General features: G+C 33.1%; 1 long non-coding RNA gene and 1 pseudogene across 1 annotated transcript; one reads left to right on the top strand and one right to left on the bottom strand.

The window, feature by feature from the left end:
- Nucleotides 1–13,590: 13,590 nt before the first annotated feature.
- LOC120070335 lies at nucleotides 13,591–15,394 on the bottom strand. Its single transcript, XR_005479855.1, has 4 exons — nucleotides 15,105–15,394; nucleotides 14,934–14,996; nucleotides 14,133–14,295; nucleotides 13,591–13,820 (listed from the first exon to the last, which is right to left on the bottom strand). It is a non-coding gene; the product is annotated as an uncharacterized LOC120070335 (long non-coding RNA).
- A 4,357-nt stretch (nucleotides 15,395–19,751) lies between these two features.
- On the top strand, nucleotides 19,752–68,544 carry LOC120079133 (annotated as a pseudogene).
- Nucleotides 68,545–72,089: the final 3,545 nt, after the last annotated feature.

Genomic DNA, 72,089 nt, shown 5'->3' with positions numbered 1-72,089 from the left:
GAAAAAAAATCTGATTATATATACCATATTTTTAATATTTGCTATTTTAGCAAACATTGACTGGTAAACCTTTCCTTTTTTTTTCGAAATTCCAAATTTACCCTCTCTTTCCCTTTATTAACTTTCCTTTTTCACGTTCGTGACCTCCTTTGAATATTGATGTTCGTGACCTTTTTCTTCTTTCACAGTGAAATATCTATCGTCTCCATGAAATCAGATCAATGAAACTTTTTGCTTTCTTTTTTGCCGTTCTTTCCTTTTTGCCGCTCTTTCCTTTTTCTTTCACGGTGAAATATCGATGAATCAGTCTCCATGAAATCCCATTCGTGAAGCTCCGTGATACTTCGATCAATTCCGATTCGTGAGTTCATTTTTCTTTTTTCGATTTCATCCTTGATCAATTCCGATTCGATGTTGGTGTGAATGTATTACCTCCAATAGTTAAACGTCCAATTGGATGACCACGTAAACAAAGAATATTATCAATTGGTGAAAAGAAAAGGAGCTCGAAATGCAGTAGATGTCATCGTCGTGGCCATAATTGTAGGAAATGCAAATTTCTACAAGTTGTTTAATGAAAAAGCTTGATTTGTAATTGATTTTTGTAATGAAGAAGCTTGTTTTGTAATTGATGTTTGACATCAATTTATGAATGATAGTGAGACAGCCGATGTTTTTCACCAATTTGTCAATTATATTGTAGTTGTTGCTTGTTGTCATCAATTTAACCATTAGATAGTGAGACAATTTGTTATTGATGTTTGTCATAAATATATTAGCTGTCTCTTATACACATCTAGATGTGTATAAGAGACAGCATTTATACTATCCTAAAAACAAACATGTGGAACCATTACATTCATATCATTGATAGCAATAATAGTGATAGATACTTTTCCTATGAATAAACAATCATCAAATCACAGTACATGGAACTAAATTAGCATCAATGATAGCATCCATCAGGGATAGTTTGTTGATAGACAAATCCATCAACAAACTATCAATGAACTGTCAACATATTCCCTAAAGCATCAGTGATAACTTCTATCCTAAAAACAAACATGTGGAACCATTACATTCATATCATTGATAGCAATAATAGTGATAGATACTTTTCCTATGAATAAACAATCATTAAATCACAGTACAGGGAACTAAATTAGCATCAATGATAGCATCCATCAGAGATAGTTTGTTGATAGACAAATCCATCAACAAACTATCAATGAACTGTCAACATATTCCCTAAAACATCAGGGAAAACTTCAGTTAAACAACAATAAAGAACTAAATTAGCATAATATTCACTGAAACATCAGCAAATCACAACGAAACACAGTACTAATCTTCACATAATTAGCAATCAAACACAGTCAACAATAAACTATCTACATATTCCTCGAAAAACTAGCAAATTACAATCAATATTACAAATAATCTTCACATAATCAACATTTTGATGACTATTAATCTATGATGACTACGCTGTGATGACTACACCATGATGACTATACTATGACCAAAATGCATAATAAAATGAAACACCTAAAAAAGCCGGAGAATGCATGTAGCCCTAATTTGAAATAACTATTTATCTTCTTATATAAACTGTCAATGGAAGAAGAACGAAGCCCTACGTTTTCGAATTCTTGCTATCAGTGATGAAGAGATGAAAAAAGGAAAACGAAGAAACGAAGAAGAACAACGTACCTTTTGAAGTTTGGAGCGAAATCGATGGGGAAGAAGACAGCACTGTCGAAATCAAGGTTAAAATCGGAACGAGACGGCACTGTCGGAGCTCGAAAGGGTTGGAAGTATTTTTCACGTTTTTCGAAAGAAGATGAAGGGTCGAAATGAAATTTATAATTAATAAAATAGTCTTTTACATTGTGGCCAAACGGTTTTATATGGGCCCATGTCCATTTTAGTCTTTTCCTTTTTCTGGGCTAAATCTTTAATATAAAAAATCTATATTTGCAAATACTTTTATCTTACTACATAAACTCTAATATTTATTGTAAAATAAATATTCATGCAACTTCCCCTCTATATAATTAAATTAATTCTAATTAATTTAATATCAAATATTCTAATTAATTTTACACAAATCCACCTTCATATATTTAAATCATATTTAAATATGAATTCTCTCATTCCGTTTAATTCTAATTTGAATATTTCAAATTAAATTATCGAGGTACTCTCAAACTAATCCATTTACGAGCTAGTAGGGGGACCTCGCAGACCTACATATCATGGGCTTCAATGATCCGAGATTAATTGGCTAAACTCATTACACCGAATTAACCCCATTCGTTAACTAATGGGTCACTCCACTAATGCCCATAGTTGAACTCTCCTCACTGTAGATATATTATGTCCACTTGATATAACCATGATCAGTAATTCGATCCTTCACAGGTCATTTGTAATCACAGCCGGGTCAAGATCACCGTTTTACCCCTGTGAATACATCTCGTTTTTTAAGTTTCCACTGACCCTCTAATGAACAATTTAATTCATAATACTTATGAATCAAGTCCTTTATCTATCATGAGAAGGCGGGGCCCCGATTGTTCAAGATCTGGAATCAATACTTAAAAGAACATAACCCTAAATCGGGGAGGAGTGAATTCCATCTTGCAGGGCTATGTCCCCAGCTATTCATCCAGTCTTATCCCAAAATGGAAGGCTTATTGAGCAGTGCTGTTGGACTACTCTACCCATGCGGATCAAAGGATAATCCCGAACAAATAGAAGTTCATAGCTAGCTCAGGATTAAGATCGAGTTATCCTAGGTTACTAAAAATGAAATAGTCAGTTTTAACAGTAAACGATATTTATAAAGAAAAGTGACTATTTTGTGGTTCAGTCTATATGCAAACTCATTGGATAGGATGTCCGCCGCATCCAATAGTGTTACCAGGATGAGATACCCAATTTCATCCATATTAGACCATTTAGGCTATATACTATTAACTTGATCCTGTTTATGTCACCACATAAAGTTAAAGTATTCACACTATAGTCATGGATATGTTTATTGGATTTTTATAATAGAATGCAAAATCAACAACTTTATTGAATAAATTACTCAATAATATTTTATTGATAAATAGAATGTTTAACACGAACTGCGTGTTCTAGGACAATTCCAACAATCTAAACACATCAACCTATGATAATTTAGTTCTCATATCTCTTGTATCACTCTAGACATATCTCCAATGATGGGATTTTTATCTTTTGAACTAGACACTTGTATCGTTTTTGCAACTAAACTAACTCCACTGCTTTGTTCACTTCGATCCTTATCACAAGATTTTGTGTGATAGTGGCATCCATTAATTACGTAACTGTCATACGTAATCACAAAAGGATGAGGACGATGAACACGATGAACAATCTACCTTAATTTATTTGAAACTTCAGTATTTCTCATTTCAAGCTCAGTTGCAACCTACCATGAGAATTTCCATTCCAACTCAGGCATTAAAAAGTGTCTGTAAACTAATAGATTGAACATTTTACCTCATCTCGTAGCCAAGATATAAAAGTCTGATTATGTTCTTTTTTATTTTTTGACTTATTTTAATGTTGTAATTGCAAAGCCATCATATTTTTTCTTTGAAGTGAACAATAAAACATTGTATAGTTATATTTATATCATAAAACTAATGAAAAAATAAAACCAAAATCATTGAACAAACTTACTTTGAATATGGTTGCACATCAATTGTATTTTCGAAAACATACCGATGAGCTTGATATAAAAGTTCTTGTTCATGTTTGAAAGAAACTCTTTTGGACAATGGTCTACCAATATTTGAATTGTCAGTCTTGTGAATTATGAATGCCAACCCCAATAGGATCTACTCTAGACAGGAAATCATAACAAAATTCAATAGCTTCTTCTACTATATGACTTTTAGCAATACAATCTTCTGGACGATATTTATTTCTCACGGAGTTTTTAATGACTTTCATGAATCTTTCAAAGGGATACATCCATTGTAGATATATAGGCCCATAAAGTTTACTTCCCTAACTATGTATACTGTGAGATGCACCATAATTGTGAAAAATGAATGAGGAAAATACTTCTCCAATAAACATGATATAAGCACAATATCTTCTTCCAACTTTTCTAATTGTTGAACATCTAGGACCATTGCATACTGAATTGAAAAATATACACAATCGAGTTATGGCATACTGAACATGTTTTGGTAGCACTGATCTTATTGCAATAGGAAATAATTGTTATAAGAGCACATGACAATCATGAGACTTTAAACTATTAAACTTTAAATCTGTCATCGACACAAGATTTTTAACATTCGAAGAGTACACTTCAGGAATCTTTATTCTTGACAATGTCTTTAAAACACAACATTTTTCTTCCTTTGTAAGAGTATAACACACAGAAGAAATGAAGTCTTCTTTTGTCACTACTAACAGGTGCAAGCTCTAGTCGAATTTTTAAATAAAATAAATCATGTCTAGCATTCAATCCATCCTTACTCTTCCCTAGAATATCAAGATATCAAGAAGCGTACCTAAGATATTCAGGCAAATATAATCAAGATATCAAGAAGCGTACCTAAGATATTCAGGCAAATATTTTTTTTTTTTTCAATGCGCATCACATCTAAACAATGCCTGACATGAAGATCTTTCCGGTATGGCAGCTGAAAAAAAGAATACAAATTGTTCCAACAAATCTTTGAACTTGGTTTTTTTTTTATTATTATTCTTCTTTCCTTTAAGAAATTCAAGATCTTTGATTTTTAAATATATAGTCTCCCCAAACAGTGGTTCTGAAATTGTACCAAGTTCCTTTTGATCGTTAAACGACTTTTTTTGGTGTCGGTACAAGGTATGCATTTTTTTCCCCACTTAGGTTACCATATGCAGGAAAATTGTTGATTGTCTATAACAAAATTGACCATAAGTTGAATAGTTCTTCTATAAGCATCATAACATTCAACACCACTTTCCCATAAAAGTTTTAAATCTTCACATCTAGCATTTAATGTTCAATTTAAAATTTTTAAATGAACTAAATCACGTCAAGCATTCAATCCATCCTTACTCTCTCCTGGAATATCAAGAAGCATACCTGAGATATTCATGCAAATATTTTTTTTCCGATGTGCATCACATCTAAACAATGCCTGATATGAAAATCTTTCCAGTATGGCAACTGAAAAAAAGAAGACAAGTTGTTCCAACAAATCTTTGAATTTCCTTTCATGGTTTGTTTTTCATTATTCTTCTTTCCTTCAAGATCTTTGATTTTTAAATATATAGCGTCCCCAGATAGTGGTTTTGGAATTGTACCAAGTTAAACGACTTTTTTAGGTGTTAGTACGGATGATTTCATGCTAGAAATCTTCGATGTCCAAGGTATGCCATTTTTCCCCATATTTCAATCTTATAGAAGACGTATTGTCTCCACAAATTGGACACGCCTTATACCCGTTCACACAACATTCACTTAAGTTACCATATGCAGGAAAACCATTAACTGTCCACAACAAAACTGACTGTAAGTCGAATAGTTCTTATTGATAAGCATCATAACATTCAACACTACTTTTCCATAAAAGTTTTAAATCTTCAATTAGTGGTGCTAAGTGTGTGCCAATGTCATGTTGTTTTGAACCCAAAATCAACATTGATAGCATCATGTACTTTCTTTTCAGAATCGAAGTCTGACCATTTAGAGTCTACTAACTTCCAAGCCAGAGAGTCTGCTAGATGTCGTAACTTACCATCTACAATTGTTTCATCAACGTGCCAAGTCAATTTTTTTAGTAGAATCAATGCTTCTAAAAAGCCTTTTGAATCATGAAATTGGTGGAAAGTACCATATCACTATTTGTTTTTCTCCATTCATTTGATTCCTTCCCATTTTTCCACCTTGATTCACCACATTCAAGACATTCAATTGTAACTGCATATTCTTTTCTATACAAATAATAATCATTAGGGCATGCATGAATCTTCTCATATTCTATTCTTAGTGCACCTAAAGTTTCCTTTTCTTCATACATTGAATTTGGGAGCTCATTGCTAGTGGGCAAAATTTCCTTTAAGGTTTTTAAAACTAGTATCACTCCATCCATATTTAACTTTTAAAGTATACAATTAGACTAATGTAGACAACTTAGTGTATTTTTTGCACCCTTCATATAATGGTTTTTTTAGCATCATTAAGCAACTTCTCAAATCCATTCAAATCTCTTGAATATTCCTCGTGAACAACTTCAACCATTTCTTTTAAACTTTCAATATCCGTCTCTTCATACATATGGGTATCAAACTTAGAAGATTCTCCATAAAATGATGAGTTAGGAAGATTTTCCCCGTGCCAAAACTAAATTTTATAACTTTCATCAATAATCTTTGGATAATCTTCTCTTGTGCATCCATGATTTATCCGTGATTGTAAATCTAGTAAGAAAAGATGATAAACAATGATCAACTTCAAAAAACAAGTTGCTGAAAACAAACAAGTTTCCAATGCATACAACTTGTCATTTCTACTCTACAACTTCGAATCTCAAGAAAGTAAGACAAATTAGAGAACCTCAAGGAAAATTAGAGAATAAAGAAAAATACATCTAAAAAAATCGAACCCAAGGTGTAATTGAACCTCAAAAAATTGAACCCAAGGTGTACTCGTGCTCTAATGTGCTCAGAATATATTAATTCCAATAACTAAAAATTTAACCCAAGTTTGATAAAGCATTACTTAGTTCATAAAGTCCTAACAAATTAGACACATTGACATGTCTAACTTTAGCAAGCATTTAATTAAAGAAAAGTGACAAGTTCTTGCAAGTTCTCTAAAATTAAAGCCCTAACTTTGGCAAAGCATTGAATTAAAGTGGCAATCTCAACTTTGGCAAGTTATCTAAAATTCAATCTCATTCAAGAACAATATGAAACAAGAGTTTATTATGAGATTCAAGAATATACATAGAGATTATATCCTAACTTTGAAAGTTCAAGCCTCAAACCAAAAAAATCAAGCCCTAACTTTAAAAGTTCATGTCTCAAACCAAGAAAATCAAGCCCTAATTTTGAAACTTCATGCCTCAAACCAATAAAATCAAGAACTAAACCTAATCTAAACAAGATTAAGCCTAATCTAAACAAGAAAATTAAGATTAAGCCTAATCAAACCAAGAAAATCAAGAATTAAACCCAATCTAAACAAGAAAATCAAGATTAAGCCATAACTTTGAAAGTTCATGCGTCAAATCTATTTACCTCAATGAAGAATCTCTTCAAGATTGATGGAATAACAAAGATGCATCAAAAGAAAGCGAAAAACCAAGAAGATTTCGAGTGTATTGCGCAAAAAATCGACTAAAAGTGTTGCAATGAATAGACTGAAAATTGACTACTGGAATTTCTTTTAAATCTGTCTGATACCATCGTGATGCTACTAAAAGAGCATTGCAATGCTGTTTAAGAGGCACACAATTTTCCTGTTAAAACCCATAACATTGCAACACTACGTGTGTGAGGCACACACATTTTTCATTTTTCAGTCAAAATAAGTAGCGTTGCAATGCTGGCCTATATATTTCAATTCTTCATGTTTTTAAAACGTCAAGAATCCATTAATTGAGCTTGACATTTTTAAAATATCAAATACTATATTTTCCAAGAAAACTGCACAACCCCTGCTTTTTAAAATCAATTCTTGACGTTTTTTCTTTAAAATCACTAATTTCTTGACATTTTTTTAATAAAAACTTCAGGAAAGGTGGTTTTTCTTATAGTGTTAATTTAATAATAAAATCCAATAATCAACACGTTTAGTTGATATTAAAAAAATGCTTACAAAAAACAATATCCGAAAAACCAAAACAATAAAACATGTCATTTGTAAAAAAAAAAACTCAAATAAAACAAAAATAAGACATCTAAATATGTAAATAAAAACAAAACATGAATTGCGTGTAAGCATTTTCTAATGTCCTAATATGGCTTTATCATGGGTCCCATCTATTCCTGCCAATCCATTCCTGTCATTGCTTGAAAGAAAAACATAAAAGAGGAAATTGTGAGTATAACAATACTAGCAAGTGACCCACTAATGGGCCCTCTAAGTTACATGTTAGCTAGTTTATATAGGCATTGGTGCACACCCATATCATTTTAGTTGTAATGATCCCAAAGGGGTCAGCTATCAGTCATAAACATGATCCCGAACGAACATCATCAATCATAATGTATAATCCGAAGGTACAAAAATCAATCGTAAACATGAACCCGAAGGAACATGCATCAATCATAATGTGTAACCCGAAGGTACACGAATCAATCATAAACATGAACCCGAAGGAACATGCATCAATCATAGTGTGTAACCTGAAGGTCCACGATCAGTTATAAATGTGCACATATACAGTCATATGTGTACATCTACCTGGATAAGAAAAACTAACAAGAACCCTATAACCTAGCATGCAGCAGTTTTCATATAACTTCTGTGTTATATTTTACAGTCGTTTATCTTAAGGGTAAAATTTTCAGTATATCTTCAATCAACAATACACTCATCATGGTTAAACCATCTAATCCAATTAGTCGATGTCATTAAATCATGCAAGAATAATTAGAAGTCAGTCTTAACAGTCTCAAGAAACACTCCAACTAATCTTAAGTAAATAGTTCAAGTGGTAGGGACGACTGGTTCGAAGGCGAACTTACCTCATATTAAAATTCCAAAATTAATCCAAGAAATCAATGTCCAACAAAAACTATTAACATTCGAAATGCTTTGTTTGCTCCAAATTTATTCCAAACTTCACTCAAAGATTGAAATCTACACATAAACCATAATTTAAAATTTAAAATCAAATTCCCAACATTTATAACTAATAAAAAAGTTCCATAGTCTTAATACTCACCAAATAAAAATTCGACGAGCGACAGTGACCAATGGACGCACAATGGTAAACGATTAAAAAAATATGAAAGTAATTGTATTTATAGAAGTAACAGGGATTTTTCTCTCTAATTGTCCTACCTTTGGAATAGGGTGGATGGTTGTATTTATAGAAGAAAAATAATCTAATCCTAAATTATTTGGGATTCCATAACTTGAAGTAGTAGATAGATTAGATTTTCTTTTTTAATAAGACATTTTCTCTAATTAGAAAATTCATATTTTAATTAATTAGAAAATCCATAATCTAATTAATTTGGAAATCCATATTCTAAATGAATTAAAATTTTCACAATTTAACTAAATTAGAAATTCCATAATCTAATTAATTTAAATTAAATCCAAAATAATCCAAACATTTTAAATCTCTTATCAAATATTTTCCGAATCTTTTTTAATTTTTTTTTATTATTTTCAAAGCTTTATCCAAAATAATCCAAAAATTTCATATGTCTTTTCAAATTAATCTCAAACCAATTAACCAAAAATAAAGGGAATATACAATCCAATAGTTCAGATAAATTACATCCTTCCAAATATTTAATGAATTTAAAATCATACTTTCGCCCAAGTAAATTAATCAATTTTTTCTTTAAATTGAATTAGAATTCTAATCTTTTACAAATATCTTTTAAATTAATTATCTTGCCTCCCAAATTAAATTTTTAGCCCCAATTTATCAAAATAACCCTCAAATATTTTAAGATAATTTAATGAAAATTACTTAAAAAATTCGAGATGTTACAATTTATATGAATATGATTCGTATAAAAACTATATGTTAAAATTAATATGAATATGATTCGTATTATTTTTTTTTATAGTTTTATGAGAGAAATAAATATTTGAATGTGATTCAAATATTAAGTATATGGATGTGATTCATATAGAAACTATAAGTTAAAAATTATAAGTTTCTGTCGCTCTAAATTACTTTTTATGTTCTGTAAAACGAAATCTAGAGATCAATGCATCCAATTTCTCTCGTTGCGGGGAATTTCAATTCCTTCAATTGGTATTAGAGCTAGGTCAAATCTCTAAATGTTGTTTTCAAAATTCAGAGTTTCGATGGGTAAATGTTCTCCATTTTGAATGTTGAATGTTTTATTTTTGCACATTGGATGGTTTCGAGATTGACATTAGATTTACTCTTTCAATCAATTGGTTTTTAAGGTCCCATTGTATTTTTTGACATGAATTTCTTGCAGAGTCAGTATTTAAGTCCATGTCGTTCGTGATCAAGTTTCAACTTCAATTTAGGAAAATTAAAGCAAGAACGGAGCAATTCAAATTGTCGGGTGAAGCAAATCAGACATTTTGCCTTAGATCATAAGGCTAGAGCATTGCAATGCTCACCTTACATTGTAAGGTAGAGGGCTCAACGTCAAAATGCTTCAGCCACAACGTTACAATGATGTGCAGAGCATCGTTCCGCTGCGAGCACCGTAGCGCTATGCTACGATGAATTCAAACGCCAGTGTCACGATGCTCGACTGGGGTGTTGCAACGCTCCGAACATGAGGCGTGCATGCAGTGGCAGTTCCAGATCATGGCTTTAAGTCTTAGGGCTGCAGTTGAAGACAATTTTAGTATTTTATTAGTTATTAATTTGTAATAATAATTTATGTTTATTTTTTTCATTAGTTAAATTAATATAAATGTTATATTAATTAATTAATGTTTAGGATGCCAGTTTTGGTTCAATGCTGTTTTTATATTTATTATACATGTGATGTACGATTTATTTATTATATTGCATAGTGTATGCCATATAGTATTAAAATCCCACCATAAGATAAATATTATTTTATGCATCATTTTAATATAAGTGTTATATTATATAGTTTGCATGATTTAATTAAGCATGTTCATGCATCATATTTAATATAATTGTTATATTATATGATTGCATACATTTATAACATGTCCATGCATCATTTTATATTAAATGTTATAATATAGTATGGATGGATGGATGAATGTTATGTTATTTTCATTACTTTATTATATAATTGTTAAGAATAATGTAATGAAAATGAAGATGCATGGAGCATGACATCACTTTAGTAAAATTAGAATTGTTATAATTTCTTAAAGTATGTCATTAGATTATGTATAGGTTTTAATTATTTCATTAATTATTTATAAGTGTTATAAATTTAATGGAGTTAGAGTTAAAATCTATAATAAAAAGTTGTATGAGTTAAATTTAATTTTAAATAGTTTAAAATTAATTTCATTTAGATTTATGTTAATAATATTTCTAAAATCATTAGAAATAGGTTTAATCTTTTAACTTCTGTTTAATAGGATTAAATTGGATTAAATAAAAGATTAAAGTTATAACATATATAATTGTGTATAAGGAACCTTTGTATAGAAAAGTTCTATCTAAGGTTGGGGTATTTAAGCTGACAGAAATAGAGCATTCCTACTTGGGAATCGACCTGAAAGGTGAATTAGACAATAATGTTATAAACATGCAATAAATGATTAGGTTTATTGAAGTGTTGAATAAACAAGAATCATACATAGTTAAACTATCCAATATAAGAGGGGTCAATTTCACTTGGATAAATTTATTAGCCTAATTTACCTAAGTAATGAACCCTTGTTTCTAAAATATATAGTAAGACGAAAAAGATGTATATGATATGTCATTTTCCACTCACGTTCTCTCTAAAAGTTCATACCTTGAGACTCATGCTCGACCTCGAGATGCCCTATAACTGTTTCCCTTCGGATGGTATTTGCATGGGTCAATATCAAGATGAATGGAGAAAATATTTATAGTAAATGGGAGAAAGATGTGTGTCAAATGTTTTATGATCTCCTACATTAGTTTGCATCATGAGATCTTCTTGCACGACCTCGAGGCACCCTGGGAGCATCCCCTTCGGATGGTTGTCATTAGGTCAATATCAGGGCGAACTCCAGAAATGGATAGGATTCTTTTAGTTTTTGCTCCAATCGATTTTTCCCATTGGTTGGCTCATTGGGGCGGAACTTTAGGGTCTAAAATGGAGAGACATACCTAAAAGAAATTGTTAAGCAAGTTAATGATTTCTTAACCAAATAAATGATAACTAATTGTTATAGGAATAAGAGTTATTCTGATGTAGCACACTACTATGAAAACGGTATTACTTGACTTTTTTTAGAGTCAAGTAAGTCCGTGTCAAGAATAAGAGAAATTTTTGATTGGCTAAAAGCATCAAATTGTAATTTACTTGATATGTTATAACTGTAAGTATATGAGATCTGTAGACTTATTTTAAGTGTTAAGTATCTAAATTCTTGACATTTATTATGGATCAAGGATTTCATAACTTGACAGTTTTTACTTGTCAAATGTAATATTTTCTTGACACCCAAAACTGACAACTTAAGGAATACTTGATACGTTTTACCTGTTATGTTTTTTTTTTTTTTTAAAAAAAAAAAAATTATACTATTAGAAATTACCTATATAATTTCTAGTTTTGAAGTCCAACAATGATATAGAGGCTGATCATTTTATTAACCAAGTAAACAAACAACACATATATTGAACAATTTAAACTTCTTCAATCAATCAAAAATTTCCACCAACCTAGCCAACGAAGTGCATATATCCTTGAACATAGTTGTCATATATATACTTACAACCATAAAATGTTTACAAAACTTGTAACAAAGTTCATAGATGAACAATTTAATTTGTAAGTTATATAAAAGACTATCAACCCGGCCTCATGAACAATCTCAAAAGGAATGTTCAATCTCAATATAAACTAAAACCCCAAAAGAGGAACCCAAATATCTATAATTTCATAAATTATCCACCAACTATATCCCAATATAAACCAAAAAATCAACTAGCTCTACTCACACCTCGTCCCTTAAATTGACCGTAGACTGTAGAGTCCCTTGTATCAATCTAAAACTCACTGTTTTGACTTCACGTTTAGCTTGTTCCCGTACCAAACAAAGAACTTCTATTGAAAATTGAATCAAAACATTATGTAACAAAGATCACATGTACACTAGGTATACAAAATAGCAGTGCGATAGTCAAAAGAATAAGTCATCCCAAACAATGTTAAACCGGTTTCATTTCCCATAAAAATTTTCAAACAATGAAAAAGAAAACCACACAATCTACCCCAAAAAGAGAACTTACACAATAGTACAAGTCATAAGTTCCAAAAGAGCCTCTAATGAACTGTAACCACAAAACTTTTATCTCCTTGATAAACGAGTGGGCACCAAAAGCAATCTTATGACGTTCAATCATGGAGGAGAGCAATTTGGCAAATTAAAGAAAGTAGGATTTGGTTCCAAACTAGTTGAGAACAGACAGACGCCTAAGTAAGAGATGATTCTCCAACTCATACAATACAACAAAAATTTATCATTTCTTTGTCTCAAACTAAGATCCCAAACAGAAAGAATACCCTCATAATCTGTTGCGTAAATATCAAAATTTAAAAAGTACTACAAGTTTACAACAAACACACAATCAGAAATTATATCTTCACATCCAGCAAACAAATCCATTGATTTGGTTCTTTATTGGACATTGGTTCGGATCCATTCTTTTTAAAATCATTGGTTTGATTTGGTTCTTGGTTGGCTCCAAAATCGACATAACCGAAAAAGAAAACATCAATTTTTTTTGTAAAACCATTGGTGAAAAATATGGCCTTTAACTTCATGTAGGGAGTCAGATCAGACGACAAGAAAATATGGTCGATTCAGAATTTGTGAAGAATGGAAACTTACCAGTATTTACCTTGCAATACAAAAACCGGGTGAATTCTTGTTTTCCTTAAGATTGATACTTGAACATCCTCCTTTCTTCCACCTATTTCATGTTGCAAGTGCAAAGAAGGAATTTGGGTTTAACTAAAAAGGCATTCTAAGCATCTACCGAAAGTTGGCCAAAGAATTCTATCCTAAAAGTCTTAGGCTCACATATAAAGGTGATTAAGTGGCCATGTAGGTAGTAACTATTAATATGAAATTTCATTCTTGTTTCACGTTATCATTGACCAATATAGATAAAATATTGACAACATATTCAAATCATTGTCCATATTTCAACCAACAAAATCACGTCTAATCCTACAAATTGAAGAAACAATGGAGTTTAGCTCAAAGGGAGATTGAAACCCACCTAGTTTGATCCGCACGCCAGAGGCCAGTAAAAGGAGTGATCATTTACACATTCTGAGCAAATTTAGTTCGTAAAGTACAACAAAGCCCAGTTATTCATTTGCATAAAATGTGAAGTCCCAATTGTCGCATTCCAGTATCAGGACAAGTGGCAGTACAGATGTCTAAATTGTTGAAAAACAAAACAGATGGCATTGTTAATTAGTAGAGCAAAGGGTATGCCTCTTACATTTACTAGAACTTAAAATTCCTAGAGGGAAGTTCATAAGAAAAAAAAAAGAGCAAAAAATTCAATATCACAACTTACAATAGAACAAACAGTTAAAACACAATGTGAAAGATGAAAAAGACGTGAAATCTTCTCAATAAATTTTTCACAAGCATTTGTGTCTTTGAAGAATTCCTGAGTGAAAATACAAGGAACTCAAACCAATGGTAGCATGATGATCAATTGCAAACATCAAAATCCGCCTCTCTACGTATGAATTTACAAATTCTCGGTGAAGGGAGGAAAAAAAAAAAAAAAAAACCAAAACACCCGATATTATAAAGATCACAGAAAAATCAACTTCTAGGTCAAGTCATAGTAAAAACAAATTCGAACCCTGTTAGAGACAAAGCAAAAGACAGACAAAAAAAAAAAAAAAAGGCTAATCCATAATTGCAAACATTCAGCAAATACATCACAATCAATTCAAAATTCAAACAAATGTAAATCAAATATCATATCCAAATCCCAACAACAACCCCACATGCTCTTCCAAACTAAAATCGCAACAATGATCTAAAACCAAAAACTCACCCCGGTCTGAACAAGCTCACTGAAGTGTAACCCCCAGCATTGATAGAAACAGAAATGCATCAGCTGGAAGATTTAATGAAATGGATTAATAAAGATATAATAACGAAAAACCTATAGTACTTCACCAAAATACAAAAAAAAGACACCAGAAACACAAAATGAGAGACCGACGTGTGACTTGGAACGATAGAGGAGCTACGGTAGAGGTTGACGAGTGGCAGCGGCGTGACAGAACTAGGTGAGTCTGGACGTGCACGTTTGAATGGCGTGACGGTGCTAAAGAGAGAGAGCCGTGCGACGAAGTGAGTGACCGGCGTGAGAGACGTGCGACGTGACCGATGTGAGAGACTGATAGAGGCACCGTTGATTGGAGGCACAACCGACGAAGGCACAGTTAATCGGAGGCGCGACTGGTGCGAGAAGTTGAATAGACCTTGGACGCATGCGTATTTGGCGGTAAAACACGCGAATAGCGGCTTACTTTCCCAATTTTTCATTTCTTTTTATATATAATGAAACCTAAAAAGACTCTATCTTGATGTTTATTAAGTGTCAATCAATTAGGAAACTTCTTGATGTTTTAAAATTATCGAATTACTTGACAGGGTGAAAAAAATCGAAAATTTCCGTCAATCTCCACTTCTTTTTCGTTATTCTTTAACGTTTTTTTTTTTTTTTTTTTTTATCAAAATTATATATTTACTTGACATTTTTATATAAAAATATCAACTAATTAAAAGATACAAGCATCAAGTATTGTATTTTTTGTAGTAGTGAACAATTGGTTGAGAATGTCTCAATCTAATGAAGGAATGAACGACCACCCTTTTGTGTCTTTTATTTTGACTCGTTGGAATATCATAGCAATAGAAATTTTGAATTAATATAAATGTGATTCATATTAATTGGGTTCATTCTTTAAATTTTCATGCGGAATAAGAATGAATAATAGATCATATCAGTGAATTAACATGTTTTATATAATTCAAAGTTACGTCATTTTCTTTCAAGGTTTTAATTTTTTTAATTACCGATATAAGTCAAAGGGTTTGATAAATATGTTACTTTGAAAAATATCATCAACACATAATGATAGTGTAATTTTATCTTTTATTTGGAAAATCTTCTCAAAAGGAATTATTATCAATTCATGAAGTATTCATGAATAATATTTAGAGTGATAGCCTACTCTTATTGTCTAGATAATATATTGTAGGAACCTTTGAAGGTCCTTGAGCGGATTCGTGGAGATCGGTCCAAGTTTTATTTTCACAAAATCAAAATTATAGAATACAAATATTATGCATAGCCACAAATTTACAACATGCGATAAATGGAAAAGAGAGAATTAGGGTGAGAAAAGACTTACCCTTAAAGAACCTTTCTTCTTAAAAACCAATTTCTTTCTTTGGTTTTGTCACAAACAATCACGAATGGAAAAGTGATCCAAATAAACATCACTACAATAAGAACCTCTTGTATTCTCTTTTGGGATGAGAATCATTAAGGAGTTGTGGGCTCTTAGATTTTTGGAAGAGAGAAAGTGATTGAAAGGAAAATTGTGTTTTTCAAAGGAAACACTTTTGTCTTTTTGGAATTGGAAGAGCACAACCTCCACACCACCACACACATGCCTTAATAGAGAGAAACAGGGGGAGGGAGTTTCCCGAAAATATTTTCAAAATAAATAAAAACTTATTTCAAAAACCATTTAATAAATATTTACATGATAACTACCTTATCATATAATATATATATTAAACTATATGTTATATCAAATATAACATATAACTTATAGTTTAATATTGTATTAAATACAATATAACTTATAGTCTTCATTTCAAATACAATAGAACCTATAGTCTTCATTCTCTCAACAATGTCTGATAGTTAATATAAGTCATATTTATACTAAACTTAATTATATAAATCCAATTCACATAATATATTTGAATCAAATTCAAATATTTATTTTCTCTCAAATAATGTATCAAATACATTATAGTAATTATGTCATATATAATTAAGTAAAAAATTAATTATATCACATATAATTAACTCCCTCAATTAATTTGAACAATTCGAATTAATCAAAATTAATTCTCATTAAATCTCTGTTGAGCTACAGAGGAGACCTCATGGACCTGTAGATTGAAGTTTCAGTAGTACTTGGATAATTAATTAAACTTCTTTAATTAAATTATTCAACATCCATTTACTGTCGGGCAATCCATTAAGGATCGATAACTGCATTCTTCACACTATAGATATATTTTTGTGTCTATTGGATATAACCAGTCAACAGTCCAATGACCATTCACAAATTGCTCGTAAGTACAACTGGACCAAAATTACTGTTTTGCCCTTATAGTTACATCTAACTCCTTAAGTACCACTAATTCCTCTAATGAACAATAAGTCATAGTCAAACTATGACCAAACCCCTCTTTGGCTAGGAGAGGGTGTGGCGCTATTCAAGCCCCGGAATCAACCCTCAAGGGAGCAATTTATCTACTTTCCCCGACATCGGGGAATGAGTGAATTTCATCTTGTGTAATTGTGTTCCCAGCTCCCCAATCAGACGAATCCCCAAAATGATAGGCTTATTGAGTCGGCGATCTGGCTATCCTCACCCATACAAATCAAAGGACCGCTTTCATAAGCAAGAGTTCACAACTCACTCAGGATTCAGGTCATGTGACCCATGGTCATCCTGGTGAAATATATGTCTATATTATGAAAGGTGTTATATAATGAGACTAGTCATTCGTTATCCAGTCTTATACAACATTCTTTGTATAGAAGACTCCCATTTACATGTCTCCATATGAATGATCAAGATCAGATCATTTATAACATTTTACAACAATTGTAACATCTGCAAAGTGGGTCATACTCAAATGTCACCAGGATAAGGTATTCATCCTTATCCATCTACTATAGACCATTTAGGTTATCACTTAAACATGATCCATCTATATGTCTCTACATACATGTTTAAGCTACAAATGATAGCCTTGGATGTTAAATAAAACATCTTATATTTTATTAAATAAATATATCGTTTGTACAATACAATTACTAACTACAGGACCCTACGATATTTAAGGCATCAACCCCAACAATCTCTTACTTGTCCTAAAGCTAGTGGGTATAAAATATATACAAGTCATACTAATATACAAGTACATAAAGCAATAAACTAGGGAATAACACGCGCCCAATACAAAATATCCAACTTGCCTTAGACTAGATGTGGCCTGTCTCATCGACCCATACTCTGCATGTGACCTTCAATACTTTAGCCATAAGGGCATTTGTAAATGGATCAACAATGTTGTGCTCCGAAGTTATTTGCATGACACTTACGTTCCCGCTTATGTTCCCTCGATGCACAATCTATTAGATGAGATTATATTTTCGCTCTCTGTGTTTCTCACTCTTATGACTTCGAGGCTCTCGAAAATTAGCTACAACACCACTATTATCACAATAAAAGGTGATGGGCTTTGACATGTCTGGAACTACTTCCAATTCAGTCAAGAATTTCCTGAGCCACACAACTTTCTTAGCAGCTTCACAAGCTGCTATGTACTCAGCTTCCATAGTGGAGTCAGAAACGCACCCCTACTTGATGCTCCTTCAGACTACTATTCCTCCGTCAAGAGTGAACATTGATCTTAATGTGGATTTAATAGAATCCTTACTAGTCAGAAAATCAGAATCCATGTATTCTGTAAGGATCAAATCCTTAGAACCATACACAAGCATGTAATCCCTCATTCTCTGTAGATACTTGAGGATATTCTTAACAGCGTCCAATGATTAAATCCTAGATTAGACCGATATCTACTAACTCTCCCCACCGCATAGCTAATGTCAGGTCTCGTACATAACATCACATACATCAGGCTGCCAATAGCTGATGCATAAGGGATCCATCTCATTTTCTCAACTTTTTTAAGTATCTTAGAACACTATTCCTCAGACAATACAACTCCATGCCTAAAAGGTAGTAAACCTCTAATGGAGTTCTACATAAAAAATTTGACAAGCATCTTGTCAATGTACGATGTCTGAGATAAGGCTAGCATTTTGTTCTTTCAATCTCTAAAGATCTGAATGCCCAAAACAAATTGCATCTCTCCTAAATCTTTCATTTGAAATTGGGTCGCTAGCCAATTTTAATTTCAGTTAGTAGACCTACATCATTCCCAATGAGTAGGATATCATCTATATATAACACTAGAAAAGCTACTGAACTGTTGATGATTCTCTTGTAAATATAAAGCTTATCAACATTTTGATCAAAGTTATAAGATTTGATCGTAGTATCAAATCTTATATTCTAAGATCCAGAAGCTTGCTTCAATCCATAGATGGACCGATTAAGTTTGCAAACCTTTTGCTCTTGACCTTGGGTTATGAATCCCTCAAATTACTTCATATAAATGGTCTCCTCAAGATTGCCATTCAGAAAAGCAATCTTTACGTCCATTTGCTAGATCTCATAGTCATAATATGAGGCAATAGACAGGGAGATTTATATAGACTTTAACATGGCAATAGATGAGAAAGTCTCTTCATAGTCGACTCCCTCAACTTGGGTATAATCCATTTCCATAAGTCTAGCCTTTTGCACCTTCCCATCAACACTTCATTTTCTCTTGTAGATCCATTCGCAGCATATAGGTTTTACCCCATCAGGTTGATCTACAAGATCCCAAATAGAATTGAAGTACATAGACTCCATTTCGAGATCCATAGCTTTGATCCGCTTATCTTTGTTAACATTTTCCATTGCCTTCTTATAAGACAATGGATCCTCAACATCTCCGTCAACTACCATAATTAGGATTTTTGTTAAACCCATATAACGGACAGGCGAATTTGCAACCCTCAATCCTTTTGGATGAAGTCGATTCACCATTGTGAGTTCCCATAAAACTTGAAAGAGTTACTAAAGAAAGACTCAAATTTTCCAACTATTGATGTGTTTATTTGCACATTGGATCCGTACAAGGAGCCTCCGATGAACATCGTCAACACGACCTTGTTTGTCCTGGCCTACGACTACTCTACAAGTAAGGTCTCCGTCTATATGTCTAACGACGGTGGGTCCACTATAATATTATTCGCTTTTATGGAGGCAGCCAAGTTTGTCATTTTGTAGAAAGCATGACGTCATAGAAAGGAATCCCAAAGCCTTCTTTGCATCCGACGAGGTTTGGAACATTGAGACAGATGAGATGAAAGTAATAACCTTTGGGAAAATCGTTATTTTAAACCTAAAAAAGTTTTATCTTCAAAACTAACAACATTTTGAAGGATTAGATGCAACCTATACTATTTTTCTTTAACTCACAAATTTAAAAAACTTGTGGTGCTGGTCGGGTTACACGACTGCAAACTCTCTTACTTTTTCAATTTTTAAATGGAGGGCCTATATAATGAAAACATCGTTTGTCTTCAATTTTTTACCTTTACCTCTTTTTCTAACCACTCTCTTACTTTTTCTGGAGGCCCTATGTAATGAAAACATCGTTTGCCTCTCATTTGAATGTCTTCAATTTTTTATTTTTACCTAACACAACTTTTCAAACCCGAATTCAATTTTACATTTTGTTTGTCTCCATGTTTTTGGCAATTTCTATTAAAGTTGGATTTGAAAAGTTGTGTTAGGTAAAAGTAAAATTGAAGACACCTAAACAAGGGACAATATTTTTATTATGTGGGGCTCTTCACTTAAAATCTGGAAAGATGAAAAAAAAAATTAGGTAGGAAATAGCAATTTTTTCTAGTCTTTTTTCCTATATATATATATATATATATACACACATATAACAATCGTTTCAATTTAAATCTAATATTTCACTAGTGTTCTCGTGCAAGACATTTATTTATTTTTTTTATAATTAATCTTCTAAATTGTTATAAGTGAATCAATTGTAAAACTTTTTATTTGGTTTATATTTGAAAATCGTTAATGGATCCAATATTTACACATGTATAGACTTCTTTAAATGTTAGGATAAACAAAATGGACATAATTAGAATCAATATACTTATAAAAGTTTAGAGGTTTAATTGATAAAATTGTAAGTCTCACTTAATTTTTATCCAAACACAACGTGAGATAGATGGTTTAGATTTATAAAATTATTAATTTAGAAATCTTAATTTGATCTAGGTATACATGAACACATATTTTCGTTACAATATTGACACAGTCATTTTAATTAAGTTTATAGCATATGTCATGCATTGGTTTTGATAGATTTAAATCCCATTTTGGCCTTTTTAACTTTTAAATATTTTGGTATCTAAATTTTTTAAATGTTTATTTTCATCTTTGCACTTTTAAATAGGTTCACTTAGTCCCTTAATATATGATTATTCTACTTTTTAAAAATATCAATTTTAACTTCTAAAATTCCAAATATATTCTTAGTCCTTAAACGACTACTTAAAGATTATTTTAGTCTTTAATTGTTTTTCCTTTTATAGAAAAAAAACTATTTTAATTCTTATCACTATTTTATTGATTGACAAACCGACAAAATGGCTTCAATATTCATACTAATAAGTTAACGTGAACATCTATTAAAATGATAAGGGATCAATCTACACCTTAAAACTTTCATAATATGCATTAACTTACATTATTCATTACATTATATGTTTAGATAAATATTGTGTGTGGCAGGGAATTTTATCAATTAAATCTTTAAAATCTTATAAGTGAATCAATTTAGACTCTCAATTAAGATATTATTTAAAAATTGTCCAAGCATCAACTATAATCAATCATTCTATTAATTTGATTTTTGAAGAAGTCTATACACATGTAAAAATTGAATGCATGAATGATTTTCAAATATTGCCTTGATAAAAAATTTGAGTTGATTCACTTAAAATAAATTTAGAAGTTTAATTAAAATAATTATATGTTTCACATGATTCTTTTTTAACTAAGTTTGAAGTATGGTGTTAATTGATATAGTTATGGAAGTTTAGGGTTTGAATTGATACAGTTATTAGTTTATGGTTTAAATTGATACAACTTCCAAAGTTTAGAGTGTTCACACAAGGCTTCCGGAGAAACTTGTTTTGTGGAATTGAACTTGAGTTGGTGTTGATGTTGAGGTTAATTTGATGCGATGGTGGTTCAATCTCTAGTATACTCGATCCTCTAATTCTCTCTCGGTTGGGTGAATGTGCTTGACTTGAAGAAGAAAAGCATCGAATGTTCTTGAAGTAAAAGTCTTGGAAGAGTGTTTATGTCTTCAAGGGTCTTCTATTTTCTAGGAGTGCAACTTAAAGAGTCTTGGGAGTCTTCTGTTTGTTGATGAATTCTCTCTAGGCTCTTTGACTGTAGAATTGATGACCCTTGAAATGGGAAGAGTTCCTTTATTTATAGGACTCTTTGATGGGCTTCATGGGTTTGGGCTGGCTGGCCCATGGATTTGGGCCTAGTTGACCCATGGGTTTAGTGGGCTCGTGGATTTGGGCCTAGCCCTTGGGCCTACTTTGGTATTTAGGCTTCATTAAGCCCAATTTTGGGCTCAAATGGACTTTTACCCAAATAATCATATCAGATTGGGCTAACTTAATCTTACTCGATTCAACGGTCATGACGATACCATGTAACATTACCAAAATTTGTCTTCAACTTCAACTTGGGACATGTGTCAACTACTAATTGGTCTAAATTTACTGATTTGGAATTTCATCATTAATTTAGTAAATGACGTGGCAGCTTGCGATTGATCCAAAATTTCTCATTTATGCACATATATGGGTGGATGAATCTCAAAAAATATAAAGTTTGAATCAAAATCCAAATATATCTGTTCTTGAATTTGACCTCAATTGACGTGTTAGTCAAATTACGAGTTTAGTACATAAATTTAACTCGATTTTGGGATAAAATTTGGAATATGGCCAAATTTGCGACAAATCTTGAGCTTTGTTTAATTTGATTTTAGGGATAAAATTCAGAAATTTTGAGATTAAAATAAAAATTCAAATTTCACCCCAATTTAATTTAATTTGGAGATGAAAACTTAAGATTTTAGTTTTAAGAAAGAATGTCACACCCCACCCCAGATCATCCTCTTAGCCTAGAGAAGGGCGTGACTGCAGCAGCTATCAACCTTAGGTTGACACTTACTGCCTAAAAACTCTTGCGGAATAACTCTGATACCAAATACAAATTATATACAACGGGATGGCTGTAGGCCCACAATTTTATTAACTTAGAAACTTAATATGTTTAGAGTATTTACAACATTAGATTTACAAGTCCCAAAACCCACAAACCCTAGTCCTTATATGAACAATAGTAACATGTGTACAATATTAACAGTAACCACCTAGCAAATGGTTACAAGTCTTTTGGTCCTTTAGTGGCAGAGCAGATACTGAGCTGTCTTCAAAGGATTTGACCGCTACCTGTGGAGGGAAAAAACAAAAACATTTGAAAACGGGGTGAGCTTACGCCCAGTGAGTGATCGAGAAAACATAGTAAATTCTCATGCATAATTTCATAAAATAGTTTTATCTGAAATATAAACTTTTGCAGCATAAATATTTTCCAAACGTAATGTATATAAAACTATTTTAAACATAAAACAGTAGAGACATTTCTCAAATCAAAGTACTGTATAGCTGGTAAAATAATCCCAACACAAACTACTAGTCCAGAGAGAACCCTTTTGCTCAATCTTTGACTTTATTCACCTGTGGCCACACTAAGTACCTTCACAACTTAGGTACTACTGCTCAGATACCTTCTCCTTGTACTTCAGTATCAAGCTACTAGGATACCTTCTCCAACGTACTTCAGTATCCCGTTGGCTTGGTACCTTCTCAAATGTACTTCAGTACCAATAGATACCTTATCCTTGTACTTCAGTATCTACTTGGGTGGATCCCTTCTCCTTCTACTTCCTCATCGCATTTTACCAAAACTATTTATAAACAAGTTTTCTCTTTAAAGCATGTACAGTATAACACATATACAACATGGCTTTAAAGATGATAACGCATGCTGGATAAAATCAATATATGTAAATAGTTTTTCAACAATATGCATGCGTTCAAATCACAATACAAACTTGCTTGGAAACCACTTTATAAAACTAGTAGGCATGAGAATCATTTTCGCAAATATGCTTTCTATAAAACGTTTGTATTCAAATAGTTTAAAAACTTTTTAGTTCGAAAACATTTTAGCCACTCACCTCGAACTCTAGTAGCTCCTCGGGTCCCTTTTTCATCCCTAGAATCCAAATTCAAATTGCAACTTAGATTACTTATAGTTTTAAATCTTATTTGGAAATACTTCATTATACAAAATTATTCTAAAATGTCTTAGAAATCTTACCCTAAACTTTCAGCTCAGAATTCTTCGTGGTTTGGCCGGAATCTCAAAATCTTCAAGACTGGCTCAGACTGATCCGACAGTCTGACCCTTCTGCCTTCTTCTTAACCTCCAGCCCAGTTCCTTTGAGCTTTTTCCTCTGGCAGCCCTACTCTGAAAACTAGACTTCTAGAGCTTTCAAATGGATTTAGAATCACTCCAAATGCACGAGTAGATTGGAAGATCTTCTCATCCAAAGTTGACACATTCCTCTGAACCTTTACTGCCCTCTACTTTCTCTACTAAATTTATGATTTTTGTGTGATTGGAAAATGAAATTCCAACTCCCTATTTATAGGCGTTCAAATTGCTCGTGGTATTGACAGCACCTACTTGGCTGCATGGCCAAATGTTTAATCCTCCCTTTATTAACGTAAGTTGACTTCACCTTGGTTTAATGTGTTCTTCCCAAACGCATCCAAAACAATTTCTTAGGGTTTAAGAATTTCTCTTAATCGGACACCTAGATTTTAATTGACGTTTTCCCTTACGTCTTCAAGCTTTATTTGTATTCAAATTAGGGTTTTTAAATGCATAATCCACCCCAACACGTCCAAATACATCGCCCAAAGGCTTGCCCGGCCGTTCAATGCATAGGCGAGGCATGGCTGACGTTCGAATCGGATAAAGCAAGGCTAGCATAGGCGTTCTCGCTCTTTCCGCTCTCGGCAGTATCGCTCTCTCCACTCTCGGTAGTGTCACTCTCTCCCACTTTCTCGCTAGTCTCGCTCTCTTCACTCTCGCTTTCTCTAGCAATCTCGCTGGTCTTGCTCTCTCCAATCTCGCTCTCTCCAGCTTTAACTTTTCTCTCCACTCTTGCTCTCTCCAGTTTTCTCGTTGGTCTTATCGTAGAGCCTATCTCATTTAGGTGTAAGCTTATTCCCTTGTCTTATCGTGATAATTGGTCTTCTTATGGCAAGCACTAGATTACCAACTTGAAAAAAGACCGAGGCTTTACATGTTTATCGAAGGCTTTAGACATTCACGCTTGGTAAAATTCCAATGCTTGTTGTGCTTCCAATTGTTTTTCATCCAGTGCTTCCAACTCTTGGAGCCGCAGTTTGCCATTTTCCTTTGTAGTCAGCCCTTCTTGCACCGCCATTCTTAGCGATGGAATTTCACTTTCCAAAGGAAGGACAACTTCTACCCCATAAACGAGATAGTACCGGGTGACTTCTGTACGGGTATGGTGAGTGGTGCGATAAGCCTACAACGCTTCATCGATCTTCTCCTGCAAATCTCTCTTCAACTTGGAAATAATTTTCTTCAGCAGGTTGGACAATGTCTTGTTAAATGCCTTTCCCAACACATTTTCTTTCTTAGCTTCCCTTAGAGCGACAGCCTCAGCCCATCTTGAAAAGTAATCAGTGGCTGCGAGGATATAGAAGTGCGCTGCTGATGACTTAGGTGTTATAGGGCCGACCAGATCAAGCCCCCATGCGTCGAAAGGCCACAAGAATATAGTTGGATGTAGAGGCTCGGCAGTTGATGAATGAAATTCATGTGATATTGACAGGCTTCACACTTCTTTGCATATTCCATCAAGTCCTAGATCATCCCTGACTAATAGTAACCCATTCTTTTCAGCTGGAATTGTAGCTTTGGTCAAACTTGATGTGCGCCGCATATGCCTGAGTGTGCTTCCTCCAGAGTCTTTGCTAACTCCTCTTTACTGAGGCATCGAAGGAAAAGTCCTTCAAGGGATCGACAGTAGAGGACCCCTTTGTAGTAAATAAAATGCACGACCCTCTTTCGAACCTCGGTTTTATGACGGGGGTTGTTCAAGAGCTTTCCATGCTCAAGGTAATCTATGATGGACTGCTGCAAGTCTTTCTCGTCGGTTAGGTAGATTAATATCGCATTCATTTCCTCACATGCAGTCCCGATCGGAGGTACAAGCCATCTCTGACATAGTGATATATTAAGAGGCACATTATCCAGGACCGTTAAGACAGTAATTAGGTTTGCCAAGGCATCCACTTTCTTATTCTCTGTCTTTGAGACATGCTCCAACGTCACACTTTAAAAATTTTCCATCAACTGCCGAGCGTAAGTGAAGTAAGGTTTCAAGTCGTCATGCTTCACCTCGTACTGGCATAAGAGTTAATTGATTATCAACTTTGATTAACTGAAAATCTCTATACAAGCTATTCCAATCTCCAAGGTCATTTGAAGACCAACTATCAAGGCTTGGTATTCGGTGACGTTGTTCGAACATAACTCGGCAAGTGTGAAGCTATAAGGCAGCATGTGCTTTTCTGGAAAAATAAGGACGATACCTGCCCTCACACCACTTCTTCGTGTTGCACCGTCAAAGAACATGATCCACAACTCTGAGGTTTCTGTGAAAAGAACTTCATCGTCGGGCAAGTCTTCACTTAACTTCTAATATGATGGAACTGAGTGATCTGCCAAAAATTCGGCCAATGTCTGCTCTTTAACTGCCCTTTGTGGTACATAAACAATGTCGTACTGTTGAAGCATGATTTCCCACTTGGCTAAACGCACCGAGATGAATGGCCTGGACAAGATGTATTTGATGGGATCGACTTTCACAATTAAGTGGACTGTGAAGGCTTATGTAATGCCTCAACTTATCTATTGAAAAGAAGAGTGCAAGGCATGTCTTCTCAATAGGAGAATAGTTGATCTCAGCTCTGTTTAGGGTTATACTTAAATAATAAATAGCACGTTCTTTTCCCTTCTCTCCTTTTGGTGCCAACAATGCCCCCAACGATCTTTCTTGCACTGCGATGTACAGTATCAATTGCTTGCCCGCTATAGAGGCTCCTAAGACAAGAGGGCTGATCAGATACCACTTTATGCTATCAAAAGCATTCTGACAGGCCTCATCCTATTCAAATTTCTCTCTCTTTCTCATCAGTTTCTGAAAGGGTTGACACCGCCCTGCTAGGTTATAAATAAACCTCTGAATGTAGGCCAAACGTCCTTGCAAACTACTCAACTCATGTAGATTCCTTGGTCTTAGCATCTTTTGGATGGCATCGATCTTGGATTGATCTACCTCTATCACTCGATGTCTTACAACGAAGCCCAGAAAATTTCCTGAAGTTACGCAAAACGCGCATTTGAGGGGGTTCATCTTTAACAGGTACTTTTGCAGGCAATCGAACACGGTTCTTAGATTTTTCAAGTGGTCCTGTCATCGTTTGGTCTTAACCACAAGGTCATCCACATAGCATTCCACGTGTTTGTGCAATATATTGTCAAACACCTTCTGCATGGCGCGTTGATAAGTAGCGCCAGCTTTCTTCAACCCGAAGGGCATTACCTTATAGCAATATATCTCTTTTGGGGTTCGAAATGTCGTATTTCCTCGTCCACGAGGGCTATTCGTATCTGATTATACCCGAATGATCCGTTCATGAAGGATAAGACCTCATGTTCTGTTGTTGCATCGACCATGATCTTTGTGATGGGTAATGGAAAATCGTCTTTCAGGCATGTGCTGCTTAGGTCGCGAAAGTCTATGCAGACACGAAGCTATCCATTTTTTTTTCTAACTGGGATAATGTTGGCTATCCACGTTGGGTATTTGAATTTGTGGATGAACCTGACTTCAATCAACTTATTGACTTCAACCTCAATATAGGAGATAAGTTCCGACCGAAAGTGTCGCTGAGCCAGCTTAACGAGTTGACACCCCTGTTTGATCGCGAGATGGTGGACTGCTACCTTCGGATCTAGTCCCGACATCTCTTTGTATGACCAGGTGAAAACATCCCTGTATTTGGTGAGCAAACTCATGTATTCACCCTTTTCCCCTTCTGAGATGGATGCACTGATGAAAGTCAGACGCGACTCCTTTACTATGCCCAGATTCACCTATTTTAGCTCGTCCACTGTGGATTGATCACCATCCTCTAGACCTTGCGGAGCGTCCTCCACTTCCTTCTCAGTCATACCTTCTTCGGATTCTTCGGTGATGGTGATGTGGTGGCACGAAGTTTCGCCTTCCTCCTACTCTAAATTTCCATTATGAGGATTAGTGAAAACGACGTCGCGCCTCTTTACTTTGAACGAGCCCTCACTTGTGTTTAAAGTAACGAAGGCCTTTCTCTTCAAGCATGAGAGGATGGTATTATGGATTTCTCCATCACTTCTTACCTCTCTTGACGGCTTCTTGTTCGATGGCCCTTCAGTGTTTTTATGGTCGAGACGGCGCCAAATTAATGCTCAGGATATCGGCCCCCTCTTTCTTATAGTCATTTCAGAGGCATCAGTGCAGGCTTTTCCCTTCCCTTTGTCTCACTAGGGACATGTTCATCGAGGGGATCCTTAACCCTCTCGTGCTTTAGGCGATCAAAAATGGGAGTGCGGGGTTTTTCTTCACTTTTCTTCGGAACTGCACCTAGTCTTTCGAAGGCTGACGGTGCACCACCACTGACGGTTAACAGATGATTTCCTTATTTCCTTCATTCGACAGATTCAATCTTCGAAAGACTGAGATTCGAGTAGCTCTGGGAATTGTATGCGAGCTTCCCCTTTCTACTTTTGTCATGCTTAACCTTTCGAAGACCAAGGCGTATGCAGCAGACGGTCTAATACGGTCGAAGGCTAAGACTCTTTTATCTTTGCCCTCCTTTTCCCCTGTCTCATCGACTTCTTCTGCAGTGATATGATTGTTGTTGGCCACTTTCCCCTTCGCTTTTCTGATTATACGGATTGGCTCTGATGACTCAAATCTAAGTCCCGCCCTCGACATAGGTATAGCGTGTCCCTCTTGCAAAAGCTTCTTTTGGGTCAACGAGAGTCGGGTTGCTCATAAATGTTCAAACTCTTGAACTCAGTGTGAGTTGTGAAGTCATAACTTGCCTTCGCTAACAACTTGTAAGCCTTGGGATCAAATTCGTCTTTAGTTCGCTTCTCAGGCAGCTTTAACTCCATCACTTTCCCCTCTGGCTTGTGGACTTCCTACTTTGTTATCAGTATGAGAGGTGTGACGAAACTCTCCTTTAGAATTTCTATATCGCCGACCTGCAAACCTTTTGATCATTCCGTAAAAGGTGACTCACCCCTTTTTCGTCTCGACAAAGGGACATAGCGCAGAATCGGAGGTTTTGAGGCTTCTTCATCCCTCACCACGGGTGTCTTTCCAACCTTGGGGGGTGTCCCACTCTCTTTTGGACTGAAGGCTTGTACCTTGCTACCTGTCCCTTTCCCTATGTCTATTGGCGACCTCGACCGGGATCCATCTGATTTCTTTGTCAGTAAGGTCTCTGTTGGAATTGTTTTACCTGAATTCTTGCTCTTTAGGTAAAACTTTGCATCTGTGAAGTGAGATTCGGCCTCAGAATACGAATTAGAGTTTGTTTTAACCTTCTTAATCCTATCTTGGTAGAACTTGACACTGATGCAATATCGATGTAATCACACCATTCTTGTGAATCCAAGGGCACCCCAGCAGCCTGTAGGTGGTCTTTGAGTCTATCACATGAAATAACACGCCAGCCTTCAGATCGCTAATGAGGAGTTGTAAGCATATCATACCTATCACCCTTTGGCTGCCTTGATTGAAACCCTAAATCACTAATTTGTTGTTTGATAGCTTCTCCATGAGTATGCCCAGCTGCTTCATAGTCGTCTTAGACATTATATTAATGGTGGATCCGTTGTCGATGAGGATTCAACCCTACAATTTGGATCCTAGCAGCAGATCTTCGTCTGAGAAGCCTATAGATGTACAACACGAGGCATACACACGTACTGTGGAAGTCGATGCGCGAGATGCATTGGATTCCAACAATGCCTCAATAAGGGTCGTCTTAGCTTCTCGCAGGAGTGAGAGCAGGTCATCTATGTTGAATAGAGAATGGGCCTAGGATGGCATCTTTTTCTTCCGCGGTACTGATAGCATGACATGCAGCAGCCTCTGAATCTCTTTTGAACCTTAATTGCATAAGTTCTTTGGGAGGAAATTTACCAACGTTACATGTCGCCTGAGACGAGGAACGTCCTTGTCTCCCTCGTCAACAGCCTTGGGCCTCCGAACCTTCTTTCTACACTTTCTTTTTTGTGCCTTGCTCCCTCTTCTGTAACTTCGATAAAAGCGTGACTCTTTTTGGGTAGAGTTTGATCTTTCCTTCTTATGGCGTGCCACAAGGATTTAGCCTTCGTTATGTCATTATCAGCATGCTCTCCTCTGTTTTGAGGATCTGTGGCTTTGACCTCCTGCTGAAACCGCACTACCATCAGTTCGAAGGTCCCAAACTAGACCAAAATTTTACTTTCTTCATAACATATGATTGGTGCCGACACGCTTGGAGTTACCGTCATTGCAACATGATTTGTTTGGACCACCTCGTCTAGATCTAACTCTATTTTTCTCTCACGGTCCAACTTGAGGATCAATTCCTTTAGTACAAAACATTTTTCAACTGGGTGGCTAACGACCCTGTGATACTTGCAGTAATTGGGATCATCCGCTTTGCCGGCTTGTTTCTGTTGTTTACATTCTGGTAGCTGGATAAGGTGGTTCTTCAGTAGTTTCTCAAGCATATCCACAATGTTAGAGTCGGGGAACAGGTAGACTTTTTCCTGCTGCTCCTTTAGGGTTAGGCAACGTCTTTCGTCTTCTTCGTCTTTCTTTTCTATCTTCTTCTTTTCCCTTTCGAGGAAAACTTCAACGGGGCCATATTAATGACCATTGATTTCTTTGTGGTGCCTTTCAAAATATTCTCGGCGCCCTTCATTTCCTTCTTGTCTTTTTTCAGTTCGTGGCTCATGAAATCCCTTGTTCCCTTATTTGCGATACTTAGCTCCATGTCGTGGGCACGAATCGCCAATTCTTCAAAGGTACGGGGCTTTATTCCCTGCAGGATATAGAGGAGTTCCCATTGCATACCCTACGTGTACATTTCCACTGCAAATAATTCGGTGAGTCGATCTTTGCAGTCCAGACTTAGAGCTCTCCATCAGTTGATGTAGTGGATGATCGGCTCCCCTTTCCGTTGCTTGGCGTTTGTCAGCTCCATCATGTTGATGGTGTGACTAGTGCTATAGAAGCGATTCAAGAATTCTCTTTTAAGTTGCTCCCAACTGTCGATCACCACAGGTTCTAACTCTGTGTACCAGTCAAAAGCGTTTCCTTTGAGGGTTCTGACAAACTGGTTGACTAGTAGATCTCCCCTTGTTCCTGCATTCTCGCATGTTTCTATAAAGTGGGTAATGTGTTGCTTTGGGTTGCCCTTTCCGTCGAATTGTTGGAACTTTGAGGGTTGATACCCTGCAGGCATTTTCAAGTTGTCGATCCTCTGGGTGTATGGCTTGGAATACATGAAGGAATTCTGAGCTGGGCTTCCATATTGAGCCCTTATGGAGGTCATGATCATGTCTTACAGTTGTTGGACGACAGAAAGTCCACCGAAGCTGATTGTTGCAGCTGGTTTTCTTACAGCACAGTCTTCCCCTTGTCAGTTGCTTTGACCGTGGGTGCTTGGCTTAATTCAACAGCCTCTTGAGACTGCATTTGTTCTCTCAGGGCAACGGTCTCATGGTCTCGCTCCTCGACAACTTTCATCAGAAAGTTGATCTTCCTTTCCATTTTTGCCATGGCCGCCTCAGCCATCACGTCTGCCATCATGACAGAAATCACATATGGCTCTGAATCTCTTTTTGGCTTGCTGGAGGTAGAAGTAGAGTTTTCAAACAGGGGGTTCTGCTTGATGACAACCCCGCCTTGTGGGGACTTCGTCATTTGCCTCAAGATGTTGTGGGCCATGAGGGAGCTTTGCTCTTGCTCCAGCGTGACTTCTCTTCAGCAGTCGTGAGTGACAGGTCCTATGCAAGAGCTGTTTGTGGAGGAAGCTCTGGATGCCATCTTTTTAGGTGTCATTTGTCTTATTTGGATGTTGAGAGAGATGAGAGGTAAAGATGTCCCACTGGACGTGCCAATTTGTTCACACGAGGCTTACGGAGAAACTTGTTTCGTGGAATTGAACTTGAGTTGGTGTTGATGTTGAGGTTGATTTGATGCGATATAGTTCGATCTCTAGTACTTGATCCTCTGATTCTCTCTCGGTTGGGTGAATGTGCTTGACTTGAAGAAGAAAAGCATCGAACGAGTAGAAGTCTTGGAAGAGTGTTTATGTCTTCAACGGTCTTCTGTTTTCTAGGAGTGCAGCTTCAAGAGTCTTGGGAGTTTTCTGCTTATTGATAAATTCTCTTAGGGCTCTCTGACGGTAGAAATGCTGACCTTTAAAATGGGAAGAGTTCCTCTATTTATAGGATTCTTTGATGGGCTTCATGGGCTTGAGCTGGCTGGCCTATGGGTTTAGTTGGCCCATGGGTTTGGCCCTGGTTGACCCATGTGTTTAGCGGACCCGTGGATTTGGGCCTAGCCCTTGGGCTCAGTTATTTGGATTTGGGCCTACTTTGGTATTTAGGCCTCATTAAGCCCAATTTTGGACTCAACTGGACTTTTACTCAAATAATCATATCAGATTGGGCTAAATTAATCTTACCCGATTCAACGGTTATGTCGACACTATGTGACATTACCAAAATTTGTCTTCAACTTCAACTCAGGTCAGTGTCAACTCCTAATTGGTCTAAATTTACTGATTTGAAATTTCATCATTAATTTAGTAAATGAAGTGGCAACTTGCGATTGGTCCAAAATTTCTCATTCAACAAGTGGTTGTAAATCGATTTTTTCCACACAAAAAATGACAGACCAAACTAGATATTAAAATTTGATAGACTAAATTCCTATTCTTATAAGAGTGTTTGGGTGCTAAGTTAGTTACTATAGTAGGGTTATTTTAGTTTGTGGGTTATAACAATTTGTAGATTATAATTAGCATGTGTCTGGGTGTAGAGACTATTTGGTTTTGATAGAAAATAGTAAACATTGTAAGAAAGAGAGGAATAAAAGATGAGTGAGAAATAGTAAACACATTAACAAAGTGGGATTTGAAATGGTAATAATATGATTGATTATAAATTATAATAATTGGAAACACTAATGATTATAATTGAAACGCTAAACATGGAGTTAACTGTAATAGTACAATCCAACCACTTGATGTTTTGGGTCCTAAAGACTGCATAAGGATCATTTAGTTTAAGGTTTTATAGATGTTTGGGAATAAAAATATATCAGAGAATAAGATGTTTGAGAATAAAATGAGAATAAATAAAATGATTATATTTGATTGTGCATGAACAATGTTATATTAAATTTTATAAATAAAAATTATATTTGTATTTAATTTATGAAATTAAGCATGTCAATCTTATATAGTTTTAATATATTAATTAATTAAACAACAAATATCATTCAATATATTGATAAAAATTAATTAATTAATAATCAATAATAAATTTAATTATAAATATTTGAAAATTAAATCATTTATAATTAAAATTAATCAAATAATATATTTAATTAATTGTCTTCATCACATTTATAATTAATTAAGTTCAATATTAGTAATTTAAGGAACTAGATTTTAATAAATAATGTATCTATATTATATTAAAATGGGCTATAGGGGAGAATTTTCTTCTTCCTTTTTTCTCCTTACATATTTTTTATAATTCCCTTCTTGCCCTCAATAGTTCTTCAAATTATTTAGGTGGCTCTTCAACTCATGTAGTAGTTCATGTGTCTCTTGATGTTAAAGGGACACAACTATTGTTTAGGTGGACCTTCAATCCATGTAGTAATTCATGTGTATGTTGATATTAGAGGGACATGACTATTTGGGTTTGATGATGATAAGACACAACTCTTCCATGGTGAATATCTAGGTGTATGTTGTACCTATAAAATTAAAAAAATTGATGACCAATGCATTCATTGTCATTGCAAAATTTTAAATTCCACAAAAAATTCAGAAGCAAAATCTTTAAGAAAAAAAAAATGATGGAGACTAAAATTTTTTTGTTCTCCAAATGAAAATGTTTTACCAAAGTTAATGAAGAGGTACCATTATCATCATTTTTCTTTCTTTCTTTATTTATTTTATCACCCCTAAATTGTTTTGAGGAAGTTTTTGAAGTCAAATATTTGCCTTGAAGTTGTTATTCCATTGGAAGAAACAAAAAAATAAATAGAATATATGAGATAAGATTTATATTTAAATGAAAAGTTGTGAATAAATAAATTGGGTTTCACAGTCTAATTAACCATCTATTTGTTGTTCTAAGATTGTCACAAATTTTATTTGGAATGATAATCGAAACCCGAGACCAAAAGAGATTTTGATACATTGTTGACGATTTTGTTGATATTGGTTTGCTTTTTATATAAAAGTTTTTTTTCCATAGATATAAGGATATGGTGAGAGATGTTAGAAATTTAAGGAATATCATATAAGAATTGATTTAATTCTTTTAATTCTAATTTTGTAATTCTTAAATTTAAATTCTATCTCATTCCTAATCTAATCCTATTTTATTACTTTATGGTTAGTCTATTTTAATTAATTTTTAATTTTTAATTTTATAAAAAATCTTACTAACTCATTTAATTTTGTTTAGGTTTTTGTTTTTGTTTTTGTTTTTGTTTTTTTTTTTTTTTTGCATGAAGATGAAAAAAGAGGAAGAAGAGAGATTATGTAATTAGTTTTACTCAATTTTTGTTTTTCAATTTATTTGTGTCTAATTGCAACGGGCTTATATTTTTTTTAATTACTTTTTAATCTATTTGTAATCCATTTAGATACATTTTTAGATACAGTGATCCACCATAATAAAGTTCATTATATTCATAAATATCTTCGACCACAATTGTGAGGAATAATGGAGAAAAAATGGAAAAGATTGAAGTATCTAGATGACATAAGAAAATTAGATAAGGAGGAGATATAGAAAGGATTTGAGAAAATTAAAGGAAGATACAAATGTGAAATTAAAATTGTAAGGTTTTTGGAGAAAAATATATTTAATGTTATACTTTAAAAATTATAAATGAAGCATCTATTTTACCTTTCAAAAAAGATCTATTTTCCATTTCAAATATAAAACAATATCAAAATTGTTATAGTTTTTTTTTTTATAACCACGAGATATTTTTTTTCCAAAAAATTAGTTTTATTTTTGGTGTGATTTTAATATAAAAAACCTCAAAAAGATCTATTTAAAAAACCAACAAAATCTTTAAAACTAAAATAATAATAGTAATAATCAGCCTAAGAACTATATTTTTTTACGCTCAATCATCATTATTATACAATGAATAAATATATCCGAATATGTTAGAATAATTTACACCATTTATTATTTTTAAAAAATTAAAAATTACATTCTTTTTATTCATGAACAACCGATGAAATATTTGAAAATTAGGCTTTCATAAATAGTAACAAATAATACAAACTTAAATAATTTTAACATAATTAATATTTCAAACTAAATAATTACAAAAATAGGGTTTTTTTAGTGAAATTTATAATTGGCATAAAATAAAATTTCAATCTTCATTACAAAATTCATAAACATGTGCATAGCACGTAATTTCTTTCTTGTACTATATTAAAAGGGGCAAAATAGGGAGAATCTTGACTCCCCATTTTGCGGAGAATCTTTGATTCTCCATTTTGCCTTTACTTCTTCTCAAAATTCCACTTTTGCCCTTTCTCCCTTAATTTCCCTTATTGCTCTTCACCTAAATTTTTGTAAACCCTCACTTTTTGCTCTTCAAATACTCTTTCATTATAAAACCTCTCAACTCCTTCATTTTAAAACCTTTCAAGTATAACTAGTTCTTTATATAACACGATGGAAACCTTTTATGAATAAGAACTTTCATAAAATTAATTTGTTGCATGGTGATTTCTTCGTTAAAAGTTGTTGAATCCCAAAAATGATGTTCAAGATTTCTAAAAAGGTTAGTGGTCGTTTCACTTAGTTTCATAATTTTGAAAATTTCGATCATGGGCAGGGATGAATGACCATTGGATTCACATACCATTCATCTATTACATGATTTCTTCAAATTTTCTTACTCTATCATTATGCTAAAAATTTCCACGGATCTTAAAATTTGTGTAAAATGAGGATTTTCGTGGATTTGATCCTTTTTTCTTTGGCAAAAGTACACTATGAATAAATTATTTGTAATTTGTGATCATGTTATGAAGATTATGTTGAGGCTTGATTTGACTGGTTTTTATTTATTGAAATATAGACTTTTAATAAGATTGTTTTTTAGATTAAACTTTTATATTTTGTTTAAATCTTTGATATATTTATAAGTTGTCATGTTAGAAAATCTGTCGCATTTGCAGATTTCTAATTTATATCTTTTGCAAAGATATATTACTCCTTGTTGATATTTATGCAATCCCCGAAGTTCTCGCTCAAATGCTTAAAAAGGTATAATTTTTTTTTTTATTCATTTATACACATAAAATATATGTAAATTATTATGTCCTTAAATTTTGGATTTAAAGGGCAATTTAAAGGGTATTATGATATTTTGATATACAATTTTGTGAATTTTTTAATTCAGGTTGTGAGCTTTATACATATGTTTGTTCATCTTCATTTGTAGTTTTTGGTATATTGTTAAGCTGAGGCTTTATAGTTATTGATATGTTTTATTGTTTTTTCATTTGTAATTTGAGATATTTTCAATTGATATTCATATTGTAAAGAGAAAAAAGAAAGTTGGTTGAGATGATGGAGAAAAAAATAAAGAGAAAGTAACGGTATTTGGAAAAATAGAGAATGTAAAAATTCATATAATTTTATTATTAAAAGTAAAATCATCCATTGATTTTCCGTCTCTATAATCTCATAATTTTAGGGTATTTGTTAACAAAATTAAATATTACTATTTAGTCATGAAAAAAATCCATCATAATAATTTAACATATCTATAAATTTTATAATAATCTATTGGTATATTGTGTAGTAAATCATATTTATTTATTATTATTATCCGGTCATGAACAAGTTTCAACTTATTAATATTATTATTCAAAATAAAATATTAATTTATATCAATTGTCTTAATTAATCCTTTTTAGAATCAAGCCATTGAAATTAAAGGTTTTTTTTTTTAAAGATTTTAGATGAAGATTATTTTATTATAAAAATTCAACCGACAGGCTTGAGAATCCATTAATTTATTTAATATTATTATTTCAACCCTTCGATCTTTTTTTTTTTTTTTGTTAAATTTTGTTACTTTTTTTTTAGATTTTTAGCCATGGAAGTTAAGGTTTTTTTTTTTCTTTTCAATAGTCAGCCTAGAGAATCATTAATTTATTTAATGTTATTGTTTCAACTCTAATATATATATATATATATATTAAATCTTTCATTTGTATCAATTGTTTTTTTTAGACTTCTAACCATTAGAATTTATTTTTATTGGATTTTAATTAGATGAAGATTTATTTGATTATGAAAAGTCAACCTGCAACTAAATTCATTAATTTATTTTTCTCCATATATCAGTAATGTTATTATTTCAATTCTGAATATTTAGACACTTTTGCTTAACTTTTTATATTCCATTTTCCCTTTTCAAATTTCTATTTTGTTTTAATGATAGTTTTCATTCTTCTATTTTTCATTCAATAATGTAAATTTTCTTATATTTGTTTTCCACGACATAAATTTACAAATACGTTAAAATATTTTTAAACTTTCTTAAACTAACGAAATAGAATGACCTTATAATTTTATTCAATTAGGTATTATATTATTCAAAATTTAGGGCACGTATATCAAATGATTATTGTAGACAATTTAAATAAAATACAATGAAAAAAAAGAGACTTTGATGGAAGTTGGAGGTTTTATAAAAATAAATAAATAAACAATAGAGTTTTTTCCCCTTTTGATCTAAAAAAAATCCACTTAAACAAGGGCTTCATTTAAAATTATATAAAAACTTCTTTTATTTGTTTATTTCTCTCCTAAAGTCACTATCTTCCAACAACTATAAAAGAATTTCTTCATGAAATAATAATTAAGATAGGTTATTACGTCACTTTTATATAAATTTATTTCAGAACTTTATCTGTATTATATTTTAATTTTATTCTTCCATATATTTTTATATGTTTTTCTCTGTTTATAGTCTTAAATTTCATATCAACTATTTAAATTTTAAAGTGAAAAATGAATTATAAGTATATTAATTCGAAAAATGTATTTACCTTTAAAAATTATCTAAAAAATTTCAACAACATTAAAAATATCTCAAATCCATTGTCGATTAACTTGAGAATAAAAATATATAATTTTTTATACTATTTTTAAATTACTTCTTTTCATGTCAAATATTTACGAATTAAACTCAATGAATGTTGGATCAAAATTTTATTTTAAAAAAACCATTAAATTAAAATTTAAAATTTATTCAAAACATTTATGTGAAAAAAAATGCAAGCCACGTGCATAGTATATGTCTCCCCACTAATTATATAAAAAAGTGAAAAAATGAGATTAAAATATGATATGTTAATAAAAGAAATACTAAAAAGAGTTTTATAAATATGATACGTTAATGATGAATGATGTAATAAAAATTAATCATGATAAGTAATTAACTGTAATCAACAACAATAGTATGTTCTAGGATCAAATTCAAATTAATCTTAATAAATAATTGTTTGATTACAATAAAAATAATAAACAATCAATTTCCCTTATTTTATTGAAAAATAAATTTTTGTACAACTAAGATATCGTTTGGTAACCATTTCGTTTTTCGTTTTTTTTTTTTTAAATTAAGCCTATTTCCTCCTCGTTTCTTACCATAACTTGCATCGTACTTAACAATTGTTAAATTTTTAGCCAGATTCTAAAAAGATAAACAAATTATTAAAAGCTACTTTTCTTTTTAGTTTTCAAAATTTGGCTTGGTTTTTTAAACCTTATGTAAAAAATAGATAATGAATAAAGAAATGAAAATAGTGTCTTCCGGCTTAATTTTCAAAACCAATATATTTAAGATATTGTTAGCTAATTAATTAATAATTTATATATATATATATATAATTGCATTTGTTTAATAAAATTTTATTATAAAAATAAGCTAAGTAAAGATTTTAATAGAATATTATTGATTTATTGAAATAAATATTTATATTAATTTTGTTAAATTAATATTAATTAAATAAATAACTACCATTAAAATGAAATTATATATAAAATGAAAAAGAGAACAAAAAGGAAAAAGAAAAAACTCTCAGTTTTGAAAATTAAAAAAAAAAAAAAAATCTTGTAGGTAAAAAAGAGGATGCCTAATAATAGTTTATTCCTCGACAAAATTTTGAAAACCATGAAACAAATATAGATTTTAAATGTCTATATCAATTTCATCTAGAAAAATCTTCAACTAAACGACTTCATAATATTTAATAAAAACAATAATTAAAAAAGAATTAAGAGTATAAAAACCAAAAGAAAATAAACATAAAAGTATTTTGGAAACGTAAAATTGGATGTCCTATAGGCTATAACTACAAGGCATGAAAGAGATTTAAATTGAACCATGGTGTGGACATTTCAGCTGACAACATCGTGTTTATACGTGAGGACGAAATTTTGCCATAAATGTTTTCTTAATCCATAATAATTCACCCTAATAATTGAATGTGAACAAAGACACACTTCTTTGGAGAAGCCACTTTTAATACGTTTGTATTTTCGATCCATTTATTATTATTATTTTTTCCTTCTTTTTCTTTTCCTTTTTTTTTTTTTATATAAAATTATACGTTGAAGTAAAACTATTTTGAAAATATTTTGAGTTAAAAAATTATACTTTTAAGTTAAAAGTAATTCTTTTACTTACACATGTTTGTAAACGTAGTTTATCTTATTACCATTATCGTTATCGTTATCGTTTATGATCAATCACATCGGTTATTATAACGATAATAGTAATTATATTGTGATAGATTAATAACTCTTCTATTGTAACAGTAACAGTATCTATTACAATAACAGAAACGATAATGGTAACGATACGATATTTTCTAGTAGATCCCACATAATTTTCAAACGTAAACAGATTGATCACCTTCAACCTTGCAATTAGATTGTGTTTGTTGATTACGGGTTTGGCTATTGGTCACACATTTCATTTCAATTACGGACTATAGGTAAACAACAACAGACATAATTAAATGGGGCACACTTTCCAGATTATGATTGATGGATTACGTTTCTCCAAAAATAAACGTGGCCTAATATTTAAACAAATATTTTTTAAAAACTAATCCTTAAACTATTTGAATGATATTTGAAAAAAAGAAAAAGGAAAAGAAGTTTCTTATCCATAAGTTTTGGGTCTAATTTCTATTTTAGTCTATAAGCTATTGAATGTTATAATTTTACTAATAAAATTTGAATTTAATTTTCATTCTGTTTCTAGATTTCAAATTTTTGCATTTTTACTTTTGAGTTTTGAGTTCAAATTTCACTTGTAAGTTTCAACATTTTACAACTTTACCTCCAAATTTTTTTTAATGCTCATTTCGATTTTTGACATTAACTTTTAGTGAAACTAGTTTGTAAACATTAACATTAAGAATCAATTAGAAAATTAGTGAAATTGTATTTAATTATATTTCTTGTAATTCTTTTTAATTAATTAATAAATATTAACATTAACAACAATTTAGAAACAAAACTCATGGGTAAAATATAACATTTTAAAATATAGAGATTAAATAGTAATGTAATTCAAAATTTAGAAGTAAAAATGTAACATTTTAAATCTATAGACTAAATAGAAACTACAAGAAGGTATTTTATTTTGATAAAAGTATAATTGAGTGAACCTGAAGTTTTTTAAATTGTGGTTTTTGGATATCGAGATAATGTATAAGAAAATGAAAATGAAAGTAGAAAAGATCTTGGAGAAAGAAAAGGTTGGAGATGAATTCTTGAATGGAGAAGAAGAGCGTATGACTTTCAATCAATGGACCAAATCCTTTACTAATCAACATCATCCCACTGTCATTCAGGTGTGAATTTTAAAATTTTCATTTCGACATAATAATAATAATAATAATAATAATAATAATAATAATAATAATAATAATAATAATTTTTTGTCTATAAAGCTAATCACATGCATCATATTTTCCTCGTGGAAATTTATGTATGGGAGGTATTACTGGATAGTGGAAAAATAGAGACATTAATGTGTTGGACCCATGGAGAAACACACAATGATGAAATATATATATATACACACACATATACACATGTTTACATGAAAATATGAGAGTTGGCTACAAAAAAATATCAAAGAGAAAAGTCCAAGTTAGACGGCAATTGAAGGTTTCTTGCGGCAGAAGTTCAATTCTTTGTTTTTCCAAGAATTATATGTTCCTTTGTTTTTGATGTAGTCCATGTGAGATAGTGAGGGTATTTGAGAGCAAGTATTATCTTGATTTTTGGGTGTTTTCTCTTAATCGTTAATTTCAAGATATCAAGTTGTAATATAGGGAATCAAATAATTCGTGGTTAACTATTTGGATAGAGATTTGTAGCATGAGTTTTGGAGCCACTGCAATCTTCATCATAGTAAAACTTATAGTTGCAGAAGACTGGATGTAGTTTTGAGTCTGGGGTGAATCAGTATATTTTTGTGTCATTCTTTTTTCCATTCTCTTTATTATTTGTCAATGTTATGATCATTAACCTTTTTTGGTTCTAACTTGTGGAAGCGTGAAATTTAGATATAATTTAGTTTTTTTGCATTTTATTTACATCTAAATATAGATTCCCAAGCAGTGGTATTAGAGCTTTTGGTCAGGAGTCACGGGGTTATCAAAGCCAAGAGGTTTCGAGGGAATTGTGAAATTTGTTGGAAAAAAAATTTGGGTATTGGAAGATGCTGTTTTGAGGATTTCTTAACTTACAAGAAATTGCATAACACTGAAGATTGGGAGAACCTGAATGAAGAAGCAGTTGCAATCATTAAGATGTGTTTGTTAATAAATGTTGCTAGTCTTGTAGCCAATGAGATTAATGCAGCGAAGTTGATAGAAGTAATAACCTAAATGATCTGTAGTAGATGGATAAGGTTGGATACCTTATCCTGGTGGCACTACGAATACAACCACTTTGTAGATGTTACAATTATTGTAAAGTACTACAAATGATCAGATCCTGATCGTTTATGTGAAGACATGAGAGCGGAAGTATTCTATAGAAAAAGTTTGTATAAGACCGAACCACGAAATGAATAATCTTTCTATATAACACCCTTACTAGAAGAGACTTTCATTTCACTAGGATGACCATAGGTGACTTGACCTAATCCTTAGTGAGTTGTGAACTCCTGTTTATGAGGGCAATCCATTGATTTGCATGGGTGAGAGTGGCTTTGTTAGCCGACTCAACAAGCCTACCATTTTGGGACATGTCCGAGTAGGGAGCTGGGAACACAACTACATAAGATGGAATTCACTCATTCCCGTCCTTAAGAAAAGTGGATAAGTTGCTCCCTTAATAGCTGATTCTGGGTCTTGAACATTGAGGCCTCAACCTCTCACTAGCCCAAGAGGTGTTAATTTATATTTGGACTATAAATTGTTTGTTCATTAGAGGAATCAGTGGTACTTAAGAAGTTAGAGGTAACTATAAGGGTAAAACGTAATTTGATCCAGTTGTAGTTATGAGCAATTTGTAAAGGATCGATGCACTATTGATTGGTTATATCCATGGACACAAAAATATATCTACAGTGTGAAGAGTGCAACTATCGGTCTTTAGAGGAGTGACCGATAGTTAATGAAGATTGATTAATTTAATTAAAAAGTTTAATTAATTAATCTCATATAAGTGAAAATTAATTAATTTCATATCAGTGGAAATTAATTAATCTCATATCAGTGGAGCTTCTAATTTATAAGTCCATAAGGTCCCCTTGCTAGCTCACTAAAGGATAGATAAGAAGAATGATTTGAATTGTTCAATTTAATTGATGGAATAACATATTAATGAGATTAATATGATATAGTTAATTATAGATGTGATCTATAATTAAGATTGAAATATTTGAATAAAATTCATATTGGGATTGGTGTCCTAATTCTCCCGAAGTCTCGTAGTTTGTAATCTATACACATTGTTATGAATAAAATAAGAGTTATTTAATTTGGCATTTACTCATATCCAATAAACAAAGTTCCATGGTTATTGTATGTAAACTTAAGCATATATATGAGATATACAAGTGAATCATGCCTTAAGTGATAACCTAAATAGGTCTGTAGTATAAGGATTAAGGAGGGATACCTGATCCTGGTGACACTACGAATATGACCTGCTTTGTAGAGGTTCGCAAGTGTTGTGAACTACTACAGATGGTAGATCCTGACCATTCATGTGGAGACATGCGAGTAGAGGTGTCCTATACAAAGATTTTGTATAAGACCGAACCACGAGATGATTCGTCTTTATATATAATGTCGTTGATATTGGAGACTTACTATCTCACCTAAACGACCATAGGTGACATGACCTCAATCCTGAGTGTTTTGGGAGCTCTTGCCTTTGAGGGCGGTCCTTTGATTAGTATGGGTGAGAATGCCCAGATTGCCAACTCAACATGCTTACTTTTTTTAGGATTTGTCTGATTTAGGAGTTAGGAACTCAGTTACATAAGATAGAATTCACTCCTTCCCTGAAGCAGGGATAAATAAATAGATTTCTCCTTTAAGGTCTGATTCCGGGGCTTGAATATAGTAGCCACAGCTTCACTTTGGAAGAGATGACTCAGTCATAGTAGGACTATGACTTATATTCATTAGAGGGATTAGTGGTACTTAAGGAGTTAGATGTAACTACGAGGGCATAACGGTTATTAACCCAGTCGTACTTACGAGCGCTCTATGAAAGGTTATCGCACTGTTGATTGGTTGATATGGACACATAATATATCCGTAGTAAGAAGAGTTCAACTGATGGTCTTTAGTGGAGTGTCTGGCAATTAATAAATGGTGGATCCTGTGACTAAAGAGTTTAGTCAGTTATTCACGTACCGTTGGAGCTTCGAGCTACAGGTCCATAAGGTCCCCTTGGTAGCTCAATAGATTCAAGTTGAGGATCAGTTCTTGGTGTTGATTTGAAATGTCCAAACTGACAAGAGGTAATTCGATTATATATGATATGATTGGTGTGATGTATGAGATACATCAAGTGGAGGATTAATGTAAATGAGATTTATATTAAGTACCATGAAATAGAAAAAAAACTATGGTTTATATGTTTCATGAGATGAAATATTAAAATTATAGGTTATAAATATAATGTAGTAAGTTGGTTATCATATATATTTATAATAATATTAATTATTAGATAATTATATCTTTTTCTCTAATAACCAATTGAGTGAGTGGTTATTGGTGGTTTCACGGTAACCGTGAGATAAAAGAAAAAATATTTTCCTAAATTTAGTAGTTGATGATTGAGATTTTCCATTCTCAGAAATTACTCACGGTTGGCTATCAAGTGAATGAGATTTATTAAATGACAGCTGAAGAGAGACTAAACGATTGTAGAGTGACACTACACGATACTTCGCTCATCTGGCCTTTAGCTAAACGATCGTGGAGCTTTTGCTAAAAAATCGTAGAGCATTTGTTAAACGATTGGGCATCATCTATACGATAGACCTTTTCCATCTCCCACTTGCTCAATCATTTACACGATTGTTCCTCCAGTCTCTTCCTCAAACCAAGTCCACATAGAGCCCACACTTTTGGATTCTCACACCGAGAATAACAAGGTAGCCATTGTGGTAGTGTCGTACTCAACTCAACATAGTTCGAGGTATTTGGAGGCTATTCGCTGTGTTAGTGGTCTTGGAGATCGCTGAGTTCATGGACGCTGTGATAGTGCTGTGGTGCGGTCGAAGTGTTTGAGCTTTCGTAATTGCTGTCTTGCTGTTTGAACGAGCATTCATGATCGAGGGTGTTTGAAGATGAGTCTTCAAAGGTATGTTAATTTTTCCCTTGATCTTATTAAAAGCATATTGTAATTTTGTTTTATGCGTAACTTGTATGTATCCGTTTCTATACGGATGAGTCTTCAAAGGATTGTAATTGTTGTTGTTCATATACGGATGAAATTTGGAACGATCATTCCACTGCTCATGGAAATCCTCATGTCCGATTTCCTTCAATTCAAATATTAAATTCTTATGAATTAGATTCGTGAATAATTACTAATTAATTTTTAGAGGTCAAGGCAAATAAACATGTGATGTTTATTTATTAATCAATCAACTATATATATTAAATTAGATTTAATATATATGCTTATTTAATCAATTTGTTAATTAATTAATTAAATATTATTTAATTAATTGAGCTTACGGGTAAATTGATAAGGACTTGTTCTCCATAGAAATATCCCTTTATGGCCAAGTTAGGGAATAAAATTTCATTGTGAAAAACCCTAGTCTCCAATCTAGATTTCCTCTCGACCATTCTCTATTATTCTTCTTCCTCCAGGGTGATAGAGACCACTCTTTTACCCTTGGATCCTAGAGAATAACAAGGTTGTACTTGCGACGGTGTCCCTTGTTCGTTGAAGAAAAGTTCGTGAGAAGACGGAGAGGAAAACGTGAAGAGTTCAAAATTCGACAAAGGTTTGTTGCTTAATCCCTTTATTTATTCTTTTAAAGCATGCTTCCTATAATGTTTATCCATTATTATTTCTGTTTTATTTGATGTTTTTGTTTCTTTAAAACTTGAAAAACAAAATACAAGGTGATTTCACGCGTCCTTGGGAATTCGATTCCCTTCAATTGGTACCAAAGTCAATTCTTGAAATTTTGTTTTTTGGTTTTTGTAAACAAAAGAAAAAAATAGAGAACATGATGGGTGCTATTGTGTACTGTTTTCATGAGATGAGTACTGTAAATTTCATTTGGGTATTTTTGGCTTAATAGATGTTTTCGGTATTTGGCACATAGACTTGCTTTACTTGATTTGGTTATGTAAGCGCCCTTTTTTTTGGCATTTTTACTGTAAATCGAGTAAGTCCGTGTGGTTTGTGGAAAAAGTTGTTGTGAAAAGAACCTGGGAAAACAAACGCGAAACAAGAAAAAACAGAAAGAAACTATACAATGCAGTTCGATTTTTCAGGGACAACTTTTACAAATTTGTTGATACCAGAGTTCTAACTATTGGATTGTGCTGAAATTTGATTAGTATGTTTAGGACACCTAGGGTCTTATTTTAAACGTTTGGTCTGAGGGAACTTTTATCAAAGAGTACCTATGAGCGGAAGCAAGATCATACTAAATTCATTATGACAGAAAAACAAGCATTCACAAATATACATACAAGTTGCATTTCAGAACAAATTACGACATGCTTTCAACAAATAAATACAAAGGAACAGACTCACCTTTGAAGAACTTTTCTTCTGTTTATCTCTCGCTTTCGCTTGGATCAACACCTCTCGCTGTCGCTACAACACCAAGCCAATCGTCTACCTAAATCTCTCGTTGTCACTCAGCAAATGAATAGTCTTCTACACGAACGAACAAGCAGTAACTTGGACACCACCACTTAGTGACCTTGGTATTCTTGGAGTGAGAATCTAGGAGGTGTGGGCTCCGTTGGATTTGGGAGAGGGAAGGAGGAAAGAATGATCGTATTCAATGACCAAGCAAGTGGGAGAGTTTAGAGTCTATCGTATAGACTAATGCTTGATCGTTTAGAAAAATTGCACGATTGCTTAGGTAATGTGGGTCTGATCGTTTAGACGATCATCTAGTGAATCTTGCTTAGGCACATGATCGTTTAGGAAACAGCGCGTGTTCACGATCGTTTAGGAAAATACTTTGAGCTGTCGTGTAGGCTCTCATGAGTTAAGGATAGGCAGCATACAATTATCAAGCGATACAATGATTCATTTCCAAAATGAGAACAATTGTCATTTTATCCATTAGTTATGAAAAACTGAATGAAACCTCCCACTTTCACGTACGGTTAAGGAGAAAACTACCAACAATTATCTCATAATTGATTTAATTATAAATAAATATAATAACTAACTTATCATATTATATTTATAATCTATAGTTTTCATATCACATCATATGTAACATTTAAACCATAGTTCTTTTCTCCTCTACTTGATATAAATCATATTTATATCCATTTCCTCTAATTAATGTATCTGATACATCATGTCAATTTTATCATATATAACTGAACCAATTTAATCATATCATATATAATCAAACTCCCTTTTGTCAATTTGAACACTTCAAACTGACCCAAAAATTGATTCTCAACTTGAATTCATTGAGCTACCAAGGGGACCTTATAGACCTATAGCTTGAAGCTTCAACTGTATGTGAATAGCTGATTAAACTCTTTAGCCACGAGATCCACCATTCGTTAACTGGCATACACTCCACTAAAGACCGGTAGCTGCACTCTTCTCACCACAGATATATTTCTGTGTCCATCGGATATAACCAGTCAATAGTACGATAAGCCTTCACAGATGCTCGTAGTAAACTAGGCTAATTTACCGTTTTACCTGTCACATCCCGCCCCAGACCACCTTCTAAGCCTAAGAAATGGCGTGACTGCAGCAATTATCAACCCTTAGGCTGACACTTACTGCTAAAACTCTTACGGAATAACTCTGATACCAAATACAAATTATATGCAACGGAACGGCTTGTAGGCCCACAATTTATAAACTTAGAAACTTAATAGAGTCATTACACAACTAGATTTACAAGTCCCAAAACCCACAAACCCTAGTCCTTATATGAACAATAGTAACATGTGTACAATATTAACTGTAACCACCTAACAAACGGTTACAAGTCTTTTGGTCCTTTAGTGGCAGAGCAGATACTGAGCTGTCTTCAGAGGATTTGACTGCTACCTGTGGGGGGAAAAAAACATTGAAAACGGGGTGAGCTTACGCCCAGTGAGTGACCGAGAAAACATAATAAATTCTCATGCATAATTTCAGAAAATAGTTTTATCTGAAATATAAACTTTTGCAGCATAAATATTTTCCAAGCGTAAATTATTAAAGCTATTTTAAACATAAAACAGTAAAATCATTTCTCAAATCAAAGTACTATAAAGTTGGTAAAATAATCCCAACACCAACTACTAGTCCAGGGAGAACCTTTTTGCTCAATCTCTGACTTTATTCACCTGTGGTCACACTAAGTACCTTCACACATTAGGTACTACTACTGCTCAGATACCTTCTCCTTGTACTTCAGTATCGAGCTACTCAGATACCTTCTCCAACGTACTTCAGTATCCGTTGGCTTGGTACCTTCTCAAACGTACTTCAGTACAATAGATACCTTCTCCTTGTACTTCAGTATCTAGTTGGGTGGATGCCTTCTCCTTGTACTTCGGCATCGCATTTTACCAAAACTATTTATAAACAACTTTTCTCTTTAAAGTATTTACAGTATAACACATATACAACATGGCTTTAAAGATGGTAACGCATGCTAGATAAAATCAATACATATACATATGTAAATAGTTTTTCAACAATAGGCAAGCGTTCACAACACAATTCAGATCTTGCTTGGAAACCACTTTATAAAACTAGTAGGCATGAGAATCATTTTCGCAAATATGCTTTCTGTAAAACGTTTGTATTCAAATAGTTTAACAACTTTTTAGTTCGAAAACATTTTAGCCACTCACCTCGAACTCTTAGGAACTTTTCACTCTAATAGCTCCTCGGGTCCCTTTTTCACCCCTAGAATCCATATTCAAATTGCAACTTAGATTACTTATAGTTCCAAATCTTATTTGGAAATACTTCATTATACAAACTTATTCTAAAATGTCTTAGGAATCTTACCCTAAACTTTCAGCTCAGAATTCCTCGTGGTTTGGCCGGAATCTCAAAATCTTCAAGACTGGCCCAGACTGATATGACAGTCTGACCCTTCTGTCTTCTTCTCAACCTTCAGCCCAGTTTCTTTGAGCCTTTTCTTCCAGCAGTCCTACTCTAAAAACTAGACTTTCAGAGCTTTCAGATGGCTTTGGAATCATTCCAAACGCATGAGTAGATTGGAAGATCTCCTCATCCAAAATTGACACATTCCTCTGAACCCTCACTGCCCTCTACTTTTTCTATGAAATTTATGATTTTTGTGTGATTTGAAAATGAAATCCCAACTCCCTAATTATAGGCGTTCAAATTGCTCGTGGGATTGACAGCACCTACTTTGCTACATGGCCAAATGTTTAATCCTCCCTTTATCAATGTAAGCTGACTTCACCTTGGTTCAATGTGTTTTTCTCAAAGATCCCAGAAGAAATTGGACACCTAGATTTTAATTGACGTTTGCCTTACGTCTTCAATTTGTTTGTATTCAAATTAGGGTTTTTACAGCATAATCCCCCAACGCGTCCAAATACATCGATGGTTGCTCGGTCGTTCAATGCATAGGCGAGGCGTGGGCGTGACTTCGAATCAGACAAAGTAAGGCTAACACATAGGCACTCTCGCTCTTTCCGCTCTCGGCAGTGTCGCTCTCACTCACTTTCTCACTTGTCTCGCTCTCTCCGCAATCTCGTTGGTCAGCTCTCTCCAATCTCGCTTCCAATCTCGCTCTCTCCAGCTTTCTCTCCAACTTCTTTCACTCTCGCTCTCTCCAGCTTTCTCGATGGTCTCGCTTTCTCCCATCTTCTATCCAATCTCGCTCTCTCTTATTTCTTCTCCAATCTTGCTGGTCTCGATCTCAATGATCTCGCTCTCTCCATCTTTAGCTACTATGACAAATATTCCCCGTATATATATATATTTTACCCGTTTACTCACCACTTAATGATATTTTTACATGGATCTTCCAGGATAATTCCAAAATAATATTTTCTATATTTTTCCTTAATTTTTCATACTTAGCCGTATTCTTCCCCGAATTTTCCAAACTCAATCTTTATATTATTCCACATTAATTCCACGTACTTAATTTCTATATTTATTCCCACTTAATATTTTTCCCCAACTTTTCTAATATTATTTTCTCCTTTCAAATCTCCATTCTTTCTTTCACCAATCATACTAACTGTTTTCTACAACCTATTTATTATACAAATTTCATTACAATTTTACCAATTAAAGCTCAACTTAAATTATTCAAGGAAAATCTACTTAACACTTAGAAATTTCCTTCCCCCTTAACTTAGGATTTAACTTTTACTTAGTTAATTCTTTTTATCACTTGCTTAAGTAAGGAAAATAGAAATTCGGGTTTCACATTACCCCTATAGTTACATCTACCTCCTTAAGTACCACTGATCCCTCTAATGAACAATATCTCATAGTCCTACTATGAGTGGACACCTCTCGGACCATGAGAAGGTGTATGGCACCATATCGTTCAAGCCCCGGAATCAGCCCTTATGGGAGCAATCTATCTACTTATCCTTGCTTCGAGGAAGAAGTGAATTCCATCTTCTGTAGCTGAGTTCCCAGCTCCCCAATCAGATGAATCCCTAAAGTGGTAGGTTTGAGTCAGCAATCAGGCCACTCGCACCCATGCAAATCAAAGGACTGCCCTCAAAGGTAGGAGTTCCCAACTCACTCAGGATTAAGGTCATGTTACCTATGGTCATCCTAGTGAAGTGAAGTCTCTGTCAGGAACGATGTTATATAACAAGACTAAAGCACTTCTTGGTCTAATCTTATACAAACTCTTTTGTATAGGACACCCCCGCTCGCATGTCTCTACATGAATGATCAGGATCAAACCATCTGTAGCACATCACAACACTTGTAACAATCTACAAAGTGGGCCGCATCCATATGTCACTAGGATAAGGTTTCCCTCCTATATCCATATACTAAGACCATTTTGATTATCACTTAAGGCATGATCCACTTGTATGTCTCCACATACATGCTTAAGTTACAATGACAATCAGGGATCTTAGTTTATTGGTTTGTGGTAAAGAAAATAAAGCATCTCATCTTTCATAGACAATAGTGAAGAAAATATCTCATATTATTACATCATAAGCGTTTGTTCAATCCAATGTTTACAAACTACAGGACCCAACGAGAGTAATGGGCATCATCCCAACAGGATCGTCGTTTTGAGTTCTTATTTATCCATCGTCACCACCAAACATAAGCAACTTTTTTCTATTTTGTTTTAGAATTTTCTAAAATCTAGGGTTTTAGATTTTATTTGTTTAAAATTATAATTCGATTATATTAATTTAATTATTTTATTAGGATGCCAAATATCGGTCTATTAATTATTTTTATATAATTGAATGTGCATGAGATGTATGTTTATATATATGATTTATATCTTGCATATTGTATGTCATATAGATTTAAAATCCCACTTTAGGATAAACATGTTTCATGCATCCTTTTAATATAAGTGTTATATTATGTTTGCATGACTAATTAAGCATGCTCATGCATCATACTAGAATATTTGTTATATAGTATGATAGCACGTGAATTGATTCATTAATGACAATACTAATTGTTATATTGTTTAATGAAAATGAAAATGAACTTTGCATTGAGCATGACATTACTTAGATTAATATAAATGTTATATTTAATCAATGTCATAAAATGCAAATTTATAGATTTTATTTTTCATTATTTTAGAATGGTTATAAATATAATGAAATTAGAATTAAAATCTATAATCAAGAGTTGCATGCGAACATAGGTCCAAATTAATTTTAAATGGTTTAAAATTAATTCATCTAGATTTATGTTAAACGCATTTATAATGAGATTAGAAATAGGTTAATCTTTTAATTTGTTTTAATAGGATTAAAATGAACTCCATTAAAAGATTAAATTTATAAAATAATTGCTCATAAGGGACCTATGTCTTAGGAACATTCTATCTAGAAGGGGTATTTAAGCTGACGAAAATGAAACACCTCCACCTGGGAACCGACCTGGAAGGTAAATTAGAAAAATATTTTATAAGCATGCAATAAGTGGTTCATTTTTTTAAAGAGTTTAATAAATGAAACTACATATTGTAAAAATAATCAATATAAGTGTTATATTGAACAAATTAACAAGGACTTAATTAAAATAAAATAGTCGGATTTTACTAAGTTAATAAACCCATCTTTTGCAAAACACTTAGTGGGAGGAAAAAAAATATATGATATATCGTTTTTCCACTCATGTTCTCCCTAAAAGTTCACAATGCGAGATTCATGCTCTTGTCACAATCGCACCGTCGTAAGGGACTTGAGGCGATTATGCGACACTTGTTCTCGCCCTTGAACAAGTCAACTAAACCAAATCCAAATAGTCGATGGCACAATGAGCGTTTCTCACAACCTCCACCCCTATTCTTGAGAAAAGATTTTAGAAAACGGGTTTAGAAGAAAAAAATTTCACAAACGTTTGAAAACATGATTAAGAAATGAAGATTAGTCGTACGACTAGAAAACAATAAGCAACAACACGAGTTTATAGCATACAACTCACTAGTATGAAGATATGATGATTAATCTTCCCCCCATATAGTGGATTCTTAACAAAAACACATTCGCTACCCTTGCATATGGAAATGGGCGAGCGGTCATATACTAAGAAAAGTACATTAAAAGTAAACTACCTAGCAAAAGGAAATACATAGGATGAAAGCATGGTAAAAAGGACTAGAGGCGGACATGCGGCCATAGGCAACATGCCCTAGACAAGCATGACCATGACACCCTCAATGCACCCTTCCTTAGGAAGGTATTTGCAGGGTCAATATTAAGGTGAATGGAGAAAGTGTTAATAGTAAGGGGAAGAAGGACGTGTATTAACACATCCTATGGCCTCCTTCATTGGTTTGAAATTTCATCTCCATGCTCGACTTTGTGACGCCTTAGGATCGTCCCCCTTAGGAAGGTGTTTGCATGGAAAGAGACATATCAAACTCCAGAAATGGATAAGATCGATATAATCAATTGCATCAGTTATGTTCTTCCCTAAAGTAGATTGGTTGGGGTGGGGCTATAGGGTTGAAAATGAAGGGTTACATTTATAAGAAAGCATTAAAGCAGTAAAGATTTCTGGACCAAATTAATGATGATAAAATATTATAGGAAGAAAAGTTATTTTGGTGTAATGTTTGATTGAGAATGTCTCAATTCAGTGAAGGAGTAACTGTTCACCCCAAGGTGACACTTATTCTACTTCACTGAAGTATCATTGCAAAATAAAGTAATATTGATTTCACTATTTAGTTTTTGCTAAACCGATTGGATAAAAATGATTTTTTGCATAAGTGTATAAAATAAATGATTTGTTTTGTATAAGCAAATATGACTAGCGAAGTAATCTTCTTGCTTGGAACTGCTAAATTAAATGGTGATAACTATGCACAATGGAAAAATACAATCAATACGGCCTGACGAACAGCCAAGGGAAAGGCCAACATCTACATTCTAGCTAGCTTATCTGAAGTATTGGCCAAGAAGCATGAAGTCATGGTCTGGAGATCATGGAGTCTCTACAGGAGATGTTTGGCCAACCGACCACTAATCTCAGGCATGATGCTTTAAAGTCCATTTTAATGCTCGTATGCCAAAAAAAGGGTGTCTATCAAGGAGCATGTCCTTGACATGATGGTCCATTTCAACATGGTAGAAATGAATGGTGCTGTCATAGACGAAGCAAGTCAAATTAGCTTTATGAGACTCTTCCAAAGAGTTATCTCCAATTCCGTAGTAATGCGGTTATGAATTAGATTAAGTACAACCTTACCACTCTCCTAAACAAGCTTCAGACTTATAAGTCCTTGATGAAAGTCAAGGGAAATGACGGAGAGGCAAACACTACCACTTCTTCAAAAAATTTCCATAGAGGTTAAACCTCTGGGACCAAGTCATTGTCTTCTTCCTCATCCTCCAAGAAGTGGAAGAAGAAGAAATGTGGTAAAAGAAAGAATAAAGCCAATCCACTTGCTGCCACCCAAAAAGGGAAAAAGATCAAAGGTGTAAAAGGAAATTGTTTCCATTGCAACTAGGATAGGCATTGAAAATGGATCTGCCCAGTTTATTTGGCTAAGAAGAGAAGAAAAAAAATGATAAATATGATTTACTTGTTTTTAAAACGTGCTTAGTGGAACATGATAGCAATACCTGGATATTTAGAAGCCACTAACAATGTTTGCACTTCTTTATAGGAAAGTAATTCCTAGAGACAGCTCGAGGCTAGGGAGATGACTCTCAGGATAGGAATAGGCGGTAATCTCAACTGTAGCAGTATGGAGCATTAAGTTACTTTTTTTTTAATTATAAATTCATATTGTTGGACAATGTGTATTTTATTCCAAACTTTAAAAGGAACTTGATTTCAATATCTTATTTACTAGAACATTCTTATAATATATCGTATCGTGATAAAGCATTTGTCTCTAAAAATGATGTTGAAATATGTTCAACAAAAAATGAAAGCAACTTATATGTACTAAGACTGTTAGTATCTAAAATACTCCATAATTGTTGAAATGTTCATACTTCAAAAGAAGGAAAGTTTCTCCAAAAGAAAACACTCATCTTTGACATCTAAGACTAGGTCACGTTAATCTCAATAGGATTGAGAAATTGGTTAAGAATGAACTTCTAATCAAGTTAGAAGAAAATTCTTTATCGGTATGTGAGTCTTGTCTCGAAGGAAAAATGACAAAACGACCTTTTACTAGAAAAGGTTATAAGAGCCAAAGATTCCTTGGAACTTATACATTCAGACCTTTGTGGTCTTATAAATGTTAGAACAAAGAGGAGTTTTGAATAAGTCATCACTTTCACTGACGATTATTCTAGATATGGGTACGTTTACCTAATGCAACACAAGTATGATACACTTGAAAAGTTCAAGGAGTATAAGGTTGAGGTTGAGAATTTGTTAGGTAAAAGGATATATACACTTTGATCAGATCAAGATGGAGAATACATGGATGTAGGATTCCAGAACTATATGATAGAACATGGAATCAAATCTCAACTCTCAGCATCCGATACACCTTAACAGAATGGTGTATTAGAAAGAAGAAACGAAACCCTATTAGACATGGTTCGCTCCATGATGAGTTATGCTTCTCTTCCCATCTTGTTCTTGGGTTATGCAGTAGAGACTACAACATACCTTTTGAACCAAGTTCCATCAAAGAGTGTTTTTGAAACACCATTTGAGTTATGGAGAGGTCGTAAAAGTAGTTTGTGACATCTGAAAATTTGGGGGATCTAGCACCACATACTTATGGCAAACCCGAAGAAATTGGAATCGTGTTCAAAATTATGCCTATTTGTAGGCTATCTTAAGGAAATGAGAGATGGTCTGTTTTGTTGGATTGTGCGTCCTAAAACTCATAGTATGTAAATATTAAATATATTCTATTTATAATAAAAATGTTATTGAGGTTTATTCAGTAAAGATGTTATTAAATATGTGAATTGCACTTGTAAGAGCCTAAATCTAATAAACTAACAAACTTCTGGCTATAGCATGAATACTTTAACATTATGTGGAGACGTAAAAGAGAATCAAGTTTGAGTATATAGCCAAAACAGTCCATAAATATAAGGATAAGGTTGGGTACCTTACTCTGGGGACACTATGGATGCGACTCGCTTTGTATTTGATACAAACGATGTGATCCAGAAATCGTTCATGTGGAGACATGCAAGCGGGGGCATCCTATGCAAAAGATGTTTGCATAAGACTGAACCACGAAATAGTCACTTTTTTTTTTTTATAATGTTGTTTATTATTAAAATTGACTATTTCAAATTGATAGCCTAAGGTAACTCGATCTCAATCCTGAACTAATTATGAACTCCTGTTTATTCGGGATTATCCTTTAAACTACAATGGTGAGACTGGCTTAACGTCGCCGCTCAATAAGCCTCCCATTTTAGGGGTAAGACCGGATAGATAGCTGAAGACATAATCCTGCAAGATGGAACTCACTCCTACTTGTTTTAGGGTTAGCAGATAGGTTGTTCTCTTAAGTATTGACTCCTAATTCTAAACACGGGGCCCCACCCTCTCTATGACTGAGAGGGACTCGGTTTATTCGTAGGATCATAAACCGATTTTTCATTAGTGGATCAGTGGAGACTTAAGGAGTAAGATGTATTACAAGGGTAAAATAGTAATTTTGACCCAGTTGTTAATACGAACAACCTGTGAAAGATTGACTAACTGATCATGGTTAAATCAAGTGACTACAAATATATTTACAGTAAGGAGAGTGCAGTTACCGACTTTTTGGAGTGATGCAGTAGTTAATGAATGTTGGTTAATTTGATTAAAAGAGTTTATCAATTAATCTCGAATCATTGGAGTTCATGATCTGTAGGTCCATTAGGTCCTCCTACTAGCTCATAAACGGACTAAATTTTAGAACAGTATGATGAGAGAATTTGAAACGTTCAAATTCGAATTACATGAAATATTAATTATATGTGATATATTAGACGTTTAATTATCGAATTAGAAGAATTTGGGAGTTGAAAAATATTTAAACAAGATTTAAATATTAATTACATGAATAGGAATTCATGTTTGGAATAGGTGTTAGATTAATTTAATATTTGATATTAAATTAATTAACTAATTAAGTTGTTTAATTAATTAATTATTTAAAATTAATTTTATTTAGTTTTAAAATTAATGAGTTTTAATTAATTAATTTTTGACTTGATTAATGAGGTTTGGTGTCAAGCCTTGGGATAATCTGATTGCATATTGAATTTGAATAAAATCAAGTTCATTTGGCTGAGAAAATTAGTTTTTTCATGTTCTTGACCCAAAACCAGAAAATTCTCTCTTTTTTCCTAAATTAACTCTCATTTTAGATCCCACCATCCAGTCTAAAGGCCAAGAGGATAGTAGGGAAGATCTTACAGTGGTCTATAAGTTTTGGAGAGGAGATTGCTGCTGAATTTGAGGAAATTAGAAGAGTTCTTCAAAGGTATTTTCAGAAACCCTACTTTTATTTGAACAAGCACGCTATTATTATCCTAATTGGTTCCACTTGTTGAATTCCAGCACCATCATGTTTTTCGATCCAAAAGAGAATAAGGTATTTGTATCGAAAAATGTAATTTTGTTGGAGGAAGACCATATTAGAGAGCATAAGTAATGGAGTATAATTGTATTGAATGGACTCACCAAAGACACTACTAAAACTTCAACAGGAGTTCTTGATATTACTTCATCGAGTCAAACACATCCTACTCAAGAGTTGAGGGAGCCTCGACGTAGTGAGTGTTGGATCGATATTGCAACCCTAGAGGAAGGGTGAATAGGGTTTAATTAAATTTTTTTTTTCTAAATTAACCCAATTAAACTAATTAATACACTTTTTATAAATAATAAGAAAAATTCAAATTATGAAACAAATAAGATGACAAAAAATGTGATAATTTAATTCTATCAAATTTTAGCAAATAAATAACAACAAACTAAAACATACAATAAATTGCTTAAATTAATTGCAAAATTAAAAGGAAAGAGTTAGAGAAGAAGACACCGTAATTTTTATAGTGGTTCGGTCAAACTCGATCTATTCCACTCCCCAAGCGCCTTTTGGAAATTTGAATAAAATCTTTCCGACTTTTTCCACTGATTAGAGCCTAACCGTTACACCACTGCTCATTTTATGGGTTCAAGAGCAAACCCGATTCTTTCCACGATTTAGGATCAAACCGTTACAAATGTTGGAATTTTTGAAGAACACAATACAACTCTCACTAGAGTGGATTTACAAGTTTAAGCACTCAACAAGTTTATCCTCACAATACAATAACACTCTCTCAAGAATAAGATGAAAAGAAAAAAAATGGGGAACTTAGAGCAACAATGGAACTTTTAAGTTTTGGAGGATTATGAAATGTAAAATTTGTTGGTTTAAAAATTGGAGAGGAAGAAGGTTTATATATAGAGAGAAAAATTTTTAGAAACCACAATTAATTTGAATCATTGGATTTTAGAAAAGAAAAATCAATGGTGGAGATTTTAAACTAAACTAGTCGTTAAATACAAACAGAATATAATATTAAATTTCTTTTCTTTTGAAATTCATTTTCTTTTTAAAATTAATTCAAAAAATAAAAAAACATACCATGTGTCAAAAACTAGCTGTTAGATACGAACATAAAATAATATTAAATTCATTTTCCTTTTAATTCATTTTCTTTTTAAATTCATTCTCTTTAAAGTCAATCCAAAAATAAACATACCATGTGTAAAAAACTAGCCGTTACAAACATAAAATAACATTAAATTTATTTTCCTTTTAAATTTCTTTTGAATTTCAATTTTTTTTTAATTTTAAATCAATCCAAAAGCAAAAGTCCATCATATGTTAATCTCTTAATGATCCACCATTCAACCAATATACTGCCACATGTCTATATGCAAATGGTCTGGTTATGCCACATCATTCACCACAGTATTTTCTCTATAGACTTGTTTCGGTCATATCGTCTTCGTTTTAGCTTCGATTTGAGTGATTCAAGAGGTGTTGGAATTTTTGTTCCGAGCTCTACGCTATGGACAAATTAAAACACTAATATTTTCAGTAATTAAAAATTGAGTTTGTCATCATCAAAACATTGATTAATTAATTTGAGATTAAGAGTAAAGAAGCCAACAGTGTGACGGTTAGAACTCAACCCACTCGATATTTGGGTTTAATTGAAATCAATGTATCATACAAGATGATAACGTTGAGGATCCATTGTCTTACAAGAAGGCAATGAAACATGTTGACAAGGATAAATGGATTAAGGCCATGAATCAAGAAATTGAGTTTATGTACTCCAATTCTGTCTAAGAACTTGTAGACCAACTTGATGGGGTAAAATATATAGGTTGCAAGTGGATCTACAAGAGGAAAAGAGATGTAGATGGAAAGGTGTAAATGTCTAAGGCTAGATTAGTAGCAAAGAGTTATACCTAGGTTGAGGGGGCGGATTATCAAAAAACCTTCTCATTTGTTGCTATGATAAAATCTATCTAGATTCTCTTATCTGTTGCCACATATTATGACTATGATATATGACAAATGGACGTCAAGACTACCTTTTTGAATGATAATCTCGAAGAGATAATCTACATGACTCAACCAGAAGGATTCATAGTCCAAGGTCAAGAGCAAAATGTTCACAAGCTAAATCGGTCCATCTATGGATTGAAATAGACATCTCAAACTTGGAATATGAGGTTTGATGCTACGGTCAAGACCTATGGCTTTAATCAAAATGTTGATGAACCTTGTGTTTAGAAGAAGATAATTAACGATTCATTAGCATTCTTGGTGTGTATATGGATGATATCCTACTCATTGGGAACGATGTAGGTTTTCTGACCCAAATTAAGGAATGATTAGTTGCTCAATTCCGAATGAAAGATTTGGGTGAAACACAATATGTTCTAGGGATCAAAATCATAAGGGATCGTATAAACAAAATGCTAGTCTTGTCTCAAGTATCGTATATTGACAAAATACTTATCAAGTATTTGATGCATAATCCAAGAAAGATTTATTACCTTTTAGGCATGGAATTATTCTGTTTAAGGATAGTGACCTAGGACACCTTAAGAGGTTAAGGAGATGAGATAGATTCCTTATGCATCTACGGTAGATAGCCTTATGTATGCCATGCTCTATACTGGGCCCGATATCTGCCATGCAGTGGGAATGGCTAGTACATATCAGTCCAATCTAGGATTAGATCATTGGATAGTGGTTAAAGTCATTCTCAAATATCTTAGGAGAATGAGAAACTATATACTTGTGTATGGTGCTAAGCATTTGATCCTTACAGTATACACCAACTCTGATTCTTAGACTGATAAGGATTTCAGGAAATCCACATCAGGATCAGTGTTCACTCTGAATGGAGAAGCTATAGTATGGCATAGCATCAAGCAAGGATACATTGCAAATTCCACGGTGGAGGCAGAATATGTAGTTGTTTGTGAAGCTACTAAGGAAGCTGTATGGCTCAAACATTTTCTGACAGATTTGGAAGGAGCCTCTAGTCACAAAGGAAGAAAGTACATTGAGCGCAAGTATCATCTCATTAGGGAGATTGTGCAACGGGGAGATGGACTGTCATACAAATTGCCTTGGAGCGCAACGTTGCTGATATATTTACAAAGGCTCTCACGACTAAAGTATTTTAGGGTCACCTGGAGAACATGGGTCTACGAAATATGGGTCACCTGATTTAGGGCAAGTGGGAGATGTTAGGTATATTGTGTGCCCTAGTTTATCGTATTGTATTTGATATTATACATCTTATTTATGGTATTTGATATTGTTTACTCCACTTATTGCAATGTGTTTGATACACATCCCACTCGCTTTAGGACAAGTGAAGATTGTTGGTTTTGATGTCCTAAACCTCATATGTTTTGTAGTTTATAAATACAAATCACATATCTAATAAAATAAGAGGTATTTTCTTGACGTTTAAACTGCATTAATTCAATCCAATAAACTAAGATCCAAGATTATTTTATGAAACTTAAACATGTATGTGGAGACATACAGGTGGATCATATTTAAGTGATAAACTAAAAGGTCTGTATCAGATGGATAAGGCTGGGTACCTTATCTTGATGACATTATGAATACAACCCATTTTTTTTAAATGTTACAATTGTTGTAAAGTGCTACAAATGATCGATCCTAATAATTCATGTGGAGACATGCGAGCGAGGGTATTCTACATAAAGAGTTTGTATAAGACCCAACCACGAAATGAATAGTCTCTCTATATAACACCATTACTAGAATATACTCACATTTCACTAGGACGACCATAGGTGACTAATGACGAAAATTAGTGAACGCAATAGGCGATGCATGTATTAAGGTATGCGTTGATACTCATGCGTTGGTGGTCATGCATTGGAATGAAACTATGCGTTTATGAATGTATGCGATGTCCATGCATTCCTGTCACAAGTTTTCTTGCGCTCATGCCAAGTATAACACGAATGCAAGTTTCTCGGGCGATCCGAGGTCAAACTCAGGGACTTGTAACTAAATGCTATGCGGTAATTTGTATGCGGCGGGTGAATAAAAGAATAATGGAGGGTATAAGCTACAAACTACTCCTACTTCTAACTAACAGATTAATTGATGAGAATATGAATGAGAGGTAGAGACACGACAACTGTTGATGCATAGTAAATGCATGGAAAAATAAATAAAATGTGAGGATGTCTTCATCGCAACTCTAAGCTTGACCGCAAGGTCAACCTCAGCCAACGCAAGCTATGCGATCATGCTACACACACTTGCGCCTAACTTTAGGATGCATGCGATTATATGCGAAGTTTCGAGAGGCCTTATTCCTAAGTCTCTATTCCTGCTCATGTGCTCCCACACATAAACAAGATGACCACATACCACCATATCCTACTTCTTGGATGCATGCAATATCCTATCCATAGGGTGCATATGCTATGTAATAGCAAACAGAGCTTATTCCTAAGTTCCCCATTTTTGCTTATGCGTTCCAATCCGCTCTCTCGAGTCTTAGATTTTGTTTTTAGACTACTCTCTCTAGTATGCCTAAATGATGAATGATGCGCTCATAAGACAAGGTAACCGCATAAACTCGGATGACGTAAGATTATTCATATCTCTAGTGAATACTTGCTTACATTGCTTAATATGACCAACCACTTACCCTCCCAGGTAGTTAGTTGTTGCTGACTTTACTCGTAGACAAGCGTTGCGTCCGCCTATATACAGGCATTGCTACAGCTTCACACTAAGCAAATAAGGTTTTCTCATAATACTCACGCAACGCACACCTCCCAGTGGTTTGCTACATGCTTCATATTCCTATGCCGCATGATTAAGTATGCAATACTCTAGCAATCTCACTAAGTGATGCAATGAATGTTAAAAATGCTAAGTAAAGGAAGATGGAGATGGAATCGAAGGAAACATAGAAATGCATTGATCACAAAATGTATTAATTTCTTAACCAAAATGTAATACAATACAATGTAAGATAAGAAGAGAAATGGAAAGGCTAGCTGGAAGCAATGTCTTGCTTCCAGCAGATGTGTGTCAAGGCTGCCGGTGGTGCCATGGAAGGGCTGTGGATCTGACTCTCTCGAGATCTAACTCCAGCGAAGGCTTTGGTCGTCACTTGGAATGGATGAAGAAGATGAACTCTTAAGCTTTCTTCTAACGCGTTCGTATGGATCACAAGGTTCCGCCCGAAGGCCAAAACTTGGATTCTTTGAAATTCTGCTCATCGGCTTCTATTTATAGAGCTTGATCGATGACAACATTAATGGTCCTACTCTGATTCTGACATTCACGGTGCGTTGGTCCTTTTCTGAATCTCTACTGCTAACGATGTGGTAGGTGAAATGTCAACATCATCTTTTGATTTTCTCGAGATATGCGTTGATGCTTCCATTCCACCAACCTTGTGTTCATCCCTCTATTATGGTTATCATCATGTTGCCGCAATCTTGCAATGACCGCATTGGCTTGGCTACCACAACCTCTACACGATGATCGCAACTCCTATGCGATGGACGCATGCGGTTGATTACCGCAATACCCATGTGTCGAACGTATGCGTTCACGTTTGTGATGGAGAATTTCTTCGCATGCGGTCGTCTATGTGATAGCTCGTCTTCCACGTCTGTGTCCGCTTTTTGCGTTAACTACAAAGACAGACAATTTAACGCATAATAACGCATGATAGTGGGTTAGTCGAGATTCTTAATGCTGAACGACACAAACTCATTTTCTCATGAATTCCTAAGATAATTGCCACATATTCTGCTTAACAACCTTCATAATTCTAAATAAAAGGCCTATGATGACGTGCATTTCTACCCATCATCAGTGACTTTACCTTAATGCTAAGTGACTTATGAACTCTTGTTTATGAGAGCAATCCTTTGAATTGCATGCGTGAGAATGGCTTTGTTAACCGACTCAACAAGCTTACCATTTTGGGGATTTTCTGAGTAGGGAGCTGGAAACACAACTACACAAGATGGAATTCACTCCTTCCCATACTTAGGGAAAGTAGATAAATTGCTCATTTAATAGTTGGTTTTGGAGTCTTGAATATTGAGGCATCAACCTCTCACTGGCCAAAGAGGTGTTAGTTTATAGTTGGACTATAATCTGTTTGTTTATTAGAAGAATTAATAGTACTGAAGGAGTTAGAGGTAACAATAGGGGCAAAACGGTAATTCAACCTAACTGTAGTTATGAGCGATTTGTGAAGGGTCGACTCACTCTTGATTAGTTATATCCGTGGACACAGAAATATGTCTACAGTACAAATAATGTAGCTCTTGATCTTTAATGGAGTGACCGATAGTTAATGAAGATTGATTAATTTAAATAAAGAGTTTAATTAATTAATCTCATATAATTGGAGTTTTTAATTTGTAGGTCTATAATTTCCTCTTATTACCTCACTAAAAGATAAATAAGAGGAATGATTTGAACTCTTCAAGTCAACTGATGGAATAGCTTATTAATGAGATTAATATAGTATGGTTAATTATAGATGTGATCTATAATTAAGAGAGAAATATTTGAATAACATTCAAATATTAAATTCTTATGAATTAGATTCATGAAGAATTAATTAATTAATTTTTAAAAGCGAAGACAAATAAACATGTGTTATTTATTTATTAATTAATTAACTATATATATTAAATTGGATTTAATTTATTGTTATTTAATTGGTATGTTAATTAATTGAGTAAATATTATTTAATTAATTTGGCTTAAGGGTAAATTGGGAAAGACTACCCTTCTCCATATAAATATCCTTTTATGGCCAATTTAGAGGATGGTATTTCATTGTGAAAAACCCTAGTCTCCAATCTAGATTTCCTCTCAAATTTTTTTCCTCTAAACCATTCTATATTATTCTTCCTCCTTCAAGGTGATAGAGACCACTCTTCTACCCTTGGATTCCTAGAGAATAATAAGGTCGCACTTGCGGTGGTGTCCCTTGTTCGTTTAAGAAACGTTCATGAGAAGATGGGGAGGAAAACTTGAAGAGTTCAGAATTCAACAAAGGTTTGTTACTTTATCCATTCGTTTCTTCTTTTAAAGCATGCTTCCTATATGTTTATCCATATTATTTCTGTTTTCTTTACTGTTTTTGTTCTTGAAAACTTAAAAAAAAAAATGCAAGGCAATCTCACACTTCTACGGGAATTCGATTCCCTTTAGGCATACCATGAAAATTGCCATGTCTAATTCAATTGGAGATAACACTTTAAAGTTTTTAGGGATTTGTGATTTAGCTATATCTGAAGAAATTCATCGGAAGGACAGTAGTAGAAAATCTGTTGTAGGTTCAACTTTAATAGTGACTAAAGGTAAAGGCATGATAGCTTCTGAAAATGATGGGATGAGCAGCAGTAATAAAAACTGGAAGAATAGGAGTAAGGAGAGAGAATGTTTAGACTGTCACAAGAAAGGTCACTTCAAAAATAAGTGTAGAAAACTAGAAGAGGACCAGAAAAGGAAACAGAAAGTAAATCAGGTTGAAACTGAAGAAGTAACGATAAAACTAGTTGAAACTGATGAAGAAATAATTAGTGATGTTTATGCCTGTGTTGAGAGTAGCACACAAAATAATAGCCACTCATCTAAATGGGCAATTGATAGTGTAACTTCATATATATAGCTTAAGATAGGAGTCTATTCACATCTTTCACATAAAACATTGTGGTCTAGTGAGGATGATGAATGGTAGAGTTTCCAAGATTGCTGGGATTGGGAACATTAATCTGAAGACAGAGTTTGAAGAAAAGTTAGTACTACGAAATGTCAGGTTGTGCCTAGGATGAATATAAATCTTATCCCTATTGGCAAATTGGATGATGAGGGTTATAGGTTAAGTTTGGTAGTCGCTAGTGTAAACCGATTTTGGGATCCTAGGTAGTGGTACTTGGCCATAGAAACTCACACTATATAGTTGTCGATTTAGTGTTGTAAAAGGATTAGAGAGATGGTGGATGCTAGTTAAAGAAGCAAATGGTAGGTGTAGATGTACAGTTAAGATAGTAGCAATGATAGCCAATTTTGATAAGTCAAATCAAGGTTCATCAATTCAGAAGTAATTAGAAAATTCAAGAGAGAAAGTTGATGGCTATCACAAACCTCTAATTATTAGACAGTCGAATGAATTGATGAAGTCGCAAAAGCGAATAAGGGCATCAAAGTGGAAGACCAAAGCAGTTGCTAAGGTCAAAGATAAAGTCTCAAACTTGGCAGTAGGTTTGAAGAAAGAAGTCAAACCATTTGCAAAATGTGTCTTCTTCAGAAACAGACATTCCGGATTGAAGAAGATGACATTTGGTACCACTTAGCTGAAGTGGTAGTATGTGATTATCCTTTATATCTAGGGGATAGTTCCACATCACTTGCTCATATCTCGAGGCAAGAACAAATGAACTATAGTTATTTTCTAATAGTTTTCTATTTTATTACTTTTTCTATTTTATAGATTTTATGTTGAACCTTGAAGTTGGTCAGGAAGATCATAGATAACAATTGTAATGAGAGTATAGTCTTGAGTTTGTCAAGATATTATTTTTGTTGCAGTGGGAGGCAAGATCGTCATTTTATCTCCAAGTGGGAGAATGTCAGGATTGTGGAAACAAAACTCAATGGAGAAGTACACAATGATGGAATATACATATATAGTTTTGACTTGGTCAACACGTGTAATTTTGAAATTGAAGAAAAACCATCTTAATTTTGGTGTGTCACCAATTAGGCTTGGACATACGCACGCGTGCACACACACACACATATATATACACACGTACGCACGCATGCATCTACAGTTACAAAAGACTAGACGTAGTCAGTATATTTTTGTGTCACTCTCTTTTCCCTTCTCTTTATTATTTGTTAATTTTACGATCGTTAACCTTTGTTGGCTTTACTATGTGGAAGTAGAAATTTTAGATATACTTTAATTTTCTGCATTTTGTTTATATCTATGTATAGATTCCCAACATAGTGGAGAGTCATTGCCAAATCTCATCTATGTTTCAAGGCAAAAAAATGTAACTTCTCATCATCATTTCAAGACTGGTGCTCTTATACTCTTGTAAAGCCCTAAAACTAATTTACCTTGCTTGTTTTTTTAGGTCAAATTTGGATTCTTTCCTCATTTTTTCCCTCATCTAAATCTACTGTTTAATTGTGTAGCTTCAAGTATCAGCTACAATGACCAATGCACCTATTATTCTTACTTTGGATTGTTACACTTATTCCGATGATTCACAAACACTGGCTCGTGCCTTATGCTATCTCTTGGACCCAAAACTTGGGGCAACTTAGGTTATGTTAAGTTCCCTCAACGTTTTCATGAAGTTAACAAAAATGACATTTATGATAACGAGTTAAAGCGTGTATTCATAATAAATTCAGCTGGTATTGGTGGATTATTAGGCCCAAGTTATATTCGCACAGGATGTTTCTTTATTCGACGGATATTCTTTGGAAGCCCATTATCACTCGAGTCACTTGAACTCCCAAAACATGGCCTCAATCATGTTGTGGAAAGGTCTATTCAGTCTCAAGAAGTCTTGGACTTGGCCCATATAGTTGTGAGTTGTGATTATGAGAATAACACCCAATGGGGTTCTAAGGTAGGGTTGCTAAAATTCAAGTGGTAATGAATAGTTATCTTTTCTTTTAAGAAAGAACAACAATAAGAGAGCATCTGGGACTTGTTTCGTTTGACATTTGGTATTTAAATATGGGTCTCTAGTGGAGGACTTTTACACAAGCTGTCGATTCCAATCGAGGGGTGGAAGAGTGTAGTTTGCAATCCAAAAAGGGTTGCTTTCAATGGGGTCGTGCCAATGAGCCTCCACGATGTGTTTGATCGTTTGAAAAGGTGTGACATTGGGTTTTTGGGAGTCAGTTTCTCAGAGTACAGTCCAATCACATTTGGCATAAGATCGATGGCCTTTTTCATGAGCCTTTCTTATGCCCATTCTTCATTCTGGCCCTTTTGGTCCATCCCCGTTACCATTTATAAGCCTTCCTCCCTCAGTTGACCCTCATCAATTCCACCCCCATCTTCCCAAAGGTTACTCTTTTCTTTCTGCCTATGAGCCTTTTGTTTTGTTATATTTGCTTTCTAGAAAGATTTTTGACGTGCATAAGTCAACTTTTTTAAAATGAAAAAAATATAGCCCGCTTTGGTTATGTTTCGTTTTTTGTTTTATGCTTTTTGAAATTTATGGTTGCTCTAATTTTTTGATAATAGTTTTCACATTTTTAAGAAACAATTGAAATACTAGCTAATTTTTTTTTAAATTTTTTTTTTTTAGAAACTACTTTATTTATTTTTTTAAGTTTTCAAAATTTAACTTTTTAAAAAAAAAATAACTAAAAGAAAAAATATAACAAAACATAGAAAATTATGGATAATAGTAGTATTTACTAGCTTAATTTTCAAAAACAAAAAATCAAATGGTATCTTAAGAATTGGTTTTTTAATTAGAATTCGGCTAAGAATTTAAATATTATTTTAAGAAATCTTCTTAAAAAAATTGTGAAAAAAACAATCATACTCTATGAAAACGAGTGAAAACATTAATATGTGGGTGCTTTTTTTGGTTTGGGATGCATGGTTTGTAGTATACATGTTTTTTTTCCCTTGGAGCTTATGGTCAAGACCGTGTAGAATTCCTCCTTGTCGGAGGGACATTTCGAAAATGGTGGAATGATCAAAGAACGTGGAGCACACAAAATCAGTGTCTTGTTTATTCTTAGGAAGCATGGAGTTTATGTTGAAGTGTTTGGGGATTAAATCTAGTTTTAGTTTCACCGTCACCAGCAAAGCAATTGATGAAGAAGAAAGGGAGAGGTACGAGCAATTGTTGTTTGAGTTTGAAGTTCTCTCTCCAACGTTCCTTCTCATTGCCACCGTCGCCAACATCAACTTGGCCGGTTACGTCGGTGGGCTGATCGGAATTTGGAGATCGGGCGGCAGGTGGGAACATGTGGTTGCTCAGATTTTCATAGCCGGATTTGCAGTGGTGAATTGTTGGCCAGTTTATGAGGCCATGGCTTTGAGGAAAGATGGAGGGAAGTTGCCACCCAAACTCACTTTCTTGTCTCTTTTTCTTGCTTTGCTTATTTGCTCTTTTGCTGTTTTTTTTCCATCTAACTAATGTGTTTTTGCCTTTAGCCTTAGTGATCTACAATTTAGTTAATTGTTCATTACACTACAAATTTGGGATTTTAAATTTGATTGATGATCACATGCATTTTTTATGTAAATTTTGAAAAAAATATATTTTTGGTCCTTAAATTTTGGATCTAATTTTTATTCGGTTTCTATATCTCAAAATATTACACATTTAGTTCTTAAGTTTTGAGTTTGTCGTTAATTTAGTCCCTAAGATTAAAAAATGTTACAATTTTACCTTTGAGATTTGAGATTTATTTCCATGTGCTCCCTAGATTTCAAGATTTATACTTTTTAGTCTTGATTTTTCACTTAATAATCACCTTCTGTCTTTAGTGCTAATTTCTATTGAGTAATTTTAAAGAATTAGAAGAATTATATTTAATTAAGTTTCACTAATTTTGATAACTATTAAAATTAAATTTAAAATTTTACTTCATAATTATTCTAAATTAATTAACACAATGTCTAAATGTGTATATTTAAATAAAAAAATCAAAGTTAAAAGTAGACATATTGAAATTTAAGGACCAAATTGAAATAAAACTTAAATGCCAAAGGTAAATTGTAACATTCTGAGACGTATGGGCTAAATTAAATCCAAACTCAAAACTTGAACTGTATGTATAACATTTTGAAATCTAGGGACCAAATAGAAATTAAACTCTAAAACCTAAAGATAAAAAAAAATATTCTTTTTTTTTCTTAAGGGTAAAATTGGATACGATACTTGGAGTACTTTTTGACAATATGCACTAGCTTGTTGGAGACTAGAGATTGTTTTCTTTTATATTATGTATTTACCATTCTCATTCACTTCTCTACAATGGAAAGATTGTCATTTGAAGCATACTTCTTTTGAAGCATTCATTAGTATTGATGATCAATTGAATATTGCAATGGTCTAAACTCTTACGATATATGAATTTATCTTTATGATCTCTATTATTGCCCTTTTATCTTTCACCTCTGTTAGTGCTAACATCTATTAATTAATTTTAAAGATTTAAAAGAATTATAGCAATAAATTTTTACTATTTTTCAATACTACTAAAATTAAAAGTAAAAGTAAAAAATTTATAACTCATGAATCAAATTGAAGTAAAACTCAAATTTTAATATTTTGAAATTTGGGAACAAAATTAAAATCTAAATTCGAAATATAAGGACTAAATGCATAATATTTTAAAAATTAGGAATTAAATAAAAAATAAACCCAAACGTTAGAGACCAAAAAGTAATTTTTTTTTTGTTTGTTTTACTCCCTAAAATCTTTTTTTCTTTTTTAAAAAACCAAAAAATCTTCTTCTTGTTCAAACCTTCTTCTTGTTTCCTTTCTACACAAATTGTATTTTACGCATTTCAAATTTCTTTTCTTTTCTATTTTATTTCAAATGTGTCCTTCGTAACCAATAAGTCAAAAATAATCAAATGCTAAAAGGTTTAAAAGTGAGTGGAAACTAGCAACAAAACATAGAAATTTATGGGTGGAGGATGTTTATAAGTCTAATTTTTAAAAACCAAAAACAGAAAATGAAACTCCCAATTCGTAGCCATTACATTTTTATTTTTTTTATTTTTGAAAATTAATCTTATTTCATCTCATTTTCTTACCATGATTTGTATTTTTCTTACGTGTAAAGAGTTGATTAGTCAAATTTTAATAACAAAAACAACTTTTTAATAATAACTTTTTTAGGTTTCAAAATTTGACTCGTTTTTATTAATCCAAAATAGATAACAAAACAAAAGATGTAGAGGTAGAATGAACGTTTATAGACTTAATTCTATTTATGAATGATAAAGCCAATTATTAATAAAATAGTAAAAAACAAGAATAATTTTCAAAAATAAAAATTCAAGATCAAAATGTGTTATCAACTATGGATTCAGAAACCAAAATAAAATGTAAGCATATTTTTTACTCGATACATATAAGTCAATGAAAAACCATGTCAGTATAATTGGGAAAAATTATTTCAAATAATAAAACTGTTGAAAATATTTACAAGATATAACAAAATTTTAGAACTATTAATGATTGACACTGATAGATCAATATCACTAAAAGACACTAATAGAAGTCTATCAATATCTTCTATCATTGATTTTCTTAAAATTTTGTTATATTTTGTAAATATTTTGATTTATTTTTTTATATTTAAAAACATCCTGCGTAATTATAGCAATACTCAAACATAGATCCTATACTAAAGATGCCTTAATATTAATTCTTGACCAATCCACCCCTCTGTAGTGCCATCAACACGTTTTATATATATATTAAATTCCACCTAAAACTTTATTAATCTCTTTTCCATCTTTTAATATGCTTTTTGACGGGAATAATTTAGTTTTGTAAACCCTTTTTGAAAAGAAAATAAATAAATAAATAAATAAAGAAGTTTAGTAAATCAACTTTTGAAAAGACGTTTAAATATACCTTGCTTTTTAAAGTTACATTTTTACTCGTAAATATCTTTTTTATTATTTATTTTTATACAACGTCAATTTCAAATTATCAAAACGATGATTTATCTAAAATAATCATATTTCTCGACTTAAAATCTTTTGTTAAATTTTCTAGAACAGACCACCATCTTCATGTGCTATGAGATTTATTGAATTTAAATTTTATTATGAATATTATAATAATAAATAAATACCCATAGCTTAGTATTCCAAAAGTCATGTGTCCCTTTTCATGTTATCCACGTGTCTTGTAATTACTCATGCTTGGTGTTCATGTAAATCTACATTTTACTTGTCACTTTGCTTATAAATAGTGATATTTGGTGGATCTTAAAATCACACATATATTGGTGAGAATTCCACTTCAAAATTTCACTAATTTTCATACTATCCAATTTTATATTTTTAGTTATATGTTATATTATATTTTATATATTTAATATTATTATATTATATATTTTCTATATCCACGTTCCTGTTATGCTCCTCAAATTTATAACACGTTATCTGCACGAGCTCCTGTTGTTTTCCCGCTAAAGGTAGGTACTAAAGTGCTGTCATGACAAATCTCACAAAATTAGAATTTACCGCCCTTGATATTAACGACAATAATTATTTGTCATGGGTACTTGATAGCGAAATCCACCTGGATGCTATGAATCTTGGGGAGACTATTAAAGAAGGAAATACGACATCCAATCAGGATAAAGCAAAAGCTATGCATACCAGGATAATGACATATTTGACCCATCCCATATGACAAATTTGGATGTAGCGGACTTCTTTGAATCTTTTGAAGAGAAGATTGACATAGTTGATGGAACATCAAGTGTTTCTTTTGATTTTGAGAATAACTAGACTTAATGTTATCTATCTTCCTATTTTTTTTAGTAACTTTTGTATATTTAAGTGTTGTTTTTCTTATTGTAATTATCCCTTTTTTTTAATGAAGAAACATGGATCAATTTTATATGTTAGTGTTTCAAAAATAAGCAAGAAGATCTACGTCTGGCAGATAGTACAACTACACACACAATACTTAGAAATAAAAAATATTTT

Source organism: Benincasa hispida, chromosome 1 (genome assembly GCF_009727055.1).
Source record: "Benincasa hispida cultivar B227 chromosome 1, ASM972705v1, whole genome shotgun sequence".
NCBI lineage: Eukaryota > Viridiplantae > Streptophyta > Magnoliopsida > Cucurbitales > Cucurbitaceae > Benincasa > Benincasa hispida.
The sequence above is the reverse complement of the archived record's forward strand: the minus strand, read 5'-3'. Positions and strand labels throughout refer to the sequence as shown.